Genomic DNA, 72,089 nt, shown 5'->3' on the forward strand with positions numbered 1-72,089 from the left:
TCAATTGCTCGACAGTAATTTGTTCACCCACCGTAATATTTGCTATTTTGAGAGAAGCCTCTAGTGAACACTATGGCCCCCGAGTCTACTTCACACCATATTTTCAGCCTTACTCTTTCACTTCGTTGCACTTTCCGCCTTCAGATCTCACTTTGCAATCAATCTTGAAGGGATTGACAGCCCCTTTATAGCGTTGGGTGCAAGCTCTTTTGCGTTTCCGCACGTACTCTGGACTTGACGAGATTCCCCTACTGGATTGATACCTTGGTTCTCAAACTGAGAGAAATACTCACTACTCCTGTGCTCCATCACCCTTTCCTCTTCAAGGGAAAAACCAACGCAAGCAAGTCTCCGTCAACGTGTCAATTTCTGGCGTTGTTGTTTGAGAAGTAGCACGCGGCACAACTGATTGTTTAGTCCCACCTTGGAAGCGGAGGAGTGCCGAGACTTGGTTAAATAGCTGGCATGACAGGAGTGTTGAAATCCTCTATCACACAACCAACCAGCTGATGATGAGATGATGTATACACTTCTCGCACCACGTTAGTTACCCCAAGTGGAAGGTTGAGATGTAGTCATCAGCAAGTTTTCCCTCACACAGAGATTGTAAGGTTTATCGAACCAGGACGACTCCTAGGCTAAACAAGTAGGTGTCTCCGACCCTGGAGCTAGCAGAAGATGTGGACCTGCACACACAACAAATAACTTTGCTCCCAACGAGTACACAGAGGTTGTCAATCTCTCTGGCCTTGTAGTTTGCAAAGGATCAAAACACAAGCGGGGATAGTAATAGTGATTGCAACGGAAAAGTAAATGAAAATGGTAAATGATGGAGGTGTAAGCAAGATATGGACCGGAGTCACATGATGTTCACTAGTGATGTCTCTCTCCAAAAATATGATAAACAACTATGCTTGGGAAACAAATTACAGCTGGGCAATTAACAAAAATATGAACGCACCCAATGCTAATTATGCTACTTGAAAGTTAGAGGCTCAATAGTAATGGGCAGTACGCCAAGACAAGTATACCGTTTCTTCATCAGCATCTACTCACTAATCATCCACCTTGAGATATCTATCCATAACATCTCGCCAGTATTAAGTTGCGAGCTCCACCCAAAGTGTAAACTCAAAGCAACGGACAATTGCATTAACGAACTATGCGTAAGGTAAACAATCATTGCAACCGTGGTCACAAGCACCATTGTTTTCTCCCTGGTGGCAACAGCACATCCCCTAGTCTCATCTTTCTGTCACTCAAGCTAGACATCGAGGGGCATGAACCCACAATCATGCATAACGCTCCCTCTTGGAGTTACAATCTACTACTCGGCCAAAGCAATAAATAGCAACGGACAACTTGCATGAATCACTAAGGAACATAATATAAAAGGATAATCAAATATATAACTCGTAACAATCTGAACATAATCTCATAACCCATCGGATCCCAACAAACCGAGCATAGCAATAGCAATAGAATTACATTGATGCCTTGATCATGTAGGGCAGATCACAACGACTAACCATTGAAGCACAAGATTGGAGAGAAAACATCACATAGCTACTCGTCATGGACTCATGGTCCAAGGAGGACTACTCACGACACGCCCGGGAAGCGTCCATGGCGGTGGAGAAGCTCCCGGAGGTCAATCCTCCCTCCGGCAGGGTGCCGGGAAGAGGTCTCCTAACGCTCTCGATCTTGGAAGCGCTGTGGTGGCGGAACGATGGAGAAATCCGCGATTCTAGATATGATGGAAGGGTTTTCTCTCGGAGGAGTAAATATAGGAAAAAGGAGGGCACCAAAGGAGGTGGGGTCCACCCAGGCGGCCTCTTGCCGTGGCCTAGGGCTTGGCCGCGCCCACAGGTCGCCTGGGAGGCCCCTGGCCCCCCTCTGACCCATCTTCAGTGATCTAGAAGCTTCAGTTATGCTGGATTTTTATATATTTTTCTTGGAAATGTTTTGGGCTTCGGAAAATTGGGTAAAAGCCCCTGCAAAATAGACATCAGCACACAAAAACTGGCACTGGATGCACTGAGTTAGTAGGTAGTCCAAATATGTGTAAAATGATATAAAAGTGTAGCAAAACATATAACAATGTCACCCAAAAGATCATGGAACAAGCACAAATTATAGATACGTTTGGGACGTATCAACATCCCTAAGCTTAATTTCTGCTCGTCCTCGAGTAGATAAATGATAACACAATAATTTTTGTGCTGACATGCTAACACACACATAAGAACTTCAAAATAAAACAAGTAATATATGTAATTCAAGTCAATACAATAACAAGCAAGAGTCTATATCTAGTATTGAAATTAGCAAAGTAAGAACATAAAGGTGCAAGAGCTCTCCCTGTCCGTGACTCGAATGTCTCCAAATGGTGTTTGCGTGCAAGAAGTGGGAGATGGGTTGAGATCATAAAATATATTTTTTAATTGAGAACTCAATCTACTAAACCTCATACTTAGTCTCCTTCGGAATCTTATTTTGACTCATCTCCAAACCACTAGTCAAGCACAAGTCAAAATGATCCTCTCCCTTACGACTTTGAGCTCTCATGAAATGGATGAGCGTAAGCAAGATATGTTGGTACTTACGATGGCAAAGAGAATAATGATGGGGAAGGAAGACAAAAAGGTGTGAAAAGCTCACATCAATGAGGACAACCATACACGAGAGAAAGCCAAATGATAGATATGATGTGAGGAGTAGGGATTGCCATGTAACAGATGCATATATGAGCTAGTGGGGGTGCATCCAACTTGTTTGCTCATGAAGACCTAGATCTCATTTGAGGAGGCTCATCATTGGAATATGCAAACCAAGTTCTATAGTATAAGGGTCCCCACATAGTTATGCATGAATGATAATCTCTATGTAGTACAAATATAGCAATGGAGTACGAGTGTGGATCTTTCAAAAGGAATAGTAGTGTTTCCCCCTTCTCTCTTTTTATTTCTTTTTTTCTTTTTCTTTTTCTCTTTTTTTGTGGCCTCTTTGTCTCTTTATTTTTATATCTCATTTGTCCTCTTTGGGATCTTTCCCTCACTTAAGGCCAACACTCTATGTTTTACAAGAATAAAAAAAATCATCACACTTTATAAGAAGTACTCAACATAAAGACAAGTGAAAACTATCATGATGTATGCAAATGTATGCCTCTGCGAGTGTAGCAGGATATGCAATGATACTAGCACGTCATGTAGCAATAATAAGGGCAAGTCCCAACTATCATGCGGCTCCTCGATCAAGCAAAAGCATGTATGGCATGAAGATCAAGTCATGAGATGGTGGATTTTGCATGGCAATGTATCTCGGAAAGGCTATGGAAATGCCTTAATAGGTAGGTATGGTGGCTGTTTTGAGGAAAGATATAATGAGGCTTATGTATGACAGAGCGTATCATGTCATGGGTTTGGATGCACCGGCGAAGTTTGCACCAACTCTCAATGTGAGAAAGGGTAATGCACGATACCGAAGAGGCTTGCAAAATATGGATGGTGGAAGTGCCAACAATCGAATACTCACATTAGTCCGCAGAACTCATACACTTATTATTGGTAACTCTCTATCTAGTTAGGAAATTCACAAAGAGACAAGTACCCCGAGGAGGAGTGTTTGGGGGTTTGGTTATCCTTGTGCATCCTCGACTCATGGTAACGTGAGGGCACTCTATATATTCCAACCCCTCCAGAGGTTAGCGATCAATTTAGTAGCTAGAGTTCTCAACTATTTTTTTGTTTTTGAAAAACACATGGATTTCCCAAAATATGACACCTATAACTAATAGGCTCAAGCTCTTGGCACCAATAGTCCAAACGTTACTCAAATCAATACCTCAAAACTATTGCAAGTTACTACTATACTTAAATAGCAACATCAATTACCTACTCATGCAAGACACACAACTTAGTGCAATGAGCCAACTCTCTAAACAAGATAAGCATGGTAACTCAGAAGAGTTCCAAAATCAACCTAAATAATAGCTCTTAAAAATATATGGCATGAAAACTAAGAGCTAGGCATGACAGTAGTTACGAAAAGATAAAGAACACACAAAAAGATAAGCATGAAAACCTATGTTGTGTTCTAGAGTGGAATGTAGCGTGTTTCTCTCCAAAACAAGGTAGGCTAGATTCCGACTTGTTATGATCAGAAAGCAAAACTAAAACAAACTAAAAAGTAAAGATCGGGACGCTTCAAGCATAGCACATAACATATGAAGTGATAAAAATATAGCATGGAGATGGACGAACTGATGATTGTTGATAGAGAAGGGGATGCACGGGGGCATCCCCAAGCTTAGACGCTTGAGTCTCCTTGAATATTACTTGGGATGCATGGGGGCATCCCCAAGCTTGAGCGCTTGACACTCATGTATCTTCTTTCATCATCTCCCATCGCATGCTTGAAAACTCCCTTCATACGAAACTCATCATAAGCTGATTAGAGTGGTTACTACCCTTAATAAAATAATTCATTACCTACTGGAAATGATTATTTTCATGAAAAGCTACTATTTCTCATGATTGCCAAAAGGTTTTTGCAAAGGAAAATCAAGCTTAAGATTTGCAAAATGATGAAAACGCAAAACATGGCAGAATATGTGAAAAACAGAACATCAGGTAGTAAATAATTTATTCGGGGCACTTATGCAACTCAAATAAAAAAAACTCAGAACATATGGGAGAAAGACAAATATATAGATCTTTTTGTAAAACAAATTCAGATAAAAAAGATGATCTGGTGATTTTTGGCGATTTTTTCCGTTGGGCAAACAAAATCTGTTTCTGGACAGCCTGTCACAATTTTTGAACTTTCTTGCGATCGGAGGCTATAACTTGACACAAAGCTTAAAAATAAAGATACAATGATGTTGCTACAGTAGTAACACGCATCAAGACCACTAAAACTGAAAGTAAAAAACAAATTGGGTTGCATCCCAACAAGCGCTTTCTTTTATGTCTTTGAGCTAGGCAAAATGCAAGAAGATCAAGTATTATCAAAAGAATAACTTGCCCGAGTAACGAACTCATAAGGTAACTTAAGTTCTTTCGAGGGAAGTGTTCCATTCCCTTTTTAAGGGGAAATTGGAATCTAATGGTCCCCTCTTTCATGTCAATGATAGCACCAACGGTGCGGAGAAAAGGATGTCCCAAAATAATTGGACATGAAGGATCACATTCAATGTCCATAATAAGAAAATCAACGGGCACATAATTATCATTGACAATAATAAGCACATCATCATTTCTCCCTATAGGTTTCTTTATGGAAGAATCAACAATACTAACACCAAAAGAACATGGATCATAAGGTTTCCAATCAAGCATATCATACATTCTTTTGGGCATAACGGATTCACTAGCTCCAACATCACATAATGCAAAGCAAGAGATATTATTCAATTCAATTTTGACCATAGGAGCCCAACCATCGTCTAGTTTCCTAGGGATAGAAGTCTCTAGCTTGATCTTCTCCTCCCTAGCTTTGATAAGAGCATTGGTAATATGCTCGGTGAAGGCAATATTGAGTGTACTAGTGTGGGGGTCTTTAGCCATTCTTTGCAAAAAGGTGATAACTTCGGAAAGACTACAATTGTCAAAATCAAGGTTACTACCATTAATTAAAGTGGTAGTAATGTCATCTAAGATCATTCTTTTAGTAGTCTCTAAATTCAAAGGACCTTCTTGTCCTATAGTTGAGGTATTAGCATCACCATTAATAGGTCCATTAGGACTAGAAGTGTGATGGGTGCTAAACGTTTTGAGATCCTCAACAACTTGTATAGTAGCAATGGTTGTGTGTGTAGGAAGGCTCTTAATCCTATCTTCCTCTTCTTTTTCTCTAGCCCATCTATTTTTAAGTTTGGCTAGCATTCTTATGTTCTCATTAATTTGGACTTGGATATCATTCATGGGTTTTGGTGTTCCTTTCCTCAAGGGGTAAGTTCTAATTTTAAGCATCTCTACATCATGAGCTATATTGTCCACCTTCAAAGAGAGACTATCTAATTTTTCTAGCTTCTCTTCTACACTCTTGTTGAAGGCTTTTTGAGAAGTGATAAAGTCTTTAAGCATGCTCTATAATTCAGAAGTGGAGTTTTTGGTGCTAGGATAATTGTTGTTGTTCCCATAGTTGTTGGATGGGAAATGTCTAGGATTGCTACCAAAATTAGTCCTATAACCTTTATTATTCAAGTTGTTCCTAGAAATAAAATTAACATCAACTTGCTCTCTTTATTGAGCAACCAAAGAATTTAAAGGAACATCATGAGGATCAATAGGAGATTGCTTAGTAAGTAGAGTCATGATCATGTCAACCTTATCATTAAGGGAGGAGATCCCCTCAACAGAGTTTACCTTCCAACCTGTTGGAGCTCTCTCGGTGTGCCATTAAGAATAATTTACCATCATCTCATCCAATAGCTTTGTGGCAGCACCAAGTGTAGTTTACATAAAGGTTCCTCCCGCAGTCGAGTCTAACAGATTCCGCGAAGTAAAGTTCAATCCTGCATAGGAAGTTTGGATAACCATCCAAGTAGTCAAGCCATGTGTAGGGAAATTCTTAACAAGAAATTTCATACGTTCTCAAGCTTGAGCAACATGTTCATTATCCAGTTGCCTAAAATTCATAATGTGACACCGTAGGAATACTTTGTGTGTATCAAACGTCGCAACGTAACTGGGTGACTATAAAGGTGCTCTACAGGTATCTCGAAAGGTTTTTGTTGGGTTGGCATGGATCAAGACTGGGATTTGTCACTCCGTGTGACGGAGAGGTATCTCGGGGCCCACTCGGTAATACAACATCACAATAAGCCTTGCAAGCAATGTGACTAAGAAGTTAGTCACGGGATCTTGTATTACGGAACGAGTAAAGAGACTTGCCGATAATGAGATTGAACTAGGTATCGAGATACTGATGATCGAATCTCAGGCAAGTAACATACCGAAGGACAAAGGGAACAACATACGAGATTAACTGAATCCTTGACATAGAGGTTCAACCGATAAATATCTTCATAGAATATGTAGGAGCCAATATGGGCATCCAGGTCCTGCTATTGGTTATTGACCGTAGAGCTGTCTCGGTGATGTCTGCATAGTTCTCGAACCCGCATGGTCTGCACACTTAAGGTTCGATGACGTTTCAGTATAGTTGAGTTATAGGTGTTGGTAACCGAAAGTTGTTCGAAGTACCGGATGATATCCCGTATGTCACGAGGAGCTCCGAAATGGTTCAGAGGTAAACATTGGTATATAGGAAGTCCTGTTTTGGTCACTCGAAAAGTTTCGGGCTCATCGGTAGTGTACCGGGAGTGCCGGGAGGGTACCCGGGACTATCCGGAGGGGTGTCATGCCCCGAGGGGCCTTATAGGCTATGGGAGGATACAAACTAGCCCCTAGTGGGCTTACATAATCTCCCACTGAGTCCCATGAGGTTTGAGAGGCAAAAAAACCCAAAGGTGGAAAGGGTTTCCAAGTGGAAAGGAGGAATCCTACTCCTAGTAGGATTGGAGTAGGACTCCTCCACCTCCAATTTCGTCCAAACCTTGTGCCTTTGAGGCTGCCTCCTCCCCTCCCTCCCTCCTATATATACTATAGGTATTGAGGGTTTTTGAGAAAAAGAAAAACAGCCACGTGCTGCCCTCACTCTCTAGATTTGTTTCTCCTCTAGTCTAGTTTCAGCGGTGCTTAGGCGAAGCCCTGCTGGAATAGCTCCACCACCATGCCGCCGTGCTGTAGAACTCATCTACCTCTTCGCCCCTCTTGCTGGATCAAGAAGGCGGGGATCGTCATCGACCTGTACGTGTGCTGAACGCGGAGGTGTCGTCTGTTTGGGACTAGATCGGGATGGATCGTGATGAGATCGCGGGACGGGCTGCGATTTGGATCGCAAAGATGTTCCACTACATCAACCACGTTATATATGCTTCCGCTTAGCGACCTACAAGGGTATGTATATTCACTCTCCCCTCTCGTAGATGATCATCACCATGGATAGGTATTGCGTGTGCGTAGGAATTTTTTTTTGTTTCCCATGGAACGTTCCCCAATAGTGGCATCATGAGCTAGGTTCATGCGTAGATGATATCTTGAGTAGAACACAAAAGAGTTTGTGGGCATTGATGTTCAATTTGCTGCACTCCTTAGTCTTTTCTTGATTCGGCGGTATTGTTGGATTGAAGCCGCCTGGACCAACATTACTCGTACGCTTACGAGAGACCGATTTCATCGACTAACATGCAACTTGTTGCATAAAGATGACTGGCGGGTGTCTGTTTCTTCAAATTTAGTTGAATCGGATTTGACCGAGGCGGTCCTTGGAGAAGGTTAAATAGCAATTTGCATATCACCGTTGTGGTTTTGCGTAAGTAAGATGCAATCGTACTAGATACTCATAGGAGCCACGTAAAACATGCAACAACAAATTAGAGGACGTCTAACTTGGTTTTTCACGGTATGCATGTGATGTGATATGGCCAAAGACATGATATGATATATTGGATGTATGAGATGATCATGTTGTAATAGTTAAATATGGACTTGCATGTCGATGCTACGGCAACCGGCAGGAGCCATAGGGTTGTCTTTAAACTAACGTTTGTGCTTGCAGATGCTTTTACTATATCGCTAGGTTGTAGCTTTAGTAGTAATAGCATAGATAGCGCGACAACCTCGATGGCGGCACGATGATGGAGATCATGATGATGGAGACCATGGTGCGGCGCCGGTGACGATGGAGATCATGTCGGTGCTTTGTTGATGGAGATCAAGAAGCACAAGTTCATGTCCATATCATCTCACTTATGATTTGGATGTCATGTTAATCCTTTTATGCACCTTATTTTTCTTAGAACGACGGTAGCATTATAAGATGATCCCTCACTAAAATTTCAAGATAAAATTGTGTTCTCCCTGACTATGCACCGTTGCAACATTTCGTCGTTTTGAGACACCACGTGATGATCGGGTGTGATAGACTCGACGTTCACATACAACGGGTGCAAAAAAGTTCCACACGCAGAACACTCGGGTTAAACTTGACGAGCCTAGCATGTACAGACATGGCCTCGGAACACAAGAGACCAAAATGTCGAGCATGAATCATATAGTTGATATGATCAACGTGGAGATGTTCACCACTGAAACTATACTCAACTCACGTGATGATCGGACTTGAGTTAGTGGATTTGGATCATGCGCCACTCGAATGACTAGAGTAATATGATTAGCTAAACTCAATTATCATGAACATAGTCCAAATGTCTTTGCAAATTATGTTGTAGCTTGCGTTGTAGCCCTACTGTTTTGATTTGTTCCTAGAGAAAATTTAGTTGAAAGATGATAGTAGCAATTATGCGGACTGGGTCCGTAAACTGAGGATTGTCCTCATTGTCGCACAGGAGGCTTATGTCCTTAATGCACTGCTTAGTGTGTTAAACCCAGAGCTTCGTCTGTAGATGTTGCGAACATCTGACATACACGTTTTTTACGACTACATGATAGTTCAGTGCGTAATGCTTAAACGGCTCGGAATTGAGGTGCCAAAGACGGTTTGAAACATCACGGAACATATGAGATGTTCAAAGAGATGAAATTGGGATTTCATGCTCATTCCCTTGTTGAGAGGTATGAGACCTCCGACAAGATTCTTTGTCTACCAAGTAAGGGAGAAAAGTTCAATCATTGAGCATGTGCTCAGATTGTCTGAGTGTTGCAACCGTTTGAATCACGTGGGAGTTAATCTTCCAGATGAGATAGTGATGGTTCTCCAAAGTCACTGCCACCAAGCTACTAGAGCTTCATGATGAACTATAACATATCAGGGATAGACATGATGATCCTTGAGCTATTCGCGATGTTTGACACCACGAGAGTAGAAATCAAAAGGAGCATCAATTGTTGATGGTTAGTAAAACCACTAGTTTCAAGAAGGGCAAGGGCAAGAAGGGATAATTCATGAAACGGCAAACCAGTTGCTGCTCTAGTGAAGAGACCCAAGGTTGAACCCAAACCCGAGACTAAGTGCTTCTGTAATGAGGGGAACAGTCACTGAAGAGGAACTACCCTAGATACTTGGTAGATGAGAAGGTTGGCAAAGTCGACAGAAGTATATTGGATATACATGACATTGATGTGTACTTTACTAGTACTCCTAGTAGCACGAGGGTATTAGATACCGGTTCGGTTGCTAAGTGTTAGTAACTCGAAATAAAAGCTACGGAATAAACAGAGACTAGCTAAATGCGAGGTGACGATATGTGTTGGAAGTGTTTCCAAGGTTGATGTGATCAAACATCGCATGCTCCCTCTACCATCAGGATTAGTGTTAAACCTAAGTAATAATTATTTGGTGTTTGCGTTGAGCATGAACATGATTAGATCGTGTTCATTGCAGTATGATTATTCATTTAAAGAGAATAATGGTTATTCTATTTGCTTGAATAAATACCTTCAATGGTTTATTGAATCTCGATCGTAGTGATACACATATTCATAATATTGATACCAAAAGATACAAAGTAGTAATGATAGTACCACTTACTTGTGGCACTGCCGCTTGAGTCATATTGGTCTAAAACGCATGAAGGAGCTCCATGCTGATGGATCTTTGTACTCACTCATTTTTGAAATGTTTGAGACATGCAAACCATGCCTATTATATAGATGGATCGTTTGGACTCACTTGATTTTGAATCACTTGAGGCATGCAATCATACCACATGAGTAAGATGACTGAAGGCCTCGTTTTTCCAGTGAGATGGAACAGGAAAGTAACTTGTTGGAAGTAATACATTTTGATGTATGCAGTCCAATGAGTGTTGAGGCACGCAATGGATATCGTTATGTTCTTACTTTACTGATGATTTGAGTAGATACAGGAGTATTTGCTTGATGAATCACAAGTGTGAAATATTGAAAAGTTCAAGCTATTTCAGAGTGAAGATCGTTGCGACAACAGGATAAAATGTCTATGATATGATCATAGAGATGAATATCTGAGTTGCGAGTTTGGTACACAGTTAAGACAATATGGAATTGTTTCGCAACTCATGCCACCTGGAGCACCATAGTGTGATGGTGTGTCCGAACGTCATAATCGCGCCCTATTGGATATAGCACATACTATGATGTCTCTTCTCAAAATACCACTATCGTTTTGGGTTAGGCATTAGAGACAACCACATTCACTTTAAATAGGGCACCACGTAATTCCATTGAGATGACAACATATGAACTATGGTTTGGAGAAACCTAAGCTGTCGTTTCTTAAAAGTTTGGGGCTACGACGCTTATGTGAAAAAGTTTCAGTCTGATAAGCTCGAACCCAAAGCGGATAAATGCATCTTCATAGGATACCCAAAATAGTTGGGTACATCTCCTATCTCAGATCCGAAAGCAAAGTGTTTGTTTCTAAAAACGGGTCCTTTCTCGAGGAAGAGTTTCTCTCGAAAGAATTGAGTGGGAGGATAGTGGAAACTTGATGAGATTATTGAACCGTCACTTCAACCAGCATGTAGCAAGGTGCACGAACTTGTTCCTGTGGCGCCTACACCAATTGAAGTGGAAGCTGATGATAGTGATCATGTAACTTCGGATCAAGTTACTACAAACCTCGTAGGTCGACAAGGTCACGTACTGCTCCAGAGTGGTACGGTAACCCTGTCTTGAAGGTCATGTTGTTGAACAACAATGAACCTACGAGATATGGAGAAGCGATGGTGGGCCCGGATTCCGACAACTGGCTGGAGGCCATGAAATCTGAGAGAGGATACATGTATGAAGACAAAGTGTGGACTTTGGAAGGACTACTTGATGGTCGTAAGACTGTTAAGTACTGATGGATCTTTGAAAGGAAGACATATGATGATGGTGAAAAGTCACCATTAAGAAAGCTCGACTTGTCTCAAAGATGTTTCCGACAAGTTCAAAGAGTTGACTATGATGAGACTTTCTCACTCGTAGCAATGCTAAAAGTCTGTTTGAATTATGTTAGCAGTTGCTGCATTATTTATGAAATCTTGCAGATAGGATGTCAAAACATTGTTTCCTTGACTGTTTCCTTGAGGAAAGGTTGTATGTGATACAACCAGAAGGTTTTGTCGATCCTAAGGATGCTAACAAGTATGCAATCTCCAGCGATCCTTCTATGGACTAGAGCAAGCATCTCGGAGTTGGAATAAGTACTTTGATGAGTGATCAAAGTTTTTGGTTTATAAAAGTTTATGAGAAACTTGTATTTCCAAATAAGTTAGTGGAAGCACTCTAGAATTTCTGATTAGTATATGTGGTTGACATATTGTTGATCGGGAATAATGTAGAATTTCTGCAAAGCAAAACGGGTTGTTTGAAAGGAGTTTTTCAAAGGAAAACCTGGATTGAGCTACTTGAACATTGAGCACCGAGATCTATGGAGATAGATCAAGACGCTTCATAAAATTTCAATGAATACATACCTTGACAAGATTTTTTGAAGGAGTTCAAAATGGATCAGTTAAAGAAGGAGTTTTTGACTGTATTGTAAGGTGTGATTTTGAGTAAGACTCAAAAAGCCTGACCACGACAGAAGAAAGAGAAAGGACGAAGGTCGTCCCCTATGAATTAGTCGTAGGCTCTATAGTATGCCATGCTGTGTAACGCACCTGATGTGTGCCTTGTCATGAGTCTGTCAAGGGGTACAAAGAGTGATCCAAGGTTGAATCGTTGAACATCGGTTAAAGTTATCCTTAGTAACTAGTGGACTAAGGAATGTTTCTCGATTATGGAGGTGATTAAAGAGTTCGTCGTAAAGAGTTACGTCGTTGCAAGCTTTAACACTAATCCGAATAACTATGAGTAGTAAACCACATTCGTATAGTGGAGCAGTCATTTGGAATAGTTCCAAATGGCGCGTGATAGCAGCATCTATAGGATGACATAGAGATTTGTAAAGCACACACGGATCTAAAAGGTTCACACCCGTTGACTAAAAACCTCCCTCACAAGCAAGACATGATCGAACCCCATAACTGTATGGGTGTTAGATTCATTGCAATCGCATAGTGATGTGAACTAGATTATTGACTCTAGTGCAAGTGGGAGACTGTTGGAAATATGCCCTAGAGGCAATAATAAATTGGTTATTATTATATTTCTTTATTCATGATAATCGTTTATTATCCGTGCTAGAATTTTTTTTGATTGGAAACTCTAATACATGTGTGGATACATAGACAACACACTGTCCCTAGTGAGCCTCTAGTTGACTAGCTCGTTGATCAAAGATGGTCAAGGTTTCCTCCCATAGACAATTGTTGTCACTTGATAACGGGATCGCATCATTAGAAGAATGATGTGATGGACAAGACCCAAACTATAAACGTAGCATATGATCGTGTCAGTTTATTGCTACTGTTTTCTGCATGTCAATGTATCTATTCCTATGACCATGAGATCATGCAACTCCCGGACACCGGAGGAATACCTTGTGTGTATCAAATGTCGCAACGTAACTGGGTGACTATAAAGGTGCTCTACAGGTATCTCCAAAGGTGTATGTTGGGTTGGCATGGATCAAGACTGGGGTTTGTCACTCCGTGTGACGCAGAGGTATCTCGGGGCCCACTCGGTAATACAACATCATAATAAGCCTGGAAAGCAATGTGACTAAGAAGTTAGTCACATGATCTTGTATTACGGAACGAGTAAAGAGACTCGTCGATAACGAGATTGAACTAGGTATAGAGATACCGATGCTCGAATCTCGGGCAAGTAACATATCGAAGGACAAAGGGAACATCATACGGGATTAACTGAATCCTTGACATAGAGGTTCAACCGATAAAGATCTTCGTAGAATATGTAGGAGCCAATATGGGCATCCAGGTCCCGCTATTGCTTATTGACCATAGAGGTGTCTCGGTCATGTCTGCATAGTTCTCGAACCCGCAGGGTCTGCACACTTAAGGTTCGGTGACGTTTCAGTATAGTTGAGCTATAGGTGTTGGTAATCGAAAGTTGTTCGAAGTCTCGGATGATATCCCGGATGTCATGAGGAGCTCTGGAATGGTCCGGAGGTAAGTATTGATATATATGAAGTCATGTTTTGGTCACTAGAAAAGTTTCAGGCTCATCGGTAGTGTACCGGGAGTGCAGGAAGGGTACCGTGGACCGTCGGGAGGGGTGTCACACCCCAAGGGGCCTTATGGGCTGTGGGAGGATACAAACCAGCCCCTAGTGGGCTGACATAATATCCCACTAAGGCCCATGAGGTTTGAGAGGCAAAAAACGCAAAGGTGGAAAAAGTGGAAAGGGTTTCCAAGTGGAAAGGAGGAATCCTACTCCTAGTAGGATTGGAGTAGGACTCTTCCACCTCCAATTTTGGCCGAACCTTGAGGGTTCGAGGCTGCCTCCTCCCCTCCCTCCCTCCTATATATACTAGAGGTATTGAGGGTTTTTGAGACACAAAAAACAGCCACGTGCTGCCCTCTCTCTCTAGATTTATTTCTCCTCTAGTCTAGTTTTAGCGGTGCTTATGCGAAGCCCTGCTGGAATAGCTCCACCACCACCATCCCGCCGTACTAGAGAAATCATCTACCTCTTCGCCCCTCTTGCTGGATCAAGAAGGCGGGGAGCGTCATCGAGCTGTACGTGTGCTGAACGCGGAGGTGTCGCCCGTTCTACACTAGATCGGGATGGATCGTGATGGGATTGCGAGATGGATCGTGATGAGATCGCGGGACAGGCTACGATTTGGATCGCAAAGATATTCCACTACATCAACCGTGTTATATACGCTTCTGCTTAGCGATCTACAAGGGTATGTAGATTCACTCTCCCCTCTCATAGATCATCATCACCATGGATAGGTATTGCTTGTGCGTAGGATTTTTTTTTGTTTCACATGCAACGTTCCCTAACAACTTCCCAATAAAAGCATCTTTGCACTTATGCCAAGAATCTATGCCATTCCTAGGCAAGCATTGAAGCCACACTTTAGCTCCTCCTCTCAAGGAGAAAGGAAAAAAGCTTAAGTTTAACAATATCACCATCTACTTCTTTATACTTTTGCATATCACAGAGCTCAACAAAATTGTTCAAGTGCAAAGCAACATCATCTCCAGCACCGGAAAATTGATCTTTCATAACAAGGTTTAGTAAAGTAGGTTTAATCTCATAGGACGTGGCTCCAGTGGCGGGAGCAACAATAGGAGTGTAGATAAAGTCATTGTTGTTGTGACTAGTGAAGTCACACAACTTGGTGTTCTCAATGGAACCCATAGCAGCGGCAACTAGCAAGAACGAAGCAACTAATATTTTTGTGGGTTTTGGTATAAGACTCTAAAGCAAAAACTAGAAAGCAAACTAACAAGACTAAAAAGCAAAGGTAAAGGATAACGTGCAACTCCCCTATCTTGAAGAATGGAGCCACCGGCAACGGGGCCAGAAAACTTTGCTTGATGACGAGATGATGTATATACTTCTCGCACCTCGTTGGTTACCCCAAGTGGAAGGTTGAGATGTAGTCAGCGGCAAGTTTTCCCTCACACAGAGACTGTAAGGTTTATCGACTATGAGGACTACTAGGCTCAACAAGTAGGTGTCTCCCACCGTGGCTCTAGAAGAAGACTTGGACCTGCACACACAACAAATAACTTTGCTCCCAATGAGTACAAAGAGGTTGTCAATCTCTCCAGCCTTGTAGTTTGCAAAGGATCAAAACACAATCGGGAATAGCAATAGTGATTGCAACGAAAAAGTAAATGAAAACGATAAATGATGGAGGTGTAAGCAATGATGGTGATATGGACCGGAGTCACATGATGTTCACTAGTGATGTCTCTCTCCCAAAAGACGATAAACAACTATGCTTGGGTAAACAAATTACAGATAGGCAATTGACAGAATTAGAAACGCACCGCAATGCTAATTATGCTACTTGAAAGTTAGAGGCTCAATAGTAATGGGCAGTACGCCAAGACAAGTAGACCATTTATTCATCATCATCTACTTACTAATCATCCACCTTGAGATATCTATCCAGAACATCTCGCCGGTATTAAGTTGCGAGCCCCACCGAAAGTGTAAACTCAAAGCAACGAACAACTACATTAATGAACTATGTGTAAGGTAAACAATCCTTGCAACTGTGGTCACAAGCACCGTTGTTTTCTCCCTGGTGGCAACAACACATCCCCTAGTCTCATGTTTCTGTCACTCAAGCTAGACATCGAGGGGCATGGACCCACAATCATGCATAACGCTCCCTCTTGGAGTTACAATCTACTACTCGGCTAAAGCAATAAATAGCAATGGAGAACATGCACGAATCACTAAGGAACATAATATAAAAGGATAATCAAATATATAACTCATAACAATCTGAACATAATCTCATAATCCATCGGATCCCAACAAATCGAGCATAGCAATAGCAAGAGAATTACATTGATGCCTTGATCATGTATGGCAGCTCACAAGGACTAACCATTGAAGCACAAGATTGTAGAGAAGACATCACATAGCTACTAGTCATGGACTCATGGTCCAAGGAGGACTACTCACGGCACGTCCGGGAAGTGTTCATGGCGGTGGAGAAGCTCTCGGAGGTCAATCCTCCCTCTGACAGGGTGCCGAGAAGAGGTCTCCTCACGCTCCCGATCTCAGAAGCGTTGCGGCAGCGGAACGATGGAGAAATTCGCGATTCTGGATCTGATGTAAGGGTTTTCTCTCGGAGGAGTAAATATAGGCGAAAGGAGGGCACCAAAGGAGGTGGGGCCACCCAGACATCCTCTTGCCGCGGCCTAGGGCTTGGTCGCGCCCACAGGTCGCCTGGGAGGCCCCTGGCCCCCCTGTGGCCCATCTTCAGTGATCTGGAAGCTTCCGTTAGGCTGATTTTTTATATATTTTTCTTGGAATTTTTCGGGCTTCGGAAAATTGGGTAAAAGCCCCTACAAAATAGATATTAGCAGATAGAAACTGGCACCGGGTGCACTAAGTTAGTGGGTTAGTCCAAATATGTGTAAAATGATATAAAAGTGTAGCAAAACATATAACAATGTCACCTAAAAGATCATGCAACAAGCAGAAATTGTAGATACATTTGGGACGTATCACCAGCCCCATTGGATCCTGCTGTTGGGTTTGTAGTGGGCCTATTTGACTCATTTGGGTGAAAAAATATGCCTACTACAGGTCCAGCGGCTGCTGTAGGTCAGCCAATTTTTTTTACAAAGTTCGAACATATAGAGAACAGTAATATTAAGCACTAACTAGCAAAATAAACAACTATATAGCTATTTTTTGAACACAACAATATAGCTATGCTTGGTCTCACTTAAGCCAGTTTTTGTAGAGAAGGTGATTTTTTGGACCATCTCCAAATGACCCCAAATTTGTTATACATGACCAAATACATGTGCCAAACATGGATATGAAAGAAGATTTCAAAATAAATTTAGTTATCAATGCCCCATTAAGCTATAGTCTTATTTTTTCCACGGTAGGTCTATAGGGCAGTATAAATTGGAAAAAATTCAAAAAAATGTATAATCTTCAAAACCTAGCTATGGTTGTGTAATAGAACATCCCTCTAGCCTATTACCTTTCTCCATCTCTTCTTTGCATAACTCACAAAAAACGGTTATGTGATGTGCATTCCAATTTGCCTTTTCCTTTTCCATCTAATTCATAACAAAGGTTTCAAGCATATAACCTAATTTCCAAACACTTTTAGTGCACATATTTCTGCCAAACAATACTACTAGCGTGAGAGCTTGACCACTAGTCCACCACCACCAGCAGGGCGTGACCAGCAGTAAAGAGGAGAAGGGAGGCGGAGCTTGACGGGGATCACGGGGCTCACCTGTGTGGGAGAAGAAGAGCACGGGGGGGGGGGGGGCAAGATCCACAACGCGAGGAGGTCGGAGGCCAACGGCCAACGACGCGAGGAGCGGTGCGAGAAGGGGTGCGAGATCCACAGCGCGAGGAGGTTGAAGGCCAACAGTTGGCGGTGTGAGGAGGGCCGGTGGCTCGAAGAGCGGTGCGAGGATGGGTATCACGATAGCGGATGGGGGCGGGGCGGAGGTGCCGACGGCGCGCCGGTCGGGACGAGGAGCCACACCGACTGTCAGCACATGGTGGTGGCATGGAGAACCCTAATCGCCAGAGAAGAGGTGATGAGAGTGAGTCCTGTCGAGCAGGGTGAATCGGGTCGGGTCGTGTGGATCGATTGGATGGTAAACATGGGTAATTTCAGTCGAACTTCAGGGGTATGTTAGAAGAGCCACGCAGCGGAAGCCACGAAAGCACCTCCGCGGCCGATTTCTCTCATACGTGTATTTTCCGCCGCGCTATGATGGAATCGAGCCGGTACTTTTGCCCTTTGGTTATGATTCGGCTTTCGAGGAGCGGAATCCAACTAGAAAAGCTAAACCAAATGGGGTGTTCGTCTAATCTACTCCCTGGTTCTGAACTCCGTGTTGAATCAAGGTTGTGCTTAGGGAAACTTCAACGGGCCGACCCAAACGAACGACGATTTTTTCTGCTTTTTGTCTGTTTGGGTCGGCCGCCCGCCCAGCGTTCGCCCTGTTTTAGATTTGGGTCGGCACTGTGCCCAATGCGTCGAGCCATATGTGCCGGCGTGGCCGGCTGCCACCCTATTTCAACAAATAGCTCATTTTTGCATTGCTTTTGCATTCAAACATATAGTAAAATAAAATAGCATAGTTTCAACCGAATAAAATAACATAGTTTTACAAGTCCAATAAAGAAGATACATCTATTGGTTGCCAACATGAGCCCACATATGCTCAACCAAATCATTTTGCAGTTGCACGTGAGTTTTCTAATCACGCATGTCATGATGAAATTGGATGAATTGTTCAAACGTTGCCGCTCCGCCATGCTCATGCACAACATTCTCATCCTGAAACTGAAACCCTTCATCGTACAGACGTTCTGGACGCTCATCTTCTACGATCATATTGTGCATGATCACACAAGCAGTCATCACCTCCCACAGTTTCTGCGTGCTCCACGTATTAGCACGATACCGAACGATGCCCCATCAAGATTGCAAAACATCAAAGGCACGCTCGACATCCTTTCTAGCACTCGCTTGCTCTTGGGCAAAACTTTTCCTCTTCTCCCCGACAGGATCAGCGATTGTCTTGACAATAGTGGTCCACTGAGGATAGATACCGTCACCCAGGTAGTATCCTTTATCACTGTGGCCGTTGATAGTAAAGTTCACAGGCGGGTTGTTGCCTTCGGCAAGCCTAGCAAACACCGGCGAGCGCTAAAGCACGTTGATATCATTGTGTGATCCGGTCATGCCAAAGAAAGAGTGTCAGATCCATAGATCTTGAGACGCCACGGCCTCTAATATGACAGTGCAAGCCTTGACATGGCCATTATATTGCCCTTGCCAAGTATAAGGGTAGTTATTCCACTCCCAGTGTATACAGTCTATGCTGCCAAGCATCCCTGGGAAGCCCCTGCTGGCATTCATCACCAACAAACGAGTTGTATCTTCAGGAGTCGGCTCTCTCAAGTACTCAGGGCCAAACACAGCAATAACAGCCTTGCAGAACTTATAGAGGGACTCTAGGCATGTAGACTCGCTCACACGGATGTACTCGTCATTGAGATCACCAGGCACTCCGTATGCAAGCATTCAGATGGCGACAATGCATTTCTGATAAGAGGAGAAACCAATCCTTCCAACGGCATCCTCTTTCTACTTGAAATAGCCATCGTAGCCGACCACCCCCTCTCTAATACGATTGAAAAGATGCCTACTCATAAGGAAACGATGGCGGAATTTCTGATGTTTGAACAACGGATTTGTTGTATCAAAGTAGTCCTTCCAAAGAAGGAGATGCCCGCTCTCTCGGTTGCGACTCAACGTCGGACGGTGGCCCGGAATGGAGCCACGGAACAACGGCCGCTGGCTATTGAGGTGGCGATGGACCAACACGGCAGTCAATATCTCCTCCTCGTCATCGGACGACGAATCGTCGGAGTCACAAAGGAAATTGTGAAAAAAAAACTCGTCGACGGAGTCCATTTTGTACCTTGGCAAACTGTCGAACAGCTTGCGGGCGTCGACGAAGGAGACGAACGGCGAAGGGAGTGGTCGGCGTCCGGCGAGCGTGCTGGTGAGGCTCTGGCCGGAGCAGCGAGGCGTCTTCTTGGTCGCGGTCGTGACCGGCGGCTGGCAGAGTCGCCGGAAAAAATGGGCGGCGACGGCGACGACGAAGGGGGCGATGGGTTCCTATGCTCGAGGTAGGCGACCTCCTCCGGGCGCAGGGCGTGGGGATAGACGACGGGGGGCTTGCCCTTGTTTTGGGCGGAGCCGGCCATGTCCGCTGGCTAGGGTTTGGTCGCCGGCGATGGAGCAGAGAGGTGGCGAGATGGGGACGGGGTCTGCATGCAGATGAGGCCGACCCCCATCGCACGCTTGGATTAATAAAGGCCGACCGCGGTCGCTGCCGCGTGGGCCCGTGAAGGATGGTTGTCATTAATTAAGTTGACCGTGGGTAGTTGAACAATCAGTGGGTGTGGATGGGGCGGACACTAAGAAGAGACGCGCGCGTCCGCTTCGCGTTCGTGTCGACTTATTTCAGTCCAAAATTTAGATCGAAAATGGATCGCGCGGATGCGAAGCAGACACGTTTTGACAATGAATTCGTACTTTAGGCCGTTATATTTGACCGCACGAATCCAAACGGACGACAACAAACGAAATGAGTCGCTTGTTTGAAGTTGACTAGTAATAATGCACGTGCAACGCACGTATCCGTCATTAAATATAAATATGAGTATGCTTAAAGTATCCGAAATTTAAAATCCTTGTCCTAGTATAATTTATAATATTTTTTCATAAATGGGAACCTATCTAGAAGTGTTCTAGTATGATATTTCGGAGATAAATTATAATTGAATATAAAAATCTTAACATTCCTTTTAAAAACCGATAAATGCATTAAGGAAACCAAATGCTAGGTGTATGCAAAATGCACTTCACAGATTTTTACACATGTCAAACCCTATGTCGAATACAGATCTGTCTTTGCAAGGTGCTCAACATAGAATGTTTTTCTTTAGAGTATTTGCCTAAAAAAACTACAACATCACAAACTGCGGGCTCATAGAGAAAGATCGGTTTGATATACTAAAGAGGAATTTAATATTAATATGAAAATAAATGAGGTTACATCTGCTTTTAACATGGTATACATATACAATCCCCCAAATACAAATAGGACTATTCAAACAAGACTTCAAATCATAATCTGAAAATGAGGAGGGGCACCTAACTTTGGTGGCAAACAGAGCACATGGTCAATCTGACCTGAATAATCACATGCACCTGTGCAAATGCACGTACAAACGCTGCTTATACTATAATCAAGTTGTTACTATGTACAAATAACCATGTCAAAAAATATTGCATGGCGATCAAATATTGTAAATCAACTACATAGGTTCACATTTTCACTCAAAAAACAGGACAATGAAGCCAGGAAACACTGACACTGGTGTCTCCAAGCAGTTTAAAGCAAAATCCTGCCACGCAATGACCTCACTATGCGTGTCGCTGATGTCGGTTGCGTCTTTGTCTTCCATGCATGATAGAATAAATTTATGGGGCATGAAGATGACAATAACTGCACGAGGATCGCCCCAAGCTAAGCTACGCTCGCCTGAATTGGAATTTGGCAAAGAGCATTGTTGTATCATCACTTATGTCATAATTAGAATATATGACAACCATCTTGCAAACAGAATATTCACTTTATCAGTTTTCGTAAGAAAAATTGAAAATCACAATCCATCAGTGTGTTATTCCATCTATCAACACAAGGCCATAAATTTTATTTAACTTTGAATCCAGATTTGCCTGTTTATTAGCAAAAAGAGTCTATATTTGGAAAAGGAATCATTATATTCGAAAATGCATTTGGAGAACTTCACACGAAAATAATAAAGCACTGTAGTCAAATAAACTGGAGATCGTTGGAAATAATAGTAAAATTGATCACGAAAAAATGATTAACAGAGTGCTTGTAAGGTATCACGACATGTAAGGCAAATGCTTCCCTAAATATAATACGACAAATGTTTTATGCGCACCAAACATAAGTACTAAATGACTTGGGTCCAACAGTTCTAGATGTGTATTACCTTTTATGAAGATTGACAAAAAAATGTAGCAAACACCAACAACATTTACTTGCTCCAAGAATGATGATAGATGTGAATCGTGTGGAAGAGCACACATAACCATGTAAAGCATAATGTCGATACATGAAACATCTTGAATTTTCTTGAAAAAGGACACAAGAACTCTTATTATGTCAGCAAACCTTCAGTCTACAACATATGTTTATCGTAACACAGATTAATCTCAAGAGAAAACATACTAAACAATAAATTTACCAGCATAAGGCAAGGAAAATATTTTCATTCTTGCGCATATATCAGCATTGAACATAATATTAAGAAAATGATACTAAAGTTCATATGGAGAGAGAAACACAACGTTCCGGAGTGTAGACACCAAAAAGCATCTCCGAGTGAAGATGTACTTACTTTAGGCTCATTTCTGCAAGACTCGATACTGTCAATAGGAGAAGACGGATCTTGTGAATTTCTTTTATACGTGGTCTCTCTATGGATATAGTAAAGGTTGAGAAGACGTACAATGTCAATGATCTTAGGGAGTCCACACATTATTGGTAATAGTTTCCCATCAGTCTCAAAATACTATATCAAAGACAAATAAAGTTCTCTTTGTACTTCGTAACTTGAATGTGCCCAAATATGTGGGTTCAGGTTAATTTGTGGAAGAGAATATTTTAGTAAAGCTTAGGACATACCTGAAAGAGCGGATAGGTTAGTAATATACACATGTCCAAGCAAGAGCCATATAGAGATCACCAAGTTTGTCAAAAAATTCAAGATGTACATTTGTAGAGAAAGGGTCTTAAAATTTAGTACCTGCGGTGAAACAGATTTTAGCAAGAAACCTAATGTATCAGAAAAGGAAGAAATACAGAGGCACTGTCGACACAAGAATTATGTCCTCCAGCAAACGCTGCGAGCATCACTTTGTACCGTCCATGATGGTTGACTCAAGCTTGCTCTTTTCAACATTATCAATTCCATAAGGCACGTTGAACACAGTCCTATTATTGTTGCTCCCTAGCTAGAACCAAAATCAAACAAAGGAGAGACATGGTGTAATGAATGTAAGTCTCCAGACAGTACAAATCAGAAAACCAAATCGCAAAATCCCAGCATCTACTTTACTGCGAGGAGCTCGCCGGTGTCCAAATTTATCCCGAGGTAGACAACGTACCGGAGCCGATCATCTCGCCCTTGCGCCATCGGATCGGCGGGATCTCTCCTGCACGTCCGCTCCCATTGACACGCACGGGCATCTCCGGCAAGAGGCGGCGCGTCGGTGAGGGGCTCTTGGAGATGAGCTCGAGCAGCCCCATCCCCTAGTCCCCTAGATTATAAATTATTGTTTTAATCACTTGAAAAGCACATGAAGGCTTTATTTCTTCCAAGTTTGGTAGAAAGAAACTGGTCATGCAAATCCTCTAGATGATAGTCGACCTTAACAGCATATTGAACATCAATCTTACCAACTTGGCAACTTGCTTAGATGCCCCAAAATCGGCAAGCTTAATGCAGCCTTTGCTATCAACAAGAATGTTTGCACGCCGAATTAAAAACAATCCCATGATCATGAAGATGATTAGCACAACCAAACAATCAGTGATACAAAGATTCTAGTATATGTTGAGGCTTCAGAGTTTTTACCTTAATGTCTATGTATCATTGCATTGTTATGCAGATATTCCAACCTTTGCAAAATATGACTGATATACTTCCTAATCACCTGATCAAAACATGCAACGAATCAATTTCTCTTCTGTGAGTCAAATTACAGTAAACAACACGGATTGATGGTTACTTACTGCCTCTAGGAATGAACTGAGTTCTCCAAGAAGCGATTGGATAGACCCACCAGGAACAAACTCCAGCAGGATATTCAGTGTGTCTTCCTCACGCACAGTCCCAAGGTACCTCTTCTCAAACCGAAGAGAGTAGATCAAAGAACTACTTTACTGTGAGCATCACTCCGGTGTCCAGGTTGACCTATTGATCTCCTCATCTGTCGACCTCCTCATCTGTCAATCCTAACTCAGCACACCAAGCCTGCTGCTGCCAGGACCGGCAATTTTTATAGATCCGCAGAATAACTAAATCATGTCACGTGTCAGCAGCTTCCTGCAGTATATTTTTTATGTCTACCCACACTTAAATTACAAATGCAAGATTCTACACATCAACCATTTTAGCCTTAGACATCAGGAAATCATTTGCACTCAGAATTCTCTATTTTGCAGATTTTCGTTAACTGAATTATCATGTAGCAAACACATGAAGGAAATGCGTTTTGTGCTTGCCCACCTCCACCTACTGTTCCACAATTGCTATCAAATATACTAAGTATCACAAATAACGCATGGCAAAGTGACTACCTTCTTGTCCAGCCGGGAGTTTATTGGTCAACTAACCGATGGATTGCTCGGAACCCTCCGCCGCGGTCCATCATCTGCCTTTGTCGCGGGCGCCCCCTCCGCCGCACGGATCTGCCCGTCGGTGCTTGGTGCCGCCATGGGGACAGCTGACCTGCTACCACGGTAGACATGCCCGCCGACGCCCCCTCCGCAGCACCATTTGGGGAAACCTGGTGGAGCCGAGGAAACCAAGGTAGACATGCCCGAACGCGCCGGAGCCGACGCCACTGGATTAGCGGGATCACCCCCGCTCGCCCGCCCCCGTCGGTGGGCACGGGCGTTAGAGGCAGCAGGCGGTGTGGCGGCGAGGGGCTCTTGGGACGGCGGCGGGGCTGGGCAACCGGGGGGGAGGGTTGCGAGGGCTGGCGGGGCGAGGCAAGCGTCGAGCGACGGCGACGGCCACGCGAGGCAAGCGTTGGGCAAGCGGGCTGAGCGGGGGCGGCGGCGGCGCGAGGCGAGCGGGCTGAGCGGGGGCGGCGGCGGCGGCTGCGCGAGGCAAGCGTCGAGCGACGGCGACGGCGACGCGAGGCAAGCCGTGGGCTAGCGGCCTGAGCGGGGGCGACGGGGGCACGAGGCGAGCAGGTTGAGCGAGGAGGTGGAGCACGGTCAGCCTTAGTTTATTTGGTAAATGCACACGGTGGTGTTGCGTGGTGGTGGAAGGCGGTTAGATTATAATTTGTTGTCTAATTGTGTGGTGGTGATTGATGTTTGTTTTTGTGGGGGTAATAGTTACGTGAACCTAGAGAAGTTTTCGTTTGATCTTCTATTAGTAGTATAGATGTGAAGGGTTGAATTTATCAAGTCCGATGCCTAAGTTACCGTCGCCCGGGGCGACAGCAAAACGTACAACACACTGGCATTGGAGCAAGGTGACAGAACGTGGACGATTCATGACCTCTTCGTCTCATCTACTCCCTGGTTCTGAGCTCCGTGCTGAATCAAGGCTGTGGTTAGTAGTACTGTGCTACGTACTACATGGACACGAGCTATCACAAGGCAATGTCAGTAGCAGGAGAAAAGTAGTCCGAGCTCTTCCCTGAAATTGTACCCGACAACCCCCACGCGAGCTATCAAGTTCGGCACGAGCACAAGCGGCGCATACGGCGCCCCCTACCTAACGGCCGGACGCATCCACGATCCACCGCCCCCGCTGGCATCAATTCGCACGGCTGGCACCAGCAATCTCGTACTAGCGCTGCCTGTGATGCGAGCGAGGCTATCCTCGCGTGCGTCAACAAACTATAGTCAGTCACTTCGTACCTATCGCCCTATCTTCCCGTCGCTGCCGGTGTCACCGTATCATGTCGCGTTCCGTCGCCGTTCAGCTCCAGGCGAGTGCGGTTGCTGGGGAATTCCTCAAGTAGTTCACTCTACTAAGGCTTTGTTTAGAACCACCCATATTATATAATTCAGTTTTTATAATCTATTATGTCTTCAAACAGAACAGCTTATAGTGTAGATTATAAAAACTAAATGAATAGATTATTAAAAACTTATAATCTACTCTATACCAGCTAAAATCAGATTATGGATTGCTAATGACCCATTACCCTTGTAAAGTTGGAGATAATTACATTCTACCACCGACACCCTCCTTTTTTTTGAAAAAACAGAGGGCAGAAAGGTCATTATGCAATGTAAAATCTGGATTACAGTTTGTATAATCTGACCTCCAAACATGTCCACCTAAATTATTTTTATAACCAGATTATATAATCTATCTTTATAATCTAGATTATCATAATCTATTATGGTTCCAAACAGGGCCGCATGTTAGCTGGGTTGGCGGCATTGCGGATGGACCGGATCTCACGGTCTGCCTAATTCCTAATTCCCTTGGGACAGACATACGTCGCTCCCGGATTCCGCGTCGGATTGGTCATACACAAATACACTCACATGATCATGCGTGGCAGCCACCTAATTACGGAGGAGTGGCCGGAGCAATGCAATGCAACGCAACGCTGACCCGCACACATGCGTTCTGCTAATCAGATGCACGTGATGCACGCTACATGATTGATTGATTGATCGCCAGCATAAGCGGGTGTATACAGATCAGAGGCGTCAGGGGGCTGCTGGAGCGCGTATCGGCGTATCACCCAGATCAATGCTTCACACACACGAGATTAAAATAGATCGCGTCCAAAAACACCATCACTAATAAAACACTGAGAGGCGGAGCCGATGGCCGTTGAGCCGTCGCGACGCGCCCACTGAGAAATCTGGAGGGTGGCGTGTGCCGTGCGGTGGAGGTGGAGCCGAGTCACCTGATGAGACCGGGTCGTCGTCAGCGATCCGGCACCGTCAACTCCTCCGGTCAATTTCCATCAACTCACCCACTCCTCACCCAGTGACGGCAGGGTCTAGGCCACTTGCTTTGAATGTGCTGCAGTTGGTAAAATTGACAAATTTAATCCAGGAGTCAAAACATTTCACAAACTAAATTATGTTTGAAAAAAATTCATTCATCCAACCCTTTTGTGTGGCGGCCGACAGTTATGCGTCACACTACACTGTGTGACGTCTTTGTTTTAGACGTCATACTACACTATGTGGCGTCTACGCCTTATGCGCCACATTAGGTCTCAAGCGTCACACAGCGTAGCGTCGGGCATCACACAGTATAGCGTGACGCCTAAGACAAAGACGTCACATAAAAGGATCAGTTGGATGAATTTTTTTAAACATAGCTCAGTTTAGGAATTAGTCTGATTTTTAAGTCAAAATTGTTGATTCTACCGCTACAGCTACCTTGCAGAACGGCGAGTATTTTTCATGTCCTACGTGTGGCGTGGTACAACATCGACGAAGACACGGAACCGTGACCGGCGATTCCTCAACCAAACCGGCAGGGGAACATGGGTGTAAATTGTACTCGGTCCTCCTCCTCCGTGTTGTGAGATATTGACCAACAACAACGGAGTTTATGAGCACTAGCACACATCTACAGTAATTACTCTTGAAGTTAATCACTATTAGTATATGTCTCTGTCAAAATTGGAGTTTCTGACTGAGTGTCGGGAAAAAGTAATCTTTGCCGGAGAAACTGAGCACCTAAGATTATACTTTAATCATAGCTGCTTTCCAACACATCCCATGGTTCCGCTTTTCGCAGCAATTATCCAAGCAAGTAGTAAAGCCGAGATTTACCAATATTGCTTTCACTTCCAAACACCTACCGCAAAATAAAAACACCAGCACCACTCACCATCAATCAACAACACATCATCATCATCATTCCAAAGGAAGTTTTATGCTCGACACAATGATGTCATCATCCTAAGTTAATCTCCCAAAAAACCTTGTACGCAATACAGCAGCCGGCAGCCATCCACCACGTCTCCCGTTTCACGTCGGCGCTGACTCGGATCCACGCCCGACTAGCTGCGCCCTCATCGGCTGCGGCGTGGCACGCTGATATTTTAGGACGACCGCGACATTCGCACGCGGGCCCAGGCCGTGAACGTCGACCGTCGACGTCCCCCACAGCTTTGTGCTGGCACAGGCAAGCTCATTGTGTGTGTGCTGGCAGGCAGGTTAACCTCTAGCTGGAGAAGTGTAGGTCTCCGGCTCTCGACGTCGGCTCAGGGGTACGACGAAGCGGTATGATGACATGGACATGTCATATGTACAGTATACATCCATCTATACTTATGGTGTAATCAAGTTTACTTATCTATCTTAATCATTCAGACGTGCGATGTTTGTGTACGTGTGCACTCGATATTATGTATGACACCGACGTGGCACCTCAGTTCGCGTCGATCTGTTGGTCCCACTGTAGCATAGTAGTAGTAGGCAGGAATCAGTTTTGTCCTTCAGGCAAAGCAAACTCGCAGTTTGTTGCGGCCCGTTTCTTTTCCGGAGCGGAAGGTTCGAACCATACATTGATCGCTCGTAGCGTGGCGCGTTCAGGACCGTCCGCCGCGAGTAGCTCCCGCCACGCACCGCCTCGTCCGGTCAACACGTGTCAGAGCTCTATAACACGTACCCATCCCGTACACAGGTGAGGTCGAACGGAGCACAGCATGGACGGGCCATCATGGAGTTCGGTCACTACGTGGCCGGTTCTTCTTCCTTCTCTTTCCTACTCGAACTCGAAGGGGCGTGGCAGATGCTTGCACTGATGCAGTCTATGTTGGCGGGGGGTGTAGAGGGTTAGCGGTAGATGGGACCTGTGCCTGCAAATCTATCCAGCTAGGCACGCTAAGCAGTAGATAGTGGTGCCACGTTGTTAACTTTTGTAGAGTGTGTGGAGCATTGAAATGCCAACTGGAAGGTTTCGCGCACGATTAAACTTTAGAAATTAAGTATTTTATAATTTTTTGGAATCTTGGGCTGACGTGGAGATTACTAAAAATTGATTTAGATCAGACAAGACCTTAGCGAAACAGATCCTGGCGTGAGCGTGACAGGGAGCGGAAGGGCCAAACGATCCTTCTAGATAAGTTAGGTCTACGTACTCGATCGGTTTCAAACTATAAGATGTGTATTTCTTTTCCAAAACATAAACTAGTGCATGGTTGATAAAAGCTTTTAGAAAAAAAAAGGTGAGTATCAATATCTACAATTATTAGATTCGTCATGAAAAGTATCTTTATAATTTATTTATTTTATTTTTATCTAGATAATGATATTTGTTTTACAATATTTGTCCAATGTATTTAAACAATGATACTTTATTCCATTGCCGCCATGTTGAGCGTTTATACGTGCACTAGCGTTTGTATTGTGCTTAGAGAAAATATGAATTCAAAACATATATCGATACGAGTTTGCGCTTTTTTATAGAAAAAGGCTTTCATCAAATTTCATATGTAAAGCAATGATTATCAACAACTCGATACAAACACATGTCATCGCAACACACACAAACCCAAGGCCGTATGCATAGGCGTTGAATGTTGGAGCATCATCGTAGGTACTACAAGAGCAATCACACTCTTGTATCCTAAACACGCCACCGCGAAGATATGGAGACGCATACGACGAAACGTGGGCTTAAAGGCGACGCCTTCAGAAAAGAAACGATACCGGAGCGCCGTCACCGCCCGGCCCGAGGGTAAGAAGTTTTTCCTAGAGCAACACGACGTGCAATGAGGACCGCAATGACGCCTTCAAGAAGGATCGACCTTCTCCGCCGTCGGTCCGTCCAAAGATAGAGTAGATTTCACCCTGGCCAACACTCACCATTGTTGAACGCCACACCCTGGCTACCATGCCGCCCAGACACCCATGATCGTCGGACAACACCAAGCCACAAGCTCTGCCCATGAACACCGCGCTACCACCACCAGTGTCGCCGTCCTCGCATTCAATACCTTGACACCACCTCATTCGAGACCCACAACTACTCCAACCAAAGAGATGAGTGGATTTGGCCCCTCTTTCACACCCCTGGGTGCCCCCCGAGCATCGAGATCTAATAGGTCGACCAAAAGTGGCCTCCATCGACCCATCCCGCGGCACCGGGCACGAGACGAGCTCGGTCCTATCGTTGGGTGCGAGAAAAGTTTGGTCCCGCAGCACCGGGCGCGGGAGGAGCGATGGACCGTAGTTGGGAGAGGGTCAACTCTTTGACGAAGCTAGCGCCCGGACGATGAAGAGAGTGATCGAAGGTCGATACCAGCCGCTCATTGACGGGCTGATGTCGTAGATGTCTACCTGCCATCATGAGACGAACCATACCACCGCCATGGGCCACCACCACGTCGTGGCAGCCAAAATCAACCGAACCGCCCTGTAGCAGCAGCGACGCATCATCAAGGTCATTGTCGCTCCCAATACCAGGTCGCAACAGGGTCACCGCCAAGCCCCGCGTCGCATGTTTACCTTCTGAAAGGACGTGGATGTCGCCTAGAGGGGGGGTGAATATGCGCTTTAAAATAATTATGTGTAACGACCAAGATGCGGTCCTTTCCGATCTGGGGGTCGAGGCCCCCGAATAGGAAAGAAGCGCATCTAAGCGTTTCGCAAGAAAGTGAACATAGCACAAAATAATAAATACAGTAGACAATCTGGGATTCAACTGTCTTCTTATTAAAAATACAGAGTACAACGCAGATACAAACAAGGTAGTTCCGGTACGGACTACAAAACAGGGAAAATGCTATGCTACCCGCTGCAGGCCCACGTTCACGACCACGCCTCAGTCCTCGGGATAGTTCACGTAAAGCCGGTCTGTCTCCTCGTCGTACTGCCACGCCAGCTGGGTGCCGTCGGGATCATCTGTCTATGGGGTACCTGTACCTGCTGGGAGTTTCGGAGGAATCCGTGAGCCACGGCGACTCAGCAATCTAAGACCTTGGTGCCAGAACTAGTGATGTTATTGGGTAAGGAAGGGATGAAGTGTTTCAGGCTGCTGCAACCTATGATTGAATAATTGGCTAACTTACGCAAAAGTGAAGTGAAAGTGGTCTATGCTAACGATCGAGAATACTTGATCAGAAAGTGATCCTGAACACCTACCTACGGCATTCATAACCCCACCGTGTTCTCGATCGAGGAGAGATCTTCGAAGGGACAGTCACGGTTACGCACACAGTTGGCATTTTTATTAGTTTACGTTTAAGTTCTCTTATACCGGATGTTAACAAAATATTCCAAGTTGCCACATAACCGCGGGCACGGCTTTCCGAAAGATTAAACCCTGCAGGGATGCTCCAACTAGTCCATCACAAACGAACACAGGCCGCAAAGGCATCCTCTATCACGAATCTCGTGATCTCGTCGGATTCCTTAGAGGAAAACCTCAACTCTGGGTGAAAACCAAAGCTTCACTGGGATTCCTATATGCAAGATATACCGCTAAGGTAAGACAAGACTAGCAGGACCTCCCGACGTGTCGACGACCCTGATAAGAGCCGCGTATCTCAGTCTCAGGACACGCCGGATGAGTCACACTACAGGTATACCAAACCTCAGGTTGCCCTGTGGTGGCCCCATAGTCTGCCCAGTTTTGACCAACACTCATGAGGAGCACTGGCCCGGGTTGTTGATTAAGAAATCTCGGGGTAGCTACTCCCTATGCAGATTATTATTAAGTTGTTAGCAAATTAACACCAATGTTGGGTCCTGCCGGACAAGCCTTAACACTACGCGATTTATCAAGGGGGTCCCCATAACAACCCCGAACGTGTTAGGAGCGATCATTATGGAATCAAACACCGATAACCAGTAACTAAGGCGGCAATAACGGAACAAGTCACCCGGCAAAAGGCTAGGCCTCCCGTCATTTATATAGATACATTAATTAAATAACAGGATTAATAGAATGATATCAAGCTCATGTCATCACATGAGTTTAAAACACCTGCAACTAACAATGCTAACATTAGTAGCTGAACAAGCCTACCTAGCCATGCAAATTTGCTAGGAAAGAGTAAGGTGTTTAGGATCATGGCATATGAAGAGGCAACATATTTTCAGTGGTAGGCAGCGAGCAATTTGACATGGAATCGAAACTAACATAACAAGTCTAGAGATGGAATCAAGGTCATATCATCTTGCCTGTGATATCCTCAGCTTGGAATGGTTCTGGATCGTCCTGCACGTACTCTCCTGACTCCACGTATTCGTTCTTCGCTCCCGGTGCTACCCAACATAAGAAATAACAGCCAATGAATAGCAACACCACAAAATTCAACAATCACATGATGCATGAGATGAAAGTTGAGCATGCACCACTATTTCTATCACTAGCACAAGCAAAATAAACTACAGCCAGTTCCTGGACAGAACTTTGCACCAACTATTTGGACATGCATGGGGATGACATGAACAGATGCATATCATAAAAACGGTGCAAAACCATATAAAGTACATTGCAAACGGAGCTACGGATCAACGGGAATCAACGATTCAAGATATGAAGCTCTACGTGAAAGATTCAACACCACACACACAATTGGCACAAATCTGGTATTCCCAGGTTGCCAAGACATATATTAACCCAACATGAATGAAATGGAACAAGGTAGAACACCACAACAACAATTAAGCACAAACTTTGAACAAAATGGCAAAACTACATAATCTGCCAGTTTCTGCATCTTAGCTGTTTGGGAGCAACATGCAACATAGCTACAGGTCTTCAAATATGGCAAATAATATATTTGGCTGTTGCCAACCAAGAACACTACAAGCTCCAGCAAGAATCACAGCAAAAGGAATTAAACTCTAGAAGATACAAGGCCACAAACTTTCCCAAATCCAACAGTTCTCAGGGACTTAGTGAAAATTCATGCACCTGAGTTTCTGTTTCTGTTCTGAAGCTTTTGACAGCAATCAAAACACAAGCTACTGGACTCCAAATGACTTGAAAATTGACAGGAAGCTCCACAAACATACCAGGTTCAAACTACTAGCACTGAACTAAGTCCAGTTCGCAACAGAATGACCAGCACATCCTCATCTACAGGGGAAGAAAATGTTTCCAACATTCCAGACTTAGTGAAATTTTCAGAGTTCAAAAATCTGGAATTTTCCAGCCACATGCCCACTTTGTTTAGGCATAGTTTGCACAGACATGTCACCAAGAGGTAGTTGACACCACTATGGTGTTGATCACAAACCCCTACTACTATCACACAAAAATTCATGCCCTTGGGCTCCATCTATACCATGGAAACAAAGCCCAAACTTCAACAAAATGTAAATGCAACTCCATAAGGTATGCTTCTAAGATGACAAATACCTAGGTGAATCTTATGTGCACAATGACAAAGTGACATGGGGGTTTGAACCCCATGTTTGTGTCATGCGCATCAACAACACCAACACACACAATACCTCACAAGCACTAGCATCAAGCTCAACACAAAATAACTCTAAGTTAACAAGAGAGTATGCACACCCCCACATATGGGCATGTGATGGTGCACACTCTCACAAGCATCACTAGGATCACTCTAGGACTCATGTCATTCTCAAGGAGCAACCCCCTACAACATTCTACCCTAGCTTAACTAGTAAGCTCCACCTACACATGCTAACAAGGTAGCCACCTAGTGCAACTCATCACCTCAAGTACATGTGGGGAGGGGGAGGCATCCACCCCACTAAATCCATGCAAACAATTTAAACTACAAGATCAACTTAGCCCACACCAAAGTTCCAAAGATGGGGCTATACATGATTAGCTAGTGCAACTTTCCACCTCAAAGCACAACACACACAAATAGTACGACATCTAGCATCAACCCCTATCAAGGGTAACTCCACTTACCTAAGGTGCAACCACCACAAATAGCATCACAAGGGTAGCAATATCATCTATCACCACTTAGTGTGCAAAACACACACACAATTAATCTAACCTGACTATACTAGCAGGGAAAAGGAATTAAAAGCCACCTTGCTGCCCAAACACAAGGAAGAGGAAGAACAATTAAAAGGCAGCAAAAGAGATAGCAAAAACAAATATCAGGGGTCCTGGGAATCGAACCCAGTACCCCCTGGTACACAAGGCACCACCTAGCCACTGCACCAGCACCACTATTTCGACAGAAAGGGGGAAGAGAACAGGGAAACATGTCCCTGCTGCTCTTGCACAGGAATAACAGGAAAATCTGACAAAAATACACAGCGCCAAGGGGGGGATTCGAACCCACAACCTCTCATCAGGCGCACACATGGAACAACCACTGGGCTACGATGTGATTACTGACAGAGGGGGAAACTCGAACAAATATGCTATTTGAAATCGCCCTCTGTTACAGGGAACGCCAGCGACAGAGAAACTGACGGGATACCCATGCCGGTGTTGCCGCGCTGCGCTACCGGCGACGAGGAGGTTTCTCTGGCCACGGCGCTGCTGTCGCGAGGGGGGAGGAAGCCCTCCTCTGCGCAGCACACCCACGAACTCTGCACTTTGCAGAACAAGCCGCAACTACTGCATCCTTCCATGCTGCTGCTAGTTGAACAGAGAAAGTACGCACCACGACGGACCCGAGCCGATCTGCGGAGGAGGAAGGAAGGGGGAAGGCGCGGCCTCACCTTGGGGAGAAGAGGGGGCGCCGATCTGACGGAGAGGAGGCCGGACCGGGGGAAGAAGACGAGCCGAAGAAGTTCCTCCGTAGACCGAAGAAGAGGACGCAGTTCGTCGGGTTCGCGTCGAAGACACGCTCCTGCCCATTGCTGTGGTCGCTCCCCGACCTCAACAACGGCGGGAACGGAGCGCGGGCAGTATCCCCAAGCTCCCGGGCATGGTGGCCGTGCCGCCCGACGAAGCTCGCGGGGGTAGACGCCGGCGAGCTCTCTTCTCTGTCTCTCTGCTAACCCTACAGGAAACTTACCTGGGGAGAAAAGGAAGAGATGGAGGGGGAGGAAGGAGATGGCGGCGGCAGGAGGAAACCCTATTCGAGGGGGAGAGGGCACGCACGCCAACGCATATATAAGGGGGACCTCGACGTTGCTTCTCACGGCGTCAACTCGCCTCTCTCTCTCTGGTTCTGACGGAAAGCAACACGCGCGGGGGGAGACGGCGTCAGGAAGGAGGGGGTTGCTTGCCTGGGCTCCTCGCGCTGGGAGGGAGACCTACTGGGCCAGCACGGGAGGAAGACCTACTGGGCCAGGGAAGGGAAGAAACACACAGGATGTTTTTCTATTTAGCTTAAAACACACAGAGAAAAAAAATAAACCACAAGATAAGATGTTGTGACAAAATCAAAAGGAAATACCTGCTAGACATAAGGAATTATGGCCCATTAGAATAAAATAGGAAAGCAATGTTTGGAGCCTTTTGAAATAAATGCAAAAACAGAAATTAATTTACTGTTTTGGGTTTATTTGCACCTTTAAAGTTCAAATAACAAGTCAGCAAAAATACACCTCCTCATAAACACAATTTAATCTAACCACCAGACATTTTAAAATCATTTTTGGGAAGAAGGAATTTTGACATGAGATAATAGGAGGGAAAAGGATTTAAAATAGCTAAGAGCTTTTGAAATCCTAGCACTCACTCCTACCCACATACCATTATCACATGAGCATCAACACAAGATAATAACAAACCTCAACAACACTCCTAACAAGATCACATGCATCTATATCACCACAATACTAACTCCTAGTAGGAACATATGCCACCATGATCATGACATGCAATCATAAGGTATGGCATAGAATCAAGGTATGGCAAAGATGGTATGGCATGGATACATTCATGCAAAGAAAACTAAAAATAAGAGTCACATGAAAACACAAGATCAAGGAGATGACATGTTATGTTATGCTAAGCATGCATGCAAGGAAGATATGCAAGGGACACAGGAAATCATAGACACAAGTGGCATCAACATATATCTGACAGGGTGGACCCACATGCAACAGGTTCCAAATAGGGAAGGTTCCACACTTGGGGCATTACATTATGGTTTAGGCTTGAACAAATGCGGAATAAAAGTAACGTTTAATTTGTCAAGCACAAAACCTACAACAACTAGGCTCATCTATGTGCACCAACAACTTGTGCTAAGCAAGATAAACAACTAAGTGATAGCAAGATATATGACAATAAACAATATGACTATCACAAAGTAAAGTGCATAAGTAAAGGGTTCGGGTAAGAGATAACCGAGGCACGCGGAGACGATGATGTATCCCGAAGTTCACACCCTTGCGGATGCTAATCTCCGTTGGAGCGGTGTGGAGGCACAATACTCCCCAAGATGCCACTAAGGCCACCGTAATCTCCTCACGCACTCGCACAATGCAAGATGTCGTGATTCCACTAAGGGACCCTTGAGGGCGGTCACCTAACCCATAGAAATGGCAACCCTTGGGGGCGGTTACCGGTACCCGTATAAATTGCTCGGGGCAATCTCCAAAACCTAATTGGAGACCCCGACGCTTGCCCGGAGCTTTACACCACGATGATTGAGCTTCAAGACACCACCAAGCTTCTAGGACGCCAAAGCATCCATGAAGAACAATCTCTAGGGTACTAAGTACCAAAAGGTAATATGGCTTCTCAAACTTCACTTCCACGTATCACCATGGAGAACTCAAACCAATGCAACTAATGCAATGGCAAGAACACACGAAGTGGACAAGTCCCTCACACTCAAATCCCTCCACAACAATAAAAGCTACGGAGAAATATAAGAGGAAGAACAAGGAGCTCACAAAGAACTCCAAGATCTAAATCCAAGGGGTTCCCCTCACATAAAGGAGAAAGTGATTGGTCGAGATGTGGATCTAGATCTCCTCTCTCTTTTCCCTCAAGAACAAGCAAGAATCATTGGAGGGATTGAGAGTAAGCAAGCTCTAAGAAGGTCAAAATGGGGGTAGAACATGAGCTCAACGGATAGATAAGGCCAAGGGGGAAGAAGACCCCCTTTATATAGTGGGGGGAGGAATCAGACCATTACCCCCACTCACAGCCCGAGCCCAGCGGTACTACCGCTGGGCCCATGGTACCGCAAAGATACTACATGGCCAACCACCGCCAAGAAAGTCTTCGCAAAAAGTCCGACGTAGTACAGCCGCAAGGATGACGGTACTAAAGTCTTGGAGCGGTACTACCGCTGGGCCAGCGGTACTACCGCCAGCTCTAGCGGTACTACCGCCAGGGCCAGCGGTACTACCGCCAGCTATAGCGGTACGACCACTAGGGCGAGCGGCACCACCGTTAGGGCCAACAGTACTACCGTTAGGACTGGAGCGGTACTACCGCTCGTCACTGAAACAACCATAACTTTCGCATACGAGCTCCAAATTGAGCAAACCCAAGCTCTTAAGGTCACGTAGATATGAAAATGCTAATGATATAGAGATGTGAGTCCTCTATGAATGAAGAACCGGCAAAAACTCCAACATCGAAAACATCATAGTAGATGCATATGAACTCTGTTTTCGATGAACTCGAGCTTGTCATGAAGATGACCATAAGTTCTAAAACTCACAAAGAGAAACACCAAATAAGAACCAAGAAGTATGATGCAAGGATGGAAATGGTTTGAGCTCTTAACGAACGATACGATCGATCTACTCACTTGAGAGCCCCCCTTGACAGAACGACAATCTATCCTAAAACAAAAAACCTATCAAGGGCAAACCTATACCTTGCACCTCGTCCTCTTGAGCTAGATGACGATGATCTTGGCTTCCTCAATATGGACCACCTTCTTGATTGTGTTGACTTGATGAAGACTAGTTGATTGCTCCCCCATACACAACATGGGTGAGCCGCTCTTTAGTATATCTTCACAAGTCCATTGCCACCACAATGGACGGCAGGCTTCAAGCATGATATCTTCGTGTTGATCCACTTGAACTTGCACACCGCAATCTTGATGATGATCACCACTTGACGTCATCCTTCATAGGTTGTATGATATCTTCCTCTAGACGCAAGCCCATGGAGACACACCTAACCCCACATAGAACTCTCACGAAGACCATGGGTTAGTACACAAACACGTAATGGACAATGCTTACCATACCATGGGATCACTTGATCCCTCTCGGTACATCTTGTACGCTTTGTGTGTTGACCATCTTGCTTTACTCTTTGTTTGAGATCTTGATCAACCTTGTGTCTCTATGACCATTCTTTGGATAATACCTTGAATACCATCTTGGTCATCATATAAACTCCTTGAACCCAACAAATGGACTTCAAGAAGTGCCTATGGACAAATCCTATAAATATAACTTAAGGCAACCATTAGTCCATAGAAATTGTCATCAATTACCAAAACCACATATGGAGATATTTAGGACAGTATAACCGAGCCTAAACGGAGACCTCTCACACCCTCGCGTTTTCTGACCGTTAAATCACACATTAGGGTCGTTTTTAACCGTTAGATATGCTGTCCTAAAGGACTGCTACTCCACAAGAAAAATCTAAGACCTGTGGTTCATGAGGCCTTTTTGCCGGCCCATTAACCTATATGCCAATCGTGAGAGCCAGCCAGATTATTAACCGGTTCGTCTATATCGACAGAATCATACCAACGCTCCTCACCCGACTTCTCATCTCTCTCACGACCTAGAGTCCTCGACGAACCCTAGGTATGTTGTGGCCATACAGCCACCGCCGATGGTTTGCCAAGGAATCCTCGCGCTGGAGGATGGCAGCGGCGGTGGACATGCATGGCCCGGCGGATGCCATCATCATTGGAGCCGGGGTGGCCAGATCTGCCCTCGCCTACACGCTCAGAAAGGTGACATGTTTTTTCCTTACTTCTCCGTCCTTCCATTCCGCTGGTTAGGCACGAAGTTCTTGTTTTTTTAGACTCGAAACTTATGGTTCCTGTTTCTTGCGAGAAGGAAGACGGAATTTTTATTCAACAAACAACACTGATTGAATTTTGTATTCAACGAGGTTGGGTGTTGGCACTAGGATCAAAATTTCCACGATTTTTCTGTCGGACCTCTTGATTCAGTTCAGGAAGCCAACTACTCACCTTTTCATCAAAAAGGTAATGTGATGTCTTTTGATATGGGTAGATGTATGCAAGTCATGTGGCGGCCCTTGATCTGGGACAGATGCATGTAGTGAATAATTTTAATTTGTCGTAATTCGACTGGTGTTTTCTTTGCGTGGTTTCCCCTTGGGTGAAAGCTAAGCCTCTATCATGCAGCTTCTTATTTGTTGATGTTGGGGATGTGGAATACATATGGTGTTGGGAAGGTGTTCCTTAAATATCATGTCATGCAAGTCTAAATAAGAAACAAATCTCACCCAAAAAGCCGTTGTACAAAATCGAGCCGTGGTACAATATCATGTGATGCAGCTTGTCAAATAAGTTAAATAAGTTAAAGTGCCCAGCGAGGTTATTGGTTTAGATGATCTTCGATTGACTGCATGGGCATTTTTATGATGCTTGCTGCTTGTACACCTCTTTTTTGCCGGAAGTTTGGTATGATTTTCATGATGCGCATTTCTTTAACTTATCCTGGAGTATTCATTTTAAAAGTATATTTTTAATTAATTTCTATTCATATCACAAGCTTGGTATATTGATCAATCCATGTTTTAGATGGTTGATCTGAACATTAGAACATACATATTGTTATGCACACTGCTTTTACTCAAAGCTGGTCATGTCATGCTTGATCTCAGTGTATATCTTGGCAAAACCATATAGGATGACAGACGATTATTATTTTGCAATTAGGATCACATTGTGGAGATAGCATCATGAGAAGAAGAATCCCAGCTTTCATATTGTATCAGGTGAAGTAGTAACCTGTCTCTAGCTTTATCATGTCATCACAGATGTTTGGAACTTTATTATATTTGAGTGATGTCCTATCTTCGTATTCTAACACTAGCAGGGCACACAATTCCTACTTGTCTAATTTAGAGAAACATATGGGAACTACGTTTGGGAAATGTTGTCGGCCTTAGGTTGCTACTATAAGAATGGGGTGTGTATATGACCACTTTTTTGTTATGTCAACAAGATTCAAGGACAACTAGGCGGGATTTATGACATGGCCTTTACAACCTCCTAATCTTTGTGACCATCTCATCTTTTATTCAGATCACTACTAACAAAAGAAAATGTAATTATATTCCAATTTTCCAATAGGGTGGACTGCTTGACAAGATTATAAGCTGATGGGACAATCTTCCTACCGCCAAGTCTAATCCTATAATCCTGCATGTGGAATTATTTCCTGTCTCACCAAATTAGATATTCTCACCACTGATGATGAATACGAGATTAGTGAGGTATTGTGATGCTTTTTTGCCTTCACACTTTTGGTAGAATTAATCAAATAAAAACATTTTCGCTCATCGAACACTTAGAGGGGTATGGTTGATGCCTTCATGGTGTATATGCATGATGTCTTCATTGTTGTTAACTAATAATGTACTAATTCTTAGAAACACTAATGATTATTCTGTGCACGCGTCTTAAATGGTTTACATAGATGCACTTTCCAATCAGTACTTGCATTGTTTAGTTCATTGTCTTACTTCGGCTACAAATAATCTTTGGACGTGAGGAATAGCAGCATGAGTTTTGCAGCCCAATTTTGGCTCACATTTTGGATGCCCATTGGATAAGGGAAATAAGCAATATAGACAAATTAGATGCTTCCATCTATATCTGCTTTAAAATTAATATGTTGTAGAATGAGATGATTTCATATAAATGTTTCTCTTAACTGAAATGTGGAAACTAAGCTTTTTCATGCATATTGGCAAACCGTGGAGCAGCTGGGTGAAGCTACATCTATTTCTCCCTATAGGAAAAATAATTGTATCTGTTTTTTACTTTCGTGTGCAACATTATTGTAGAGCTTACCCAACATCCATTTCTATTTATAGGAAAAATAAGTGCCCGCGTGCCTCATAGGAAGTTCGTCCGGTGCACAATTATTTGTTGAAATGAACATGAGCTTCTATATCAAAATTATCACAAGTTAACGCAATTCCGTTTGTTCTTCAAATTTATGACTACTATTTTTTTGGTTATATGCTATATTTTATTAGGAACAAGGCTGATAAAAGGAGTGATGTTCTTCTGTGTGTAGTACAACCGTGGATTATCAAAAGTTTGCTTTTTGCAACATGCCAAAAAGCAAAAGGAATGGCCATTTCAAACCAAGACACGAAGCATGAGCATTTAACCTTGTATAGTTTCAGTTAAATATACTTATTTATCACATTGGGAGTACTTTACAAGAATTGTATTGTACACCTTATAAATTCTATATCAATTGCTGATCAAGCTTCAATGTGTTTCCAGTACTGTTATTCTTTGAGGCAACCTCAACTCAATAAGAGTTTAGATACAGATTTTTGCTTATCCAGCCAAACTTTTATTTTCTCTTATTGATATATGTATAAAAATGCCTATCCTTCTACTGAAAAATTGACGGGCGCTTGAGATCTGAACTCAAACAAACCACAAACACATTAGGCCTAAGAAAAGAAAAGCTCAACACACTTCTTTCTTGCAATCTAATAAGATTCATATATTCAATTTTGTATCAATATTTTTCAAAAATTAAAAGACAAGCGCAAACACGAAAAAGCACATTACTTCAAAACATTGTAAACACATGCATACAAACTACTGCAAACTCCTAATAATTACAAGAGACAAATTAGACGGGCGCGGCAACGCGCGCCTTCAACGATCTAGTATGCTCTAACACCTTCAAGACATCATCTTTACGAAGAGAGGCGACAACAAGGTTGATCAATACTAAGTCAACGAGTGAATCAAGTTGATCAACACACAAAGCGTATAAGATGTACCGAGAGGGATTAAGTGATCCCATGAAATGGTAAATATTATCCATTATGCTTTGTGTACTAATGAGGGTCTTCGTGAGAATTCTATGTGTGGTTAGGTATATTTCCATAGGCTTGCATCAAGAGAAAGATCTCATACAACCAATGGAGGATGACATTAAGTGGTAATCATCATCAAGATTGCGATGTGCAAATCCAAGTGAAGCATCAAGAAGATATCATGCTTGAAGCTTGCCGTCCATTGTGGTGGTAATGGATTTGTAAAGATTCGTTCAAGAGTGACTCATCCATAATGAAGTATGGGGGAGCAATCTACTAGTCTTCATCGAGCCGGCGAAATCAAGAAAGATGATCCATCTCGAGGAGGACAACATCGCCATCATCTTGCTTAAGTGGACTATGCTCAAGGCAAATCTTTGTCTTTGATAGATTTTCTATTTTACCGGTGTGAGTGCATGCATGCTTGTGTGTGTGATCCATTGTGTAGAACTGCGAAACATGAAAACAACAACAATGAGTTCGCCTTCTTTTATTTTAATTAGCCTCTAATTTATTTTGACAATCTTTCCTTTCCACACTTTGACCAATTTAATTTTAACGGTTTTGCTGGAGATGCTTCGAGTTGTGGAATCACCGGGAACAATTTTTCATATTTTCCAACGTTCACTCTTTTTCTGCGTAAGTGGGTAGCCATGCACGGAAAAGAAAATCGTAGCATGTGGCACCAGCAGCCGGCTGGTGTCGCCCGGAAGACCGAGGTTTCGAGAAACAATCAATCGGTCTCTCTACCGTAAAACACCCAAGGATTTAATTTAATTAAATTCAATCCATACTTACTAAATTATTAGGCAAACAGAAAAGGAAACCCGTGTGCGAACACGCGCGGCATTTGCACCCCATCTCCAGTCCCAGTTTAGTTTTGCGCCGTGGCGACGCGGTCTCGCGATTTGCGTGCGTGCATGCGGTAATTGAGCCGGATTTTCGGATAAGAATAGATAATCCCGCCAGCCTGTCTGCGCGCACCCTGCCGTGGAACTCTCCAGGCGCGACGGGGGCTTCGCTCCAGCTGTACCCCACTCCCTGCACCCACCGCACGGGCCCGTACACGTGGACCGCCCTCCGGTCGCCCACACCCATCAGCCCCCCGTGCAGCGGACAGCGTCCACGGACATCCCGTGTTAATGGCGGCCATTAATCCACATAGTACCGCACCGAGATATTATCGCTGAGCATTAATGAACGTGCCCTCCGAGATATTATCGCTGCCGCGAAGCGTCACAGACAGGTCCATCCCGGAAGGTATAAAAGAATGTAATTACCAAGTAGTTTCAGGGGGTAGAAAGGCAGCCCAGCCCACGAAACCCTATCTACGGCCCATTAACCACCCCCCGCCCTCTCGCCGTCTATTTATTCCCTTCGCCGACGCTTCCTCCGTCCGTCCTTCCGGTTTTATTTATCTCCCACCTTTCCTCTCCGACGACGCATTCATTCATCGCTTTTCTGTGAAGCGGAACAAATTCCCGGAGGATTCCATTCGTAGACGGGCGGCTGTGATCACGAGCTTCCATTACGGGCGCGGAATCATCGGTGATCGGCTTCTTCGCGGGATTCGGTTCCATCTACATACTACTACTACTACAAAGGGTGTCTGAGGTCGTTGCGACTGGAGGAAGCGGGGAGCCATGGGGGCGGGGGTCTCGAGCTTTTTATTCGGCGTTGGCGGCCCGGCGGCGGAGGCTGCGCCGGGTGCTGCGGGCCTGGGCGACCTGCCGGAGCTCTGCGCCGCGCAGGTGCTGCTCCGGCTCGACGCGCCGGAGATCTGCCGCCTCGCGCGGCTCAACCACGCGTTCCGCGGCGCCGCGGGGGCAGACTTCGTGTGGGAGGCCAAGCTGCCGGAGAACTACCGCCACCTCATCGGGTACGTCGAGGGCGGGGGCGAGGAGGGCAGGCGCCGGCGCCGCCGGGCCGGCACCAAGGAGATCTACGCCAGGCTCTCCAGGCCCGTCTCTTTCGACGACGGCACCAAGGTTAGATATTCTTCTACATGAATATAGGTCCCTTTCCATGTGCTTGTCTATGATTTTTTTTTTCTTTTTTGCAACGCAAACAAGACCCCTCATGAGCTTGTCTATATGATTTTGGCCAATCAGTTTTGTGCTTGAATCATTGTTATTATTTACCGAGTCTGATGTCTTAATCCACGTATCTGTTTAGTACTAGCCAAATATTGACATCTGAATCGTTTCAGAGTTAATTAGTGTCAAGGGGAAGAACTCATCTAAAACTATTTTGAAACAATTTCAGCACCGAAAACTATCTTGGTTCCCTTTTTATCTATAGGAGCTAGAACTATTTTTAGTGCTAAATGGTTTATATTTTGTGTGCTTTGTAATTGCAGGAATTTTGGCTAGAGAAGAGCAAAGGTAGGGTTTGTATGGCGCTATCCTCCAAAGCTCTGGTCATAACTGGCATCGATGACAGGAGATATTGGACGCACATGCCGACCACAGAATCAAGGTAAAAACTCGATCTCGCGCTTACAGTTTGTGCCAGAAAGATGTGATGTTTGGGTTGCAACTTGCAATTGAATGACGTAACTACATACTTAATGGCGAGATTGAGCTGTTCGTCTTTTGTTGTAGAAGATGGGACAGAGTTGGACTTGCACGTCTACTTCTGCATTTTAGTCCAACTTGCACGTCTACTTCTGCATTTTTCTTCCTCGGAGCACACAAGGCTTTTGAAAATTATGCCCCTGTACATTTAATTGTCGCTGGTTTAGTCCAACTCTGTACCGAATCAGCTACAATTAATATGGATTTGAGGGAGTACGCTGTTCTCATTTCTTGTTTAAAATACACTCACTTTGCCTGTTGCTCTGATAGACACATAAATTCAACATAGACGAGTGATGTCTGCCTTTATCTTACCAGTGCTATCAAAACGTAACTTAGATGTAGTCCTTCCAACTGATGGCACGAGAAGTATGTGCCTACTCTGCCAGTGGAAGATATTGACTCCTCACACAGATGTAATTATATTCATCTGTGCAATATCTTTCAATGTAATTATATTCTAACACAGCAAAGATGCATGATATCTTGTTCCTAGAACGGTTATCTGACCTATGTGTACCCATTATGCTCATGCAGGTTCCAGTCCGTGGCATACCTTCAGCAAATCTGGTGGTTTGAAGTGGTTGGAGAGCTTGATTTCTGCTTCCCTGTGGGAACCTACAGTTTGTACTTCAGGGTTCATCTCGGGAAGTTCAGCAAGCGGTTTGGACGCCGTGTTTGTAGCACTGAGCACGTCCATGGTTGGAACAAGAAGCCGGTGCGCTTCCAGCTCTCCACCTCGGACGGCCAGAATGCATTATCTCAATGCTACCTGGACGAGCCCGGGAGTTGGGTTCTGTACCATGCAGGCGATTTTGTTTCCTCGAAGCCAGGCCAATCACTTAAGCTGAAGTTCTCCATGGCGCAGATCGACTGCACGCACACGAAAGGTGGCCTGTGTGTCGACTCGGTGCTCGTGTACCCCAAGGGCTTTCAGCAGGAGAAGGTGGTGACCGGCAAGATCTCGGAGATGAGATCGTAGTTGTAGTGGTGGTGGCGCTTGCACCGCTAGAGTTGTAGAGAAAATGCAGCTTGCAGCCCAATCCTATTATCAAGTTGGGCTCTAGTATGCAACGGATGAAACTGTCTGTGTAAAGAACTGTAGACTCAGGGTCTGTGTGGTGAGGTACGTCAGTCAGAGTGGTTTGTGTGTCGTCCAGTCTTCCCATGGGTAATTTTTTTCTCTCCCTGGTGCTAAATGAGACTTTGAAGCTACGGATGCAACGGTTGTACTGAAACGAGATCAGAGGTTTCGTTTCCATGTTCCTGGTTTCTTGTTCCTTGTCATAAACTTCTGTTTTCTTGCTGCTATTAGCCTTAGTTAAGATGACTGGAAGATCTGTGGTACTTACTCTCCGTGTTGACTTGATTATGTTGTTGGAATGGCCATGTTTCTTTGTCCGGTCAGATTTGGCAGGCTTGGAGAACTACAATTATTTAGGAAGGGAGGGAGGCGAATGGCGTTTTGGAGGCCGAGCTTCATGGAGGCCTTTATTTTTGAAAAATTTAAATTCAAATTTTTATGGTTCAAAAAATTCTGAAAAAAAATATGCATGTATGTAAGGATGTAACCGACATGTGTGTAAAATTTCAGGTCAAAATACTTTAAAACGTGATATGTACAAAAAAGACAAATTCATGGTCTGAAATGATGAATAGTAACATGTGTTAAACAGCTCTTTTTTGCACAGCCCTCATTTTAAGGTATTTTGTTCTGAAAATTTATACACTTGTGTATTATACCTTCATTTATCTATGTATTTTTTTCAGAATTTTTTGGAACATTAAAATACAATTTTTTATTGAATTTGAAGAATTTAAAGGCCTTCAGTGAGCTCGGGAGTAGCTTTGTGGTAACATAACTGCAAAATGCTACTACTAGCACTACTGACCTCATGACTGATCTATCTACTTCATGTTGTGCCAGTTCCCATTCTAGGACAGGCATTTTGCAAGTGTACATGATTACGTACCTATAGTAAAAAGAAGTAAAGCGTGAAGGCAATAATACATGTCGCTGCTGCTCGATCCGTCTGGAAGTTTTCCCCAACCTTTTCGAAATAAATAGATAAGGTTTTGCCTAATTGGCATACATGGCTTTCTTCCGTTGTCTCGACTATATTCAGCTGTCACATGTCCCCCTCGCAACTTTGTGGATTCTCTCTTCTCTCTTTCATCGTCACCGCCACGATCTTCGCCCTTTGTTAATCGCCATCACAGCCACGACCTTTCACGATTTGTTTAACACCAAAAAGCTTCACCTTTTCTTAAGTTTCTCTGAGGAATCAACGGCGCTGGGTCGCTGTCCCGGGTTAGATTAGATACGCAGGGGAGACGCGAGTTTTCTATCCCATCTCACGGATGCGATCACACACACACACACACACCAATTTTGCACGGTTGACGTCGCTAATTCTTCTCACTTTCTTCCGATCTCTCCATAGAACAGAAACATTTGAATATGGCTTCTGCTTTTCATCAGACTTGTGGCCTGGGGCGGTGCTGCGCGCATGCGCTCGAGTTGGTGCCCGGGGAAACAGAAGGGATCCCATGACGCGGCTCTCCGCTGGCGGCATCGGCTTTCAGCGTGCCCAAGGTTTGGTTGGATTCGCCGTGGTGCCCGCACCATTTTCTATGGCACCGGCAGACCATCATGAGGCTGGCTCTGCGCTCTTGCTTTGTCGTGTCGCCCCGGCAGTTATGCCTGCGCCCCGAGCCGTCCGTTGGACCGACCAACCATCGCTCTGTTGCATGCGGTAGTGGTGCAGGTCGGGAGCTTTTGGGCGACGGGTGCACTGCTGACAGCCGTGACAGGGGACGGGGCCGGAGGCGTGCTCGACGCCAAGAGATGATCGGTTCGTGCGGACGGTGCTCACGGACGTACGCTTTTGACTCCAAGCGACCGCACGCATGGGCATACGGTTTGCCGTTTTTTTACTTTTCGAATTTTGCCGGTTTCAGGGTTTAGAATGAACGCACGCTTTTCCACGGTCAGAAGTGCAACGCGACGTCAACTGGACTTGTGGCTTTGGCAAACCACGACGCCGCGTCAAAACCCGCATGTCTGGTTTCTGACTGTGGTATACTCGACCAGTTTTCCTTGTCGTGGCAACGACTTTGATCCTTGTTCGCGTGATGCCAAATGCCAATTCTTTTCACGTGTCCATGCATACCACTTTTTTATTTATTTTACTCACTGTATAGTTATAGTATAGTATGGTCTAATATAGTATAGTATCATTTTGACCTTGGACACATTAGGAGCACGCGCGTGTCCATGCAGGCCACTTCTTTTTCTCATTACTCACCGTGCAGTATAGTTTTATTTCGACCTTGGACAAATTAGGAGCAAGCACCATTGAACTTTTTATGTGTTCATGCATGGTTTTTATTTTATTTTACTCATGCATGTCACTTCTTTTTCTCATTACTCATCGTGCAGTATAGTATTATTTCGACCTTGGACAAATTAGGAGCAAGCACCATTGAACTTTTTACATGTTCATGCATAGTTTTTATTTTATTTTACTCATGCATGTCACTTCTTTTTCTCATTACTCACCGTGCAATATACTCCATCCGTTCCAAAATATAAGATCTTTTAGGTATTTCATTGAAGACTACACACGAAACAAAATGAATGAATCTATACACTAAAATATGTTTATGTACATCCGTATGTAGTTTATAGTACAATCTCTGAAAGGTCTTATATTTAGGAACGAAGGGAGTAGTATTATTTCGACCTTGGACAAATTAGGCCCTGTTTGGAACCATAATAGATTATAATAATCTGGTTTATGAACATAGATTGTATAAACTGGTTTATAAAAATAATCTAGGTGGGCATGTTTGGAGGCCAGATTATATAAACTGTAAACCAGCTTTTAAATTGTGCAATGACATGTTTGCCCTCTGTTTTTTTTTTGCGATGGGAAAACGGTGCGGTGGCAGTACCTTGTAAATAGCTCAAAGTTAATAAGGGTAACATGTCTTTATTAATCCATAATCTGATTTTAGCTGGGTTAGAGTAGCTTATGAGTTTTTAATAATCTGATCATCTAGTTTTTATAATCTATAGTATAAACTGCCCTGTTTGAAAACATAATAGCTTATAAAAACCAGATTACATAAACTGGATGAATCCAAACAGGGCCTTAGGAGCAAGCACCATTGAACTTTTTACATGTTCATGCATATAGTTTTTATTTTATTTTATTCATGCATGTCACTTCTTTTTCTCATTACTCACCATGCAGTATAGTATTATTTCGACCTTGGACAAATTAGGAGCAAGCATCATTGAACTTTTTACGTGTTCATGCATAGTTTTTATTTTATTTTACTCATTGTCTAGTATTTTCTCTGTAGCTAAATAATTAGAGTTGATTTAAAAAAAAAAATCTAACTATAATTATTTAGGTATAGAGGAAGTATGGTATGGTATATTTTTATTTTGACCTTGAACAAATTAGGAGCAAGCGTCCGTGACTTCATGCACATGCCTTATTTAAACGTATAGATTAGTTTGACGGGGTTGGGGATACCCATACCCTGTGCTATATAATTTATTTATTTTTCACGTGTCCATGCATGTCACTTTTTTTTTTCATTACTCACTGTGCACTATAGTTTTATTTCGACCTTGGACAAATTAGGAACAAGCACCATTGACTCTGCATGCCTTATTTGAACGTATATAAATTATTTAAGGGGGGGGGGGGGGATATCCTATGGTACCTAATTTATTTATTTTTGGAACACGGACATTTTTTTTGTCTCATCCGTTAATTAAGAAGAAGAATAGAGTTTACATGAATTACAACGCACCCCAAGAATACAAAACGGGCTACTCTCATGGTATGCTAGATTTCAACTTTTTTTGCGCCCGTGGTTATCGAGTGTGCCATCTCCCCTTTGATGGTGCTCGGAAGAACTGATGGCGTGCACTTTTGTTATGAAATACGCGGGCGTTTCTCTCATCCAAATAACCTAACATGTCAACATTGTAAGCAAAGCCATGGCACTCCTCTTGGGCATGTTGTAGTCGGCAAGATTAATCCACCAATCCCTGGTGGAGCTGAATAGAGGCCAAGACTATGTATCAAAGCAGTCCAGCTAAAGCCATGCTTTGAGCATGTCCGAGAGTCTAGATGTGAACCGATACTTGAATGGTAGACGATCGACCGTTACGTTCTCGTGCTTGTAGAGAGGGAAAAGTTTTGGCCAATGTACATGCAGTCCAAATCAGGTTTTGCATGGCTAGCCATGCAAATAATTTCACCTTTGACGGCGACCAAGCTTTCGAAATCATGTACTCCATTGGAGAGCAGATCATGACAAGGAATTGCGCCTTGTAGGTAGACTTCAAAGAATATAGATCATTCTACGTGTGCTTCCACACGATGTTGTCTACCACGTCCTCATGCAGCTGGAAGTCACGCATGCTAGCCCAGAGATGGATGAATTGGTGGAAATGTGTAAGGGAGAAGGCATCGGTTCTCTCGATTTTGGATACCCACGCATCATCTTTTAAGGCTTCCCTTATATACCATTTTTTTCCTTGTGGATACCTCATAGATGAGGGGTTAAGTGTCCTTGGGATTCTGGTCATTCACCGAAGGGGCGTCCAAGAAAGACGTGCACACACCGTTTCCCACTGTGATGGTTGTGAAGGAATAGAGCAAATCATAGTCTTTGTCATCACAAGGGTTCCCCAACCCAACCCACATCTGTGCAGGCTCCTTCCATTAAAACCAAGCCATTTTAGACTGAGTTGTGACATCCTCAACTTTTGCTACAGTGTTGAATGTAATTAAGCTACAGTGATCACACACTAATGATGCCACGCCACCGTGATTCCCTATCATTGATCTCGCGTTAGTTTAAAACAATTTGAATTCAAATTTTAAAATAAAATCAAATGGGAAAAGTTATCGAACGCGAAAATAAAGATGTCGGGTGAGCTATAAAAATCCACTAATGATTTATAAAAATAAATCGGGCATTTTTAGAATTTGTTGAAACCCTACATATTTAAAAGAGAAATAATAAGAGAATATAGAAGAAAACAAAAAAACAAAAAAACAAAAAAGGAAAAAAACCCTGGCCCAACTGGGCCTAGTGGCCGAGCTGGCCATGTCCCCATTCGGCCCACCTATTGGGTGGGGGTATAAAGCCCCCCCACCAGGGGCAAACCCTACCACCCCCGCTCCCCAGCTCCCTCCCCGCCGCCACTTCCCTCTCCCCCTTGCTCGCTACCCCAGACTCTCGCACGATCTCTCACCCTCCCTAGATCGCTCTCCCCATCGCCCCTGGATCCCGTCACTTCCCACCTCGATCTCCCTCTCCCGTCGCTCGGGCCACCTCTCTGATGACCCACAAGTGTAGGGGATTTATCGTAGTCCTTTCGATAAGTAAGAGCGTCGAACCCAACGAGGAGCAGAAGGAACTGACAAGTGGTTTTCAGCAAGGTATTCTCTGCAAGCACTAAAATTATCGGTAACAGATAGTTGTGTGATAAGATGATTCGTCGCGAGTAGCAAGTAACAATAATAACAAAGGTGCAGCAAGATGGCCCAATCCCTTTTGTAGCAAGGGAAAAGCCTGGACGAACTCTTATATGAGGTAAAGCGCTCCCGAGGACACATGGGGATTTCTGTCAAGCTAGTTTTCATCAAGTTTATATGATTCGCATTCGCTACTTTGATAGTTTGATATGTGGGTGGACCGGTGCTTGGGTGCTGCCCATACTTGGAGAAACATCCCACTTATGATTAACCCCTCTTGCAAGCATCCGCAACTATGAAAGAAGAATTAAGACAAAGTCTAACCATAGCATTAAACTAGTGGATCCAAATCAGTCCCTTACGAAGCAACGCATAAACTAGGATTTAAGCTTCTATCACTCTAGAAACCCATCTGTTAGAGCATATATCTCCATATGTGGTTTTGGTAATTGATGACAATTCCTATGGACTAATGGTTGCCTTAAGTTATATTTATAGGATTTGTCCATAGGCACTTCTTGAAGTCCATCTGTTGGGTTCAAGGAGTTTATATGATGACCAAGGTGGTATTCATTATATTATCCAAAGAATGGTCATAGAGACACAAGGTTGATCAAGATCGTCAGACAAAGAGTAAATCAATATGATCAACACACAAAGCGTACAAGATGTACCGAGTGGGATCAAGTGATCCCATGGTATGGTAAGCATTGTCCAGTACGTATTTGTATACTAACTCATGGTCTTCTTGAGAGTTCTATGTGGGGGTTAGGTGTGTTTCCATGGGCTTGCGTCAAGAGGAATATCTCATACAACCCATGGAGGATGACGTCAAGTGATGGAGGATGGTGGCAATGGACTTGTGAAGATATGCTGAAGATCGGCTCACCCATAGTGTGTATGGGGGAGCAATCAACTAGTGTTCATCAAGCCAGCGCAAGCAAGAAAGGTGTTCCATCTTGAGGAAGCCAAGATCATCTTCATCCAGCTCAAGAGGACGAGGTGCAAGGTATAGGTTTGCCCTTGATAGGTTTTCTGTTTTAGGATAGATTGTCGTACTGTCAAGGGGGGCTCTTAGGTGAGTAGCTTGATCGTATCGTTCGTTGAGAGCTCAAACCATTTTCATACTTGCATCATACTTCTTGGTTCTTGTTTGGTATTTCTCTTTGTGAGTTTTAGAGCTTATGGCCATCTTAATGACACGCTCGAGTTCATTGAAAACGGAGTCCATATGCATCTTCTATGATGTTTTCGATGTTGGGAGTTTTTACCGGTCTTATTCGAAGAAGGGTTCTCACCATTTTCTTATTGGACTTTTCTCACTTGCTTCTTATTGATATTTCTATCAATATTGTGTTAGCCCATGTCGTTAGCTTTCCAACAAACTTGGTTTCGTTGAATTCAGAGTCCGTATGCGAAAGTTACAACAGTTTGAGTATCGAGCGGTAGTACCGCTCCTCGTGCCAGCGGTAGTGCCGCCCCGGAGAGGTAGTACCGCCCCCGGAGCGGTAGTAATTTTTTACTACCACTCCCTAGTGGTAGTACCGCTCCGTCAGACTGTTTTTTGCATCCTTTTTGGCCTCAGCATGGTTGGTGAACCTACCGAGCGGTAGTACCGCTCCATGAGCAGTAGTACCGCTGTGTGCGGGCTATGAGGCTTAACGGTTGGATTTTCCCCACCTATAAAAGGGGGTCTTCTTCCTCATTGAACCTTATCTCTTTAGCTCGTATTCTTCCCCCATTGTTGACCTTCTTCGAGCTTGCTAACTCTCAATCCCTTCAATGATTCTTGCTAGTTCTCGAGGGAAAAGAGAGAGGAGATCTGGATCCACATTTCCACCAATCACATTGTCCTCTAAGTGAGGGGAGCCCCTTGGGTCTAGATCTTGGAGTTCTTCATGTTCTTCTTCGTTCTTCCTCTCATTTTCCTCCACAACATTAGTTGCTTTGGTGGGATTTGGGAGAGAAGGACTTGGGCACTTCGTGTGCCCTTGCCATTGCATTAGTTGCATCGGTTTGAGTTCTCCATGGTGATACGTGGAAGTGAAGTTTGAGAAGCTTATTACCTTTGGTACTTAGTACCCTAGATATTGTTCTTCGTGGATGCTTTGGCGTCCTAGAAGCTTGGTGGTGTCTCGAAGCTCAATCATTGTGGTGTAAAGCTCCGGGCAAGCGTCGGGGTCTCCAATTAGGTTGTGGAGATTGCCCCGAGCAATTTGTACGTGTACCGGTGACCGTCCCAAGGTTTGCCATTTGCACGGGTTCGGTGACCGTCCTCAAGGGTCCTTTAGTGGAATCACAGCATCTTGCATTGTGCGAGGGCATGAGGAGATTACGGTGGCCTTAGTGGCATCTTGGGGAGCATTGTGCCTCCACATCGCTCCAACGGAGATTAGCATCCGCAAGGGTGTGAACTTCGGGATACATCATCGTCTCCGCGTGCCTCGGTTATCTCTTACCCGAACCCTTTACTTATGCACTTTACTTTGTGATAGCCATATTGTTTATTGTCATATATCTTGCTATCACTTAGTTGTTTATCTTGCTTAGCATAAGTTGTTGGCGCACATAGGTGAGCCTAGTTGTTGTAGGTTTTGTGCTTGACAAATTAAACGCTAGTTTTATTCCGCATTTGTTCAAGCCTAAACCATAATTATTTTAAAGCGCCTATTCACCCCCCTCTAGGCGACATCCACGTCCTTTCACCATCATCTACTTATTACTTCCCAATGCATTCCTCTAGGCCCAAATAATGGTGAAGTGTTATGTAGTCGACGTTCACATAACACCACTAGAGGGAAAACAACATACAACACATCAAAATATCGAACGAATACCAAATTCACATGACTACTTATAACAAGACTTATCCCATCTCCTCAGGAACAAAAGTGACTACTCACTAAGCAAAATTATGTTCATGATCAGAGAGATATTGAATAGCATCAAAGATCTGAACATATAATCTTCCATCGAGTAATCCAACTAGCATCAACTACAAAGAGTAATTAACACTACTAGCAACTTTACAAGTACCAATCGGAGTCGCGAGACGGAGATTGGTTACAAGAGATGAACTAGGGTTTGGAGATGAGATGGTGCTGATGAAGATGTTGATGGATATGAGTCACCTCCGATGAGAGGAGTGTTGGTGACGACGATGGCGATGATTTCCCCCTCCGGGAGGGAAATTTCCCCGGCAGGACGGTCCTTCCGGAGCTCTAGATTGGTTCTGTTCAAGTTCCGCCCCGTGGCGGCGGTGGATCCTCCCGAAAGCCTCCTCTAGATTTTTTTCTGGAACGAAACCCTCCATATAGCAAAAGATGAGCGCCGGAGGGGCAACAGGGGGCCCATAAGCCACCCAGGCCCGGCCAGGGGGGTAGGCCGGGCCTGGCAGGCTTGTGGCCTCCTGGTGGCTCTCCTCCGGGACTTCTTTCGCCCAGTATTTTTCAAAAAATCCAAAATAATTCCTCGTTGATTTTCCCGGCTTTTGGAGTTGCGCAGAATAGATATCCCAAACTTGCTCCCTTTTCAGACCAGAATTCCAGCTGCCAGCATTCTCCCTCTTCATGTAAACCTTATAAAATAAGAGAGAAAAGGCATAAGTATTGTACCGTAAAGTGTAATAACAGCCCATAAAGCGATAAATATCAACATAAAAGCATGATGCAAAATGGATGTATCAAGTCCCCCAAGCTTAGACCTCGCTTGTCCTCAAGCGAAAGCCGAGATCAACAAATATGCCCACATGTTTAGAGATAGAGGTGTCGATAAAACACAATACGGACATGCAGGCATCATGATCATAAATAGAACAGCAAAAGCATCATATAAACTCTTATGCTAAAGTGATAATTCCTTCACAAGGTAAAGTATGGGTCAAGAACCTTATTGAGAATTAACAACCAATAGCCTTTAGTCATTGAAGCAATTGCAATTTATCATAATGTCGGAAAGAGTCAAATAAGAGCTTGTAAAGCTAATTCACATACTCAATCATCCTTTTGTCTTCTACAATTGCTAAAACTCACGTGGTACTCATGAGATCAAAAGTTTCAGTTGGACACAGAGAAAGATAGGGGCTTATAGTTTCGCCTCCCAACTACTTACCTCAAGGGTAATGTCAACAATAATAATTCATGAATACTTACTTCCAAGTTGACATATGAATATAGATCTTTCCCTAGCATATGATGTTAGCCAAGATAAAGGCGAAATAAGGGATTGGTGTTGATCACCATGACTCTTTTAAGGAAAAAAAGTAGAGTTACAAGATAGGCCCTTCACAGAGGGAAGCAAAGGTTGTCATGCGCTTTTGAGGTTTGGATGTGTGATCTCTTAGTGTGGAGGAACGCCACTTTATATTGCCTCCTGTGATAAAGAACTTTATTATGTAGTCTGTGGCTTTTATGTCTTCCTCATCATAGGTTCGTACAAAGCTTATTTTCCACACACTAATGGATCATACATATTTAGGGAGCAATTTTTATTGCTTGCACCGATGACAACTTAGTTGAGGGATCTTATGCAATCCATAGGTAGGTATGGTGGACTCTCATGGCAAGACTGGGTTGAAGGTTTATGGATGCACAAGTAGTATCTCTACTTAGTGCGGAAGTTTTGGCTGATATGAGGTGGAAGCAAGCGTCACATGCTAAGGGATCTCTAGTCATATAACATTGTTCGGAACCAAGCAAACATAATTCATTATGTTGTCTTCCTTGTCCAACATCTACTTCTAAGCATGTAATAGTTTAATGAGTGTTCACAATCATAGATGGTGCCCAAGATGATATATTTATATGTGAACCTCTCTTTCTTTATTACTTCCTATTAATTGCAACAATGACCAAGATCTACTTTTGTCCACCCGCAACAAGTTTCAATCAACATTCTTTTTGTATGTGAAGTCATCACTTCCCATAAGATCATTACATGATCTTTCATGCTATTGTTCTTTTATTATTCTTTTCTTCAGCTCATGGCATGAGGCAAGGCCCTTAACTGAAACACTCTTTATTATATGACTCACGAACTCGATTACATTGGGGGCGACACAAAGCAAAACTCAAGCCTAGAACATACTAAGAGCTTTATTCTACTAGGGAAAAATAAAACTAAAAAGGATCGAACTAAGAAAAAGGTAAAGGCAAAAGATGTGATGGTGATACGATACCGGGGCCACTCCCCCAAGCTTGGCACAAGCCAAGGGGAGTGCTCATACCCGTGCTTAATTGTCTTCCTTCGAAGGTGAAGGTGGTGGAGTTGTCCTGTCTTTTGATTCCAAGAGGGCCATCAATCTTTTATTTATACCTTGGAGCTCTGTGATATGTTTCTCCAGAAAAACAACTTCACGGGTAAGATAAGTATTACGAACACGAGTTATTTCACATAACCTCAAGAGTTCGATCAAGGATGGAGGCAAAAGGTGGAGGTAGGGTTGAAGAAAATCCTCTTCCTCAGCTTCTTTCTTGTTGAGCACAGATTGCCCTTCGTCCAACGCCGGATTCTTCTCCTTATTTTTGCCCTTAGTTTCTTCAAGCAACCTTTCCTTGGACTCCATGACCTCCATTCTTTTCAGATTAGCATTTACTTCTTCATAGACTTGAGGGAGATCGTTCTCCCCGACAGATTCCTGAGACGACATCCTTGCCCTCAATCTGCGACAGAAACAGGCTCGAAATGAAAACACAGGATATTTGCGTGATACGAGGGTCAGACCTTTCGAGAGAATATATAATGAATTTTTCCCGACCAAAAGGTGTACTCCGCAAGAAAACGGAGTCCGGGAGGCACACGAGGTGCCCACAAGATACCCAGGCCCGGCAAGGGGGGTAGGCCGTGCCTAGCAGGCTTGTCGCCTCCTCGTGTGCTTTCTGGACTACTTTAAATTTTTATAATTTTGTAAAAATTCCAAAACAGAGAAAAATTGCTACTGGAAAAGTTTTGGAGTCGGTTTACTTACCGAATCACATACCTCTTCGTTTTCGGAGTCTGAAACAGGCTGATAAATATCCCTCATGTACTCCTCCGTAGTTATGGTATTAATAATATTGCTTTCAACATTTACAGGAGTACGTGAGATATAATGCTTGATTCTTTGCCCATTTACAACTCTCGGAAAATTTCCTTCCGTGTTGTTGATCTTTATGGCACCGGAACGATATACTTCCTCAACAATGTAAGGACCTTCCCATTTAGAGAGAAGCTTGCCTGCAAAAAATCTTAAACGAGAATTGTACAGCAAGACACAATCACCTACATTAAACTCACGTTTTTGTATCCTTTTATCATGCCACCTCTTAACTTTTTCTTTGAACAACTTGGCATTTTCATATGTCTGAGTTCTCCATTCATCGAGTGAGCTAATGTCAAATAACCTCTTCTCACCAGCAAGTTTGAAATCAAAGTTGAGCTCTTTGATTGCCCAATAAGCCTTATGCTCTAGCTCAAGAGGTAAATGACATGCTTTACCGTAAACCATTTTGTACGGAGACATGCCCATGGGATTCTTATAAGCAGTTCTATAAGCCCACAGTGCATCATCAAGCTTCTTAGACCAATTCTTTCTAGACCTATTGACAGTCTTTTGCAGAACTAGTTTAATCTCTCTATTACTTAGCTCTACTTGACTACTCGACTGAGGATGATAGGGAGATGCAACTCTATGGTTGACATCATACTTAGCAAGCATTTTATGGAAAGCACCATGAATAAAATGTGAACCACCATCAGTCATTAGATATCTAGGGACTCCAAATCTAGGGAAAATAACTTCTTTAAGCATCCTAATAGAGGTGTTATGATCAACACTACTAGTTGGGATAGCTTCTACCCACTTAGTAACGTAATCAACAACAACTAGGATATGAGTATATCCGTTGGACTTTGGAAAAGGTCCCATATAATCAAAACCCCAAACATCAAATGTTTCAATGACAAGTGAATAATTCATGGGCATTTCCTGACGTTTACTGATATTACCTATTCTTTGACATTCATCACAAGACAAGACAAACTTACGGGCATCCTTGAAGAGAGTAGGCCAATAGAAACCGGATTACAATACCTTGTGTGCAGTTCTATCTCCCGCATGGTGTCCTCCGTAAGCCTCGGAGTGACACTTCTGTAGGATCTGTCCCTGTTCATGCTTCGGTACACAACGTCTAATAACACCATCTACTCCTTCTTTATAAATGTGAGGATCATCCCAAAAGTAATGTCTCAAATCAAAGAAGAATTTCTTCTTTTGCTGGTATGTGAAACTAGGTGCTATATATTTGGCAACGATATAATTTGCATAATCAGCATACCACGATGCACTACGTGAAGCATTGATGACATTCAGTTGCTCATCAGGAAAGCTATCATCAATAGGTTGTGGGTCATCAAGAACATTCTCCATCCTAGACAAGTTATCCGCTACGGGGTTCTCAGCACCCTTCTTATCAACAACATGCAAACCAAATTCTTGTAGCAAGAGAACCCATCTGATAAGTCTAGGTTTAGCATCTTTCTTTACCATAAGATACTTAATAGCAGCATGATCAGTGGGAATAGTAACTTTGGAATCAACAATGTAAGATCTGAACTTTTCACATGCGAACACGACCGCTAAAAATTCCTTTTCGGTAGTAGCATAGTTTCTTTGGGCACTGTCTAGAGTTTTACTAGCATAATGAATAACATTCAATTTCTTATCAACTCTTTGTCCTATAACATCACCAACAGCATAATCACTAGCATCGCACATAATTTCAAAAGGTAAGTTCCAATCAGGTGGTTGAACAATAGGTGCAGTTATCAAGGCCTTCTTAAGTATTTCGAAGGCTTCCTCACAATCATCATCAAAAACAAAAGGAATATCCTTTTGCAAGAGATTGGTAAGAGGCCTAGAAATCTTAGAAAAGTCCTTAATGAACCTTCTATAGAAACGAGCATGACCAAGGAAACTTCTTATACCTTTAACGTCAGTAGGGCATGGCATTTTCTCGATCGCATCAACCTTAGCCTTATAAACTTCAATACCTCTTTCAGAAATTTTATGTCCTAAAACGATGCCCTCATTAACCATAAAGTGGTACTTCTCCCAATTCAAGACAAGGTTGGTATCTTTACATCTCTACAAAACTCGATCAAGGTTGCTAAGGCAATCATCAAAAGAAGACCCGTAAACACAGAAGTCATCCATGAAAACCTCAACAATCTTTTCACAAAAGTCAGAGAATATAGCCATCATACATCTTTGAAAGGTAGCAGGTGCATTGCATAAGCCAAAAGGCATACGTTTGTAAGCAAAGGTACTGAAAGGGCAGGTAAAAGTGGTTTTCTCCTGATCAGATTGCGCAACAAGTATTTGGGAGAAACCAGAATATATCTCTTTTTCATCTCAAAATATATCTCTGAAAGACTAACACTAATGATAACAGGATATATCTCTTTTTAATCAAGATAAGCATACTTAAGAGTATCAGGCAACTGTTTAAGCTCGAACACAGGATCACCCTTTGGTGGGGGTGGATCTCCAAGCACTTCAACAGGCAAATTATTCTTAAGGATAGGATGCTGTTCAAAGATAACTCTATCTATCCCATTCCTTTCATCCATATGCATATCATTTTCATGCTCTAGCAAGTATTGCTCTAAAGGATCAGTAGGGGGCACAACAATAGAAGCTAGGGCAATAATTTCATCCTTACTTGACAATTCTTTTTCATGAGGTTGTCTACCAAACTTGGAGAAATTGAATTCATGTGACACACCTTCAAAGCCAACATTGACAGTTTGCTTCTCACAGTCAATATGAGCATTGACAGTATTGAGGAAAGGTCTGCCAAATATGATGGGACAAAAGCTATCTTGTGTGGTAGCAAGAACGAGAAAATCAGCAGGATACTTAGTTTTACCACACAAGACTTCAACATCTCTAATAATTTCCAAAGGGTAGATGGTATCTATATTGGCAAGCTGAATAGTAACATCAACAGGTTCCATTTCGACAGCTGCAATCTCGTCTTTAATTTCATCACATAAAGATTGAGGTATTGCACTAACACTAGCACCCACGTCACATAAACCATGATAACAATGATATCCTATCTTAACAGAACCAACAGGCATGCCAACAACAGGCGTATGTTTGTCTCTAGTATGAGGTTTAACAATTCTAGCAGCATCTTCACAGAAGTGAATATCATGCCCATCAACATTTTCGGACAGGAGATCTTTGATAATAGCAATGCTAGGTTCAACTCTAATTTGCTCAGGGGGTGTAGGTGTTCTAATGTAGCCTCAACGTATCACAGTTGAAGCTTTAGAATGATCCTTTATTCTAACAGGGAAGGTTTCTCAATGTAAGCACTAGGAACAATAGGATCATTATAAGCAATGACTTTCTCTTCAACTGGATTGAGTTTAACTACATTGACTTCTATGGGAGGATGATATTTAAACCACTTCTCTTTAGGGAGATTAATATGAGCAGCAAATGATTCGCATAATGAAGCTACTATCTCAGAGTCAAGTCCATGTTTAGCGCTAAAATCACAAAAAGTATTTGTTTCAACGAAGGATTTAACGCAATCGAACTTAAGATTCATACCTGACTCCTTACCTTCATCAAACTCCCAATATTCAGAGTTGCGTTTAATTCTTTCCAATAAATTCCATTTGAAGTCAATATCTCTCTTCATAAAAGAACCGGTGCAAGAAGTGTCAAGCATGGTGCGATTATCATGAGAAAGCCGAGCATAGAAGTTCTGAATAATAATTTCTCTCGAGAGCTCATGGTTGGGGCATGAATATAACATTGACTTAAGTCTCCCCCAAGCTTGAGCAATGCTATCCCTATCACGAGGCCAAAAATTATTAATATAATTCCGATCACGATGTACTAGATGCATAGGATAAAACTTTTGATGAAATTCCAATTTCAATCGGTTGTAGATCCATGATCCAGTATCATCACATAGCCTATACCATGTTAATGCTTTATCCCTCAAAGATAAGGGAAATACCTTCTTCTTGACCTCATCCTCGGGGAAACCTGCAAGCTTAAATAAACCACAAACTTCATCTACATACATTAGATGCAAGTGTGGATGTGATGTTCCATCTCGTGAAAAAGGATTAGCCAACAATTTCTCTAGCATACCCGAAGGAATTTCATAACAAATATTTTCAGTAGGTGCAGCAGGTTGCGGAGCAACTCCTTGTGCTTCCGTTCGAGGTGAATATACCCCGAACAAGCTCCTCAAAGGATTAGTTTCCATAGTGACAAGTGACAATTAATTTCAGCACACTATATAAATGTTTCCTTACCAAATTCCACTTACCAAAGGCGCTTCACTCCCCGGCAATGGCGCTAGAAAAGAGTCTTGATTACCCACAAGTTTAGGGTATCTATCGTAGTCCTTTCGATGAGTAAGAGTGTCGAACCCAACAAGGAGCAGAAGGAACTGACAAGTGGTTTTCAGCAAGGTATACTCTGCAAGCACTGAAATTATCGGTAACAGATAGTTCTGTGATAAGATGATCCATAGCGAGTAGCAAGTAACAATAGTAACAAAGGTGCAGCAAGATGGCCCAATCTCTTTTGTAGCAACGGACAAGCCTGTATGAACACTTATATGAGGTAAAGCGCTCCCGAGGACACATGGGGATTTCTGTCAAGCTAGTTTTCATCAAGTTCATATGATCCGCATTCGCTACTTTGATAGTTTGATATGTGGGTGGACCGATGCTTGGCTGCTGCCCTTACTTGGACAAACATCCCACTTATGATTAATCCCTCTCGCAAGCATCCGCAACTACGAAAGAAGAATTAAGACAAAGTCTAACCATAATATTAAACTAGTGGATCCAAATCAGCCCATTACGAAGCAACACATAAACTAGGGTTTAAGCTTCTGTCACTCTAGCAACCCATCATCTACTTATTACTTCCCAATGCCTTCCTCTAGTCCCAAATAATGGTGAAGTGTTATGTAGTCGACGTTCACATAACATCACTAGAGGAAAAACAACATACAACACATCAAAATATCAAACGAATACCAAATTCACATGACTACTTATAGCAAGACTTATCCCATGTCATCAGGAACAAAAGTGACTACTCACAAAGCATAATTATGTTCATGACCAGAGATATATTGAATAGCATCAAAGATCTGAACATATAATCTTCCACAGAGTAATCCAACTAGCATCAACTACAAAGAGTAATTAACACTACTAACAAGCTTACAAGTACCAATCGGAGTCGCGAGATGGAGATTGGTTACAAGAGATGAAATAGGTGTTGGGGAACGCCGCATGGGAAACAAAAATTTTCCTACGCGCACGAAGACCTATCATGGTGATGTTCATCTACGAGAGGGGATTTCCGATCTACGTACCCTTGTAGATCGCACAGCAGAAGCGTTAGTGAACGCGGTTGGTGTAGTGGAACGTCCTCACGTCCCTCGATCCGCCCTGCGAACCGTCCCACGAACCGTCCCGCGATCCGTCCCACGATCTAGTGCCGAACGGACGACACCTCCGCGTTCAACACACGTACAGCTCAACGATGATCTCGGCCTTCTTGATCCAGCAATAGAGACGGAGAGGTAGATGAGTTCTCCGGCAGCATGACGGCGCTCCGGAGGTTGGTGATGATCTTATCTCGGCAGGGCTTCGCCCGAGCTCCGCAGAAACGCGATCTAGAGGTAAAACTGTGGAGGTATGTGGTCGGGCTGCCTTGAAAAAGTTGTCTCAAATCAGCCCTAATTGCTCCATTTATATAGGAGGAGGGAGGGGAGTCTTGCCTTGAGGCTCAAGGAGCCCCAAGGGCTGCGCGACTAAGGGAGGAGGAGTCCTCCTCCAGTCCTAGTCCAACTAGGATTGGAAAGTGGAGTCCTTCTCTCCTTTCCCACCTCCTTTTTTTTTCCTTTCTCTTTGATTTTCTATCCTTGGCGCATAGGGCCCTCTTGGGCTGTCCCACCAGCCCACCAAGGGCTGGTGCGCCACCCCCAAGGCCTATGGGCTTCCCCGGGGTGGGTTGCCCCCCCCGGTGAACATCTTGAACCCATTCGTCATTCCCGGTACATTCCCGGTAACTCCGAAAACCTTCCGGTAATCAAATGAGGTCATCCTATATATCAATCTTCATTTCCGGATCATTCCGGAAACCCTCGTGACGTCCGTGATCTCATCCGGGACTCCGAACAACATTTGGTAACCAACCATATAACTCAAATACGCATAAAACAACGTCGAACCTTAAGTGTGCAGACCCTGCGGGTTCGAGAACTATGTAGACATGACCCGAGTGACTCCTCGGTCAATATCCAATAGTGGGACCTGGATGCCCATATTGGATCCCACATATTCTGCGAAGATCTTATCGTTTGAACCTCAGTGCCAAGGATTCATATAATCCCGTATGTCATTCCCTTTGTCCTTCGGTATGTTACTTGCCCGAGATTCGATCGTCAGTATCCGCATACCTATTTCAATCTCGTTTACCGGCAAGTCTCTTTACTCGTTCCGTAATACAAGATCCCGCAACTTACACTAAGTCACATTGCTTGCAAGGCTTGTGTGTGATGTTGTATTACCGAGTGGGCCCCGAGATACCTCTCCGTCACACGGAGTGACAAATCCCAGTCTCGATCCATACTAACTCAACGAACACCTTCGGAGATACGTGTAGAGCATCTTTATAGTCACCCAGTTACGTTGCGACGTTTGATACACACAAAGCATTCCTCGGGTGTCGGTGAGTTATATGATCTCATGGTCATAGGAACAAATACTTGACACGCAGAAAACAGTAGCAACAAAATGACACGATCAACATGCTACGTCTATTAGTTTGGGTCTAGTCCATCACGTGATTCTTCTATTGACGTGATCCAGTTATCAAGCAACAACACCTTGTATATAATCAGAAGACCTTGACTATCTTTGATCAACTGGCTAGCCAACTAGAGGCTTGCTAGGGACAGTGTTTTGTCTATATATCCACACATGTATATAAGTCTTCATTGAATACAATTATAGCATGGACAATAAACGATTATCTTGATACAGGAATTATAATAATAACTATATTTATTATTGCCTCTAGAGCATAATTCCAACAGTCTCCCACTTGCACTAGAGTCAATAATCTAGCCCTCACATCATCATGCGAATTACATTGTAATAAATCTAACACCCATACAGTTCTGGTGTTGATCATGCTTTGCCCGTGGAAGAGGTTTAGTCAGCGGGTCTGCTACATTCAGATCCGTGTGCACTTTGCATATATTCACGTCCTCCCCTTCGACGTAGTCGCGGATGAGGTTGAAGCGTCGTTTGATGTGTCTGGTCTTCTTGTGAAACCGCGGTTCCTTTGCTAAGGCAATGGCACCCGTGTTGTCACAGAACAAGGTTATTGGATTCAGTGCGCTTGGCACCACTCCAAGATCCGTCATGAACTGCTTCATCCAGACACCCTCCTTTGCCGCCTCCGAGGCCGCCATGTACTCCGCTTCACATGTAGAATCAGCTACGACGCTTTGCTTGGAACTGCACCTGCTTAATGCACCCCCATAAGAATAAATACGTATCCGGTCTGCGACTTAGAGTCGTCCGGATCTGTGTCAAAGCTTGCATCGACGTAACCCTTTACGGCGAGCTCTTCGTCACCTCCATACACGAGAAACATCTCCTTAGTCCTTTTTAGGTACTTCAGGATATTCTTGACCGCCGTCCAGTGATCCACTCCTGGATTACTCTGGAACCTGCCTGCCATACTTCTGACTAGGCTAATGTCCGGTCTAGTGCACAACATTGCATACATGATAGATCCTATGGCTGAAGCATAGGGGACGGTGCTCATATGCTCTCTATCTTTATCAGTTGCTGGGCACCGAGTCTTACTCAATCTCGTACCTTGTAAAACTGGCAAGAACCCTTTCTTGGACTGTTCCATTTTGAACCTCTTCAAAACTTTATCAAGGTATGTGCTTTGTGAAAGTCCTATCAGGCATTTCGATCTATCCCTGTAGATCTTTATGCCTAGAATGTAAGCAGCTTCTCCTAGGTCTTTCATAGAGAAACTTTTATTCAAGTAATCCTTTATGCTCTCCAAAAACTCTACGTTGTTTCCAATCAGCAATATGTCATCCACATATAATATTAGAAACGCCACAGAGCTCCCACTCACTTTCTTGTAAATACAAGATTCTCCAACCACTTGTATAAACCCAAATGCTTTGATCACCTCATCAAAGCGTTTGTTCCAACTCCGAGATGCTTGCACCAGTCCATAAATGGATCGTTGGAGCTTGCACACCTTGTTAGCATTCTTAGGATCGACAAAACCTTCGGGTTGCATCATATACAACTCTTCCTTAAGGAAACCGTTAAGGAACGCCGTTTTGACATCCATCTGCCAGATTTCATAATCGAAAAATGCAGCTGTTGCTAACATGATTCTGACGGACTTAAGCATCGCTACGGGTGAGAATGTCTCATCGTAGTCAACTCCTTGAACTTTTGAAAAACCTTTTGCCACAAGTCGAGCTTTATAAACGGTCACATTGCCGTCAGCGTCCGTCTTCTTCTTAAAGATCCATTTGTTCTGAATAGCCTTGCGGCCCTCAGGTAGTACTTCCAAAGTCCACACTTTTTTTTCATACATGGATCCTATCTCGGACTTCATGGCCTCCACCCATTTGTTGGAATCTGGGCCCACCATTGCTTCTTCATAATTTGCAGGTTCATTGTTCTCTAACAACATGATTGACAAAACGGGATTACCGTACCACTCTGGAGCAGCACGTGGTCTCGTCGACCTGCGTGGTTTGATAGGAACTTGAACCGGAGTTTCATGATCATTATCACTAACTTCCTCCTCAACCGGTGTCGCAACGACAGGGGTTTCCCCTTGCCCTGCGCCACCATCCAGAGGGATGAGAGGTTCGACGACCTCATCAAGATCTATCTTCCTCCCACTCAATTCTCTCGAGAGAAACTCCTTCTCGAGAAAAGCTCCGTTTTTAGCAACAAACACTTTGCCCTCGGATTTGAGATAGAAGGTGTACCCAACTGTCTCTTTTGGGTAACCTATGAAGATGCACTTTTCCGCTTTGGGTTCCAGCTTTTCAGGCTGAAGCTTTTTGACATAAGCATCACATCCCCAAACTTTAAGAAATGACAACTTTGGCCTTTTGCCATACCACAGTTCGTATGGTATCGTCTCAACGGATTTTGATGGTGCCCTATTTAAAGTGAATGCAGCTGTGTCTAATGCATAACCCCAAAACGATAACGGCAAATCGGTAAGAGACATCATAGATCGCACCATCTCTAATAAAGTACGATTACGACGTTCGGACACACCATTACGCTGTGGTGTTCCAGGCGGTGTCAACTGTGAAACAATTCCACATTGTCTTAAGTGAGCACCAAACTCGAAACTCAGATATTCACCCCCACGATCAGACCGTATGAACTTAATCTTCTTGTTACGATGATTTTCAACTTCACTCTGAAACTGCTTGAACTTTTCAAATGTTTCAGACTTGTGCTTCATTAAGTAGACATAACCATATCTACTCAAATCGTCAGTGAAGGTGAGAAAATAACGATATCCGCCGCGTGCCTCCACGCTCATCGGACCGCACACATCGGTATGTATGATTCCCAATAAGTCACTGGCACGCTCCATTGTTCCGGAGAATGGAGTTTTTGTCATCTTGCCCATAAGGCATGGTTCGCACGTGTCAAGTGAATCAAAGTCAAGTGACTCCAAAAGTCCATCGGTATGGAGTTTCTTCATGCGCTTTACACCAATATGACCTAAGCGGCAGTGCCACAAAAACATGGCGCTATCATTGTTAACTCTAACTCTTTTGGTCTCAATGTTATGTATATGTGTATCACTATCAAGATTCAATATGAACAATCCTCTCACATTGGGTGCATGACCATAAAAGATGTTACTCATAGAAATAGAACAAGCATTATTCTCTGACTTAAAAGAGTAACCGTCTCGCAATAAACAAGATTCAGATATAATGTTCATGCTCAACGCAGGCACTAAATAACAATTATTCAAGTTCATAACTAATCCCGATGGTAACTGAAATGAAACTGTGCCGATGGCGATTGCATCAACCTTGGAACCATTTCCTACGCGCATCGTCACTTCATCTTTCGCCAGCCTTCGCCTATTCCGCAGTTCCTGTTTCGAGTTGCAAATATGAGCAACATAACCGGTATCGAATACCCAGGCACTACTACGAGAGCCGGTTAAGTACACATCAATAGCATGTATATCAAATATACCTGATTTTTCTTTGGCCGCCTTCTTATCAGCCAGATACTTTGGGCAGTTGCGCTTCCAGTGACCCATACCCTTGCAATAGTAGCACTCTGTTTCAGGCTTAGGTCCAGCTTTGGGTTTCTTCATCGGATTGGCAACAGGCTTGCCGCTCTTCTTTGAATTGCCCTTCTTGCCTTTGCCGTTTCTCTTGAAACTAGTGGTCTTATTCACCATCAACACTTGATGCTCTTTACGGAGTTCGGACTTTGCGACTTTCAGCATCGCAAACAACTCGCCGGGTGACTTGTTCATCCCTTGCATGTTGTAGTTCAACACAAAGCCCTTATAGCTTGGCGGCAGTGATTGAAGAATTTTGTCAGTGATAGCCTCTTGCGGGAGTTCAATCCCCAGCTCAGCTAGACGATTTGAGTACCCAGACATTTTGAGCACATGTTTCACTAACAGACGAATTCTCCTCCATCTTGCAAGCATAGAATTTATCGGAGGTCTCATACCTCTCGATCCGGGCGTTCTTCTGAAAGATAAACTTCAACTCCTGGAACATCTCATATGCTCCATGACGCTCAAAGCGACGTTGAAGTCCCGGTTCTAAGCCATACAAGACTGCACATTGAACTACTGAGTAGTCCTCCTTACGTGTTAACCAAGCGTTCTTAGCATCCTGGTCAGCCGTAGCGGGTGGTTCATCTCCTAGCGCAGCATTAAGGACATAATCCTTCTTCCCAGCTTGTAGGATCAACTTAAGATTACCAGCCCAGTCTACAAAGTTGCTTCCATCATCTTTCAACTTAGCTTTCTCTAGGAACGTATTAAAATTCAGGGTGACTGTCGCGTGAGCCATGATCTACAACACGAATATATTCAAAGTGGACTTAGACTATGTTCAAGATAATTAGAGTTTAACTTAATCAAATTACTTGCTAAACTCCCACTCAAAAAGTACATCTCTCTAGTCATTTGAGTGGTTCATGACCCACTTACACTAGCTCAAGTCCGATCATCACGTGAGTTGAGTATAGTTTCAGTGGTAAGCATCCCTATGCTAATCATATCAACTATATGATTCATGATCGACCTTTCGGTCTCATGAGTTCCGAGGCCATGTCTGCACATGCTAGGCTCGTCAAGCTTAACCCGAGTGTTCCGCGTGTGCAACTGTTTTGCACTCGTTGTATGTGAACGTTGAGTCTATCACACCCGATCATCACGTGGTGTCTCGAAACGACGAACTGTAGCAACGGTGCACAGTCGGGGAGAACACAATTTCGTCTTGAAATTTTAGTGAGAGATCACCTCATAATGCTACCGCCGTTCTAAGCAAAACAAGGTGCATAAAAGGATTAACATCACATGCAATTCATAAGTGACATGATATGGCCATCATCACGTGCTCCTTGATCTCCATCAGCAAAGCACCGGCACGATGTTCTTGTCACCGGCGCCACACCATGATCTTCATCAACGTGTCGCAATCGGGGTTGTCGTGCTACTCATGCTATTACTACTAAAGCTACATCCTAGCAAAATAGTAAACGCATCTGCAAGCACAAACGTTAGTTTAAAGACAACCCTATGGCTCCTGCCGGTTGCCGTACCATCGACGTGCAAGTCGATATTATCTATTACAACATGATCATCTCATACATCCAATATATCACATCACATCATTGGCCATATCACATCACAAGGATACCCTGCAAAAACAAGTTAGACGTCCTCTAATTTTGTTGTTGCATGTTTTACGTGGTGACCAAGGGTATCTAGCAGGATCGCATCTTACTTACGCAAACACCACAACGGAGATATATGAATTGCTATTTAACCTTATACAAGGACCTCCTCGGTCAAATCCGATTCAACTAAAGTTGGAGAAACCGACACTTGCCAGTCATCTTTGAGCAAAGGGGGTTACTCATAGCGATGAAACCAGTCTCTCGTAAGCGTACGAGTAATGTCGGTCCAAGCCGCTTCAATCCAACAATACCGCGGAATCAAGAAAAGACTAAGGAGGGCAGCAAAACGCACATCACCGCCCACAAAAACTTTTGTGTTCTACTCGAGAAGGCATCTACGCATGAACCTAGCTCATGATGCCATTGTTGGGGAACGCCGCATGGGAAACAAAATTTTTCCTACGCGCACGAAGACCTATCATGGTGATGTTCATCTACGAGAGGGGATTTCCGATCTACGTACCCTTGTAGACCGCACAACAGAAGCGTTAGTGAACGTGGTTGATGTAGTGGCACGTCCTCACGTCCCTCGATCCGCCCCGCGAACCGTCCCACGATCCGTCCCGTGATCCGTCCAACGATCAAGTGCCGAACGGACGGCACCTCCGCGTTCAGCACACGTACAACTCGATGATGATCTCGGCCTTCTTGATCCATCAAGAGAGACGGAGAGGTAGATGAGTTTTCCAGCATCGTGACGGCGCTCCGGAGGTTGGTGATGATCTTATCTCGGCAGGGCTCCGCCCGAGCTCCGCAGAAACGCGATCTAGAGGTAAAACCGTGGAGGTATGTGGTCGGGCTGCCTTGAAAAAGTTGTCTCAAATCAGCCCTAATTGCTCCATTTATATAGGAGGAGGGAGGGGAGTCTTGCCTTGAGGCTCAAGGAGCCCCAAGGGCTGCGCGACTAAGGGAGGAGGAGTCCTCCTCCAGTCCTAGTCCAACTAGGATTGGAAAGTGGAGTCCTTCTCTCCTTTCCCACCTCCTTTTTTTTCCTTTCTCTTTGATTTTCTATCCTTGGCGCATAGGGCCCTCTTGGGCTGTCCCACCAGCCCACCAAGGGCTGGTGCGCCACCCCCAAGGCCTATGGGCTTCCCCGGGGTGGGTTGCCCCCCCGGTGAACATCTTGAACCCATTCGTCATTCCCGGTACATTCCCGGTAACTCCGAAAACCTTCCGGTAATCAAATGAGGTCATCCTATATATCAATCTTCGTTTCCGGACCATTCCGGAAACCCTCGTGACGTCCGTGATCTCATCCGGGATTCCGAATAACATTCGGTAACCAACCATATAACTCAAATACGCATAAAACAACGTCGAACCTTAAGTGTGCAGACCCTGCGGGTTCGAGAACTATGTAGACATGACCCAAGTGACTCCTCGGTCAATATCCAATAGCGGGACCTGGATGCCCATATTGGATCCCACATATTCTACGAAGATCTTATCGTTTGAACCTCAGTGCCAAGGATTCATATAATCCCGTATGTCATTCCCTTTGTCCTTCGGTATGTTACTTGCCCGAGATTCGATCGTCAGTATCTGCATACCTATTTCAATCTCGTTTACCGGCAAGTCTCTTTACTCATTCCGTAATACAAGATTCCGCAACTTACACTAAGTCACATTGCTTGCAAGGCTTGTGTGTGATGTTGTATTATCGAGTGGGCCTCGAGATACCTCTCCGTCACACGGAGTGACAAATCCCAGTCTCGATCCATACTAACTCAACGAACACCTTCGGAGATACCTGTAGAGCATCTTTATAGTCACCCAGTTACGTTGCGACGTTTGATACACACAAAGCATTCCTCGGGTGTCAGTGAGTTATATGATCTCATGGTCATAGGAACAAATACTTGACACGCAGAAAACAGTAGCAACAAAATGACACGATCAACATGCTACGTCTATTAGTTTGGGTCTAGTCCATCACGTGATTCTTCTAATGACGTGATCCAGTTATCAAGCAACAACACCTTGTATATAATCAGAAGACCCTGACTATCTTTGATCAACTGGCTAGCCAACTAGAGGCTTGCTAGGGACAGTGTTTTGTCTATATATCCACACATGTATATAAGTCTTCATTCAATACAATTATAGCATGGACAATAAACGATTATCTTGATACAGGAATTATAATAATAACTATATTTATTATTGCCTCTAGGGCATAATTCCAACAATAGGGTTTGGAGATGAGATGGTGCTGATGAAGATGTTGATGGAGATGAGTCCCCTCTAATGAGATGAGTGTTGGTGATGACGATGGCGATGATTTCTCCCATCGAGAGGGAAATTTGCCCGGCACGACGGCCGTGCCGGAGCTCTAGATTGGTTCTGCTCAAGTTCCGCTTTGTGGCGGCGGCGGCTCCTCCCGAAAGCATCCTCTTGTTTTTTCTGAAACGAAACCCTCCATATAGCAAAAGATGAGCGCCGGAGGGGCAACAGGGGGCCCACAAGACACCCACGCCCGGCCAGGGGGGTAGACTGGGCCTAGCAGGCTTGTGGCCTCCTGGTGGCTCCCCTCCGGTACTTCTTTCGCCCAGTATGTTTCATAAAATCCAAAATAATTCCCCGTAGATTTTCATGCCTTTTTGAGTTGCGCAGAATAGGTATCCCAAACTTGCTCCCTTTTCAGACCAGAATTCCAGCTGCCAGCATTCTCCCTCTTCATGTAAACCTTATAATATAAGAGAGAAAAGACATAAGTATTATACCGTAAAGTGTAATAACAGCCCATAAAGTGATAAATATCAACATAAAAGCATGATGCAAAATGTACGTATCACTCCCCACCTCGCCCTCACGCGTCGCCCCCTCCTCCCAATCCCACGCCGCGCCAAGTCCCCTCCCCTCTAGCGACCCCCTCCACTCGCCGCCCCCTACCTCTCCATATCTCGGCGGCCTCCCTGCACCCCTCCCTCACCCCCTGTGCCTCCTCTCACCGCGGCCACCACCACCAACCGCCGCTGACAGGCCCCTTCACCAGCTCTCGACCGGCCCCTCCGGCCATGGCGCCGCCCCACACTGGCCGTGGCCCTCGACGGATCCGCCGGCTCCTCCTTCAACCCGCCCCGCCAGAT

At 44.0% G+C, this 72,089-nt stretch overlaps 1 protein-coding gene and 1 long non-coding RNA gene across 2 annotated transcripts; one reads left to right on the plus strand and one right to left on the minus strand.

Moving 5' to 3' along the window:
- Nucleotides 1–23,123: 23,123 nt before the first annotated feature.
- LOC123410609 lies at nucleotides 23,124–24,490 on the minus strand. The gene is made up of 3 exons (XR_006613061.1): nucleotides 23,990–24,490; nucleotides 23,654–23,910; nucleotides 23,124–23,514 (listed from the first exon to the last, which is right to left on the minus strand). It is a non-coding gene; the product is annotated as an uncharacterized LOC123410609 (long non-coding RNA).
- An 18,590-nt stretch (nucleotides 24,491–43,080) lies between these two features.
- Nucleotides 43,081–45,791, plus strand: LOC123435094 (F-box protein PP2-A13-like). The gene is made up of 3 exons (XM_045115549.1): nucleotides 43,081–43,852; nucleotides 44,224–44,342; nucleotides 44,978–45,791. The coding sequence occupies exons 1-3, from the start codon at nucleotides 43,508–43,510 to the stop codon at nucleotides 45,420–45,422; spliced, it is 909 nt and encodes a 302-aa protein (XP_044971484.1). The 5' UTR covers nucleotides 43,081–43,507; the 3' UTR covers nucleotides 45,423–45,791.
- The last annotated feature ends 26,298 nt before the right edge of the window (nucleotides 45,792–72,089 follow it).

The sequence above is a fragment of the Hordeum vulgare genome, chromosome 1H (genome assembly GCF_904849725.1).
Source record: "Hordeum vulgare subsp. vulgare chromosome 1H, MorexV3_pseudomolecules_assembly, whole genome shotgun sequence".
Classification (NCBI taxonomy): Eukaryota; Viridiplantae; Streptophyta; class Magnoliopsida; order Poales; family Poaceae; genus Hordeum; species Hordeum vulgare.

Coding starts and splice junctions, on each gene's coding strand:
- LOC123435094 (XM_045115549.1), top strand. CDS start 43,508: ATGGGGGCGGGGGTCTCGAGCTTTTTATTCGGCGTTGGCGGCCCGGCG. Junction 43,853..44,223: donor CTTTCGACGACGGCACCAAG/GTTAGATATTCT, acceptor TTGTAATTGCAG/GAATTTTGGCTAGAGAAGAG. Junction 44,343..44,977: donor ATGCCGACCACAGAATCAAG/GTAAAAACTCGA, acceptor ATGCTCATGCAG/GTTCCAGTCCGTGGCATACC.